Raw genomic sequence first — 51,434 nt, 5'->3', positions numbered from 1 at the left:
GGTGGTCACATCGGACTTTGGAATCCGGGAGCCTGTAGGGACCACTACCGGCCTTCGATGCCCCGCCGACACCCGTAGGTTAACGTCACACCCGGCGCGCGCCCAGCTTGCACAGGGGGCGGGGCCAGCAGCGGCGCACGGTACCCGTAGGAGGGAAGTGAGAGGAAAAAGGGGCGGGGCGTCACGAGGCCACACCCACAACACGCCGGGCAGTGACGTCGCCCGCCTAGCGGTGCGGCTGAGGGTTGATTGCTTGCGGCGGCTTCCGCGGGCGGGTGCGCGAGCGGACGACTGACGGCTCGGGGCGGTGGTAGCGGTGCGGCGACCAATGAGGGCGTCCGGAGGGGGCGGGGCGTCGGCTGCGGTTTTGTTCCGCGGTGACTGAGGCTCACCGTCCCCATGCGCGGAGCGCGGCCTGCGCCGCCGGCGCCCTGCCCCAGCTACGGAGCTCGGTGCTCACTCGCCGCGCGGAGAGTGCTCTGCACCGTCGTTCGCCTGCTCTTCGCTAAGAGCTCCAGCCACCGCAACGCCGTGTCCTTGCGCTGTGATCCCGGAGTCTCCTTACGTCGGCCGGCGCCGCGCAGCCGCACGTCGAGAGCCGGGTGCATCGGCACAGCGCGCGGAACACCCTCTAGGGCCAGCCGGCGTCTCAGCACTTTAAGGTCCCCGCGCGCCCCGGGCCCAGCACTGTCCTCGTGTCCCGTGTCCCCGACATCCTAAGGTCCTCGGGGACCCAGTATCTCAAAGAACCCTGGGCCCCAGCTCCCTAGAGTCCCCTGGGCCCCAGCTACCCGAACTCGTGGCGAGTCCCGGGACCCCTCCAATTAGGCCAGGCCCCAAGCATTCTGTTGTGCGCGCTCCTGCACGCCGGGCGGTAAGGCCTGCCCGCTGCGCCTGGGGCGCGCTGCCACTTGTTGAATCACTTTTCATGTCGACTTTGAGACCTGTTGTCGCCATGCTGAGCCCGTGGGCCCTTGAACCCGCTGTTGTTGAGACTCAGTGATTGTTATTTTGTATTCAGGAAGCAGGAAGTTTGACGAGATATGATGGTCCCTTAAGGGAATCCCAAGAGCAGATCCTCCCCAACGACCTGTGGAAGGTGACTTGGAAGTGTATTCCGAAGCCACTTTTCTGCGTAGACTGAGGGTGTGTAAGTCCCTTTAAGACTTCCTGTGTGGAGGATGGGATGTGCGATGTTAACAATGTATTTTACCGCCCCGAATGGCTATATTGCCTTTGTACATTAGTCTTAATTACAGATCTGTGATCCATCACTCCAAATTAAAATCAACTTTAATTTTTTGCACTTCAAAGTATTTAATCATTAGATATATCTTTAAGTATGAATTTAAGCTTACTGTAACCCTGGGCCTGGCATATCTACACCTCCAGCCCCACTACTTAAGTTTATAATGATGTCTCAGCTCTGAGAATTTTGAAGATGGATTAGTTTGACTTGAAAGGTGTTCTTTAGTTTTTACGTTAAGAAATTTGACTTGTGCTCACTGATGCTGCTTCTTCAAATACATATTTGGTCATCTTAGGAAAGTGGGTCTTGGAAGGGAAGTTCAGCATCTCAGAACAAGGTAGGACCGAGGATAGTTTTTCCAAATTCTGAATATTGTGCCAAGGTGGAAATTGAAATTGATTAGGAAGAGTAGATGGACTTTGTGAGGTTTTGGTTAGTGCAGAACTGTATGTGGTTCTTTCTGATGACTCCTTCTGGCACCTGTTCTCCTCTTTACGTCTCTGTGTAGTGAGCATAGCAAGCCTGGTCCCTTCACGTGGCCTGATAAGTGATTCTGCAAGCTGTCCCTGGAGCTTAGATCTTGGTTCTGGAATTTTTTCCTCTTGGAGCCATACCAAGTCACATGGCCTTTCAGATCTTCCCTTAGGTTGGATTTGGCAACCATAAAAGAGAGAATTTTAGTTGCTACTCTTGAGACAGAAGATGCTGAACAATTCTTTTTTTTTTTTTTTTCTTTTTAAATTAAAACATTTGTTTCATGGGTATGGATGAGTGTTTTGCCTGATTGTGTGTCTTCGTCACGTGCACGCTTGGTGTCCTTAGAGGAGGGAAAAGGGTGGTGGTCCCATAGGACTGGAGTTACAGGAGTTTATGAGACATCATGTAGTTCCGAGGGATCTAATACAGTCCTCTGCAAGAGTACCCAGTGCTCTTAACCAGTGAGCTATTTTATCCCTGTAGCCCAAGCAATCTTTTTTTCTCTTTCTTTTTCTTTTTCTGTTCTTCAGGATATGGTTTCTCTGAGAACCATCTGCCCCTGCCTCTGCGGTGCTGGGACTAGAGGTGTGGACCATTACTGCCCAGCTTCCTTTTTTTTTTTTTAAAGTAGTTATACTTCCAATTTCTAGTTATAGAGATTATAGACACACACACACACACTCAGGGTTCAGGAATATCAAGAACTCCAGTCTGAGAATGAACATGATTTTATTGATATAGAGTAAATCCTTAGGTATTTTCCATTGGTGCTTTGGAAACACTTAAAAACTTTTTTAAATTAAGGAATCCTTTACTTCCCAGGTGGTGATGGCAGACACCTTCAATGCCAGCACTTGGGAGGAAAAAGCAGGCAAAGAGAGATCTCTGTGAGTTCAAGTCCAGTCTGGTATACAGAGTGAATTCCAGGACAGCCAGGGTTAGACAAAGAAACTGTCTCAACAAAACAAAACCAAACAAAAAACTTTACTGTTTTTGAGACTTGGTATCCCAGTGTAGCACAGGCTGACCTGAAAATTGTAAACGTCCCCCTCTGCCTTTCAAATGCTGGAATTATATGTATACATTACAGTGTCTGGTAGCGCTTTAGTTTTGGGTGCAGTTTTAGGTTTACCAGAAATTGAACTCTACCCTTTCCTCCTCTTACTTAGTCTATACTATTATCAATATCCCTATTGGAGTGGGATATTGATTCTGTTGATACTAGACTTTTTTTTTTAATGTCTCTTTTAAAGAAAGATGCTATCTCTTTTTATGTTTTGAGTGTTTTGCCTGCATGTATGTATGTGCACCATGTGTGTGCCTGGTGCCTGCAGAAATCAGAAGGGGATGTTGGGTTCTCTGGAGTTGGAGTTGTGGATGATTTGGAGCCAACATCTGGGTGCTGGAAATTGACTTCTGCTCCTCTGCAAGAACAACAGATACTCTTTAACTGCTGAGCTGTCTCTGCAGCCCAGATGCTAGTCCAGCTGCTGAGCCGTCTCTGCAGCCCAGACGCTAGTTCAGCTGCTGAGCCGTCTCTCCAGCTCAGACGCTAGTCCAGAGTCACTGTGTTCATTCCTTCAGGTTTTCTCTGTAGATGACCCTGTGGTTTTGTTGCTTCTCAAGCTGTTGGCTTTTTATTTTCATTTCTTTTTTTATTAGAACTAACTTGAACTTATAGTATGATATTGAAAAAACGATGGTGAGGGGACATTTTTGCTTTAGTCTCAGTGCTTTGAGTTTTTGGCTGTCAATTAGGAATGCTGTTGGGTTTGTTTTAGTTGTCAGTTGACTTTTTGTTAAGCAGAGTCTCATTTTTATCGAGTTCTCATTGTAGTCTTGACTGGCCTAGAACTCACTGTGAGGAGCAGGATAACCAAGAATTTAGAGATCCATCTGTCTACCTCCTAAGTGCTAGAATTATAGGCACCACCACACCTGCCCTCTAATCCTCACACCTGCCCTCTAGCCCTCACAGTGTTTTTCTTTGTAGCTCTGGCTATCTTGGATCTCATTCTGTAGACCAGGTTGGCATGGAACTTGGAGATTCGCTTGCCTCTGCCTCTTGGGTTCTGGGTTTAAAGGTGTGTGCCACCACCGCTGTTTGGCTGTCTTTTTGTGTTTTTAATGTGGACTTTTTTTTTGCATAGGCGTGATTGAAGCAAGGACAACCATGTTAAATGGGATTGGATACAAAGACAGTGACCTCATGCTGACAGTCTCCATGGTAGCTGCCCAGATTCTTGAACATGCCTCTCTTGAGCACATGGACAGGACCAGTTCTTAAGGGGGAAACCTTGCTGTCTACAATTGGACAAACATTATCTACAGAGAACTTAATATTAGAGTTTCTACTATTAAGTCATTTGGGGAAAAGATCTTAGCAGGTGAGGGAGATCACAGAGACTGCTTCTAAGACCTGTTCTAACCTTATACTAATAACTTAGATAATAAGTCCAAAAACATGAATGAGAGCCAAACTGTATATGTAAAGCATATTACACTGAGTACAAACGTATATTACTAGTTCTGGAGGCTGGGAAGTTCAGAACAGAAGTCAATCAGCAGGGTGGACCACATTCCCAAATGAAGCCTTGCTATTGCATCTTCTAGATGGAGAGAAGGATGCATTCTCGCCTGGTGGGAGTGAGGAAGGCCATGTTGTCGTGAGGCAGGAGGGAGAAGGCCATGGCCTTACAAAGTTTAAGGCAGGAGGAAGGCTGCCCTTAATGTGGTAGGAGGGAGAAGGCTTTGCCTTTAATGTGAGAAAGAAGGGGCATGTCCTTCCTTTGTGCAATGGATGGAGAAGGCCATACCTTTACATGGTGTGGTAGAGGAGGCCATGTTTTAACATAATGTGATGGAGACAGGAGGCTGTGCTCTCTTGTGATAGAAAGTAGGGAGAAGCCCATGTCCTTAATGCAGTAGGATGGAGAAGACCACGTCCTCACATGTACTGGAGGGAGGAGACCATGCTTTCACATGTGATAGAGGATGCTATGTTTTCACGTAGTGTGATAGCAGGAGAAAGGCATGTCTGTCTGGTGCAAGAAAGGGAGGCATGTCCTCACATTAGGAAGGAAGGAAGGAAGGACAGAGTCATGTCATTTTGTGGTAGAATGGAAGGAGAAGGCTTTGTCCTTATGTGGAAAGGGAGGGAAAGGTTTTGTTTTTATGAGAAGAGAGGGGAGGGCCGTGTCCTTATGTAGAAGAAGGCAGGGGAAGACCTTGTTCTTCTGGGAAGGTTATGTCTCTTGTAGAAGGGAGGGAAAAACCATGTTCTTGTAGGATAGGAGGGAAGGGAGCCTACGAGAAGGAGGGAAAGAAAAGGCTATGGTTTTACAAGTCCCAAGAGAGGAGATGTGACCTCATGAACTGGAAAGCAAACGGTGAGCTGCAGAAGCCTCTTACATTTCACTAGGGAAGAGTTCTCATGACGTCATAACACTGAAACGGCCGGAGCCTCCAAATAGTAACACCCGTTTACCCTCTTCCTTTTTTTCTTTTCCTCCTGGTACTGGGGAGTGAAACCCAGATCCTTGGGTGTGCTAGGCATCTGTGTTTCCATTTATTTATTTATTAAAGATTTATTTATTTATTATACCTAAGTACACTGTAGCTGTCCTCAGACACTCCAGAAGAGGGCGTCAGATCTTGTTACAGATGGTTGTGAGCCACCATGTGCTTGCTGGGATTTGAACTCAGGACCTTCAGAAGAGCAGTTGGTGCTCTTAACCGCTGAGCCATCTCACCAGCCCCTATTTGTTTTTATAAGATACAGTTTTTCTGTGTAGCCCTGGCTGTCCCAGAACTCATTCTGTAGACCAACCTGCCTCTGTAGACTCAGAGATCTTGCCTCTGCATCTCAAGTGCTGGGACTAATGGAATGTACCACCACCTGACCCTGCTTGTGTGTGTATGTGTGCGTGTGCGCGCACCCCTCTGTCTGTCTGTCTGTTTCTCTGTTTCTCTGTCTCTCTCTGTGTGTTTATCACAAATAGGTTGTCTCCTGCATTTTGTCAAGTGCTTTTCGGCATCTCTTGATCCCAAAGTGTGATTTTTTTTTTTTTCTTTCTTTTTGAGCTTGTGAGGGAGTGCATGAATTGACGTTTGCTCCTCTACACTTTTTACATAAGCATCCTGCTGTCCAAGTCAGCTAGTTACGGGTTTTCATACTATCAAGATCTTGATTTGCCATGCTGGGGGAGGTTTTGTCCTTCCCTCATTTTGTTTTGAAAATGCTTTCCAAAAAAACTTGTACAGTTTATCAGTAAGACCAGCTTTGTGGCACCCAAACAAGGCTTTGTTCCAGGCATTCCAGAATCAGCATGACATCTAAATGTATAACATTTCGGCCCCAGCTGATCAGTGACTGCCAAAGAAGGACAGTAATCTAAGTTGGTAGTCTGTACTGTTTTCGTTTGCAAGCCTTGAGCCTTGTGTGGCACATGAGATTCCATCCCTCCATCTTCCCTGGTTTCCTGTAGGAGTGGTGACTGGCCCCAGGAGAAGAACAGGGCATTGTTTGGGCAACTATGGCAGCATAACAAATCACCTGCACAGTTGGTAGCTGGAAACGGTAATAATCATTGATTTTTGTCCATTGTTGCTGGGGTGTGGAATTCTCTAGCAGCTTAGTGGGGTAGTGCCATGTTTAGGGTCTCAGGGGGGTTGGTCAGGTGGGTCTGGCTAGACCTCACATACATACAGGGATTCCTTAGGCCACTGTCACATGTCTCCTCGCATGCTGCCTTTGGGATTTGTCTCTAAGAGCCTGGCAGATGGAGTACCCTTTTCACTTTAGTCTGTACTGCCTAGCTTCTGACCACTGTCAAGGTGGTAATAGACTCTGCTTTTCCTAAGAGGAGTGTAGGTGTCTCGGGCCTGTTCTAAGGCCTCTGCTCATGACTTGGCAGGTATAACTGATGTGCAGTCAGGTTCCTGGTTATTTTTCAAGTGCTCTACATTAAAGTTATTTTGTGTGTGTGTATGTGGTTTCTTTTTTTTTTTTTTTTCATTTTTCTTTTGGTTTTTCAATACAGGGTTTCTCTGTGTAGCCCTGGCTGTCCTGGAACTCACTCTGTAGACCAGGCTGGCCTCAAACTCAGAAATCCACCTGCCTCTGCCTCACAAGTACTGGGATTAAAGGTGAGCACCACCACTGCCCAGCATGGTTTCTTTTAAACACAGAAATAAGTTGATCGTGGTGACACGTGCCTAGCAATCTGGAGACAGAGGCATGTGGATCTCTGTGAGTTTGAGGTCAGCCTGATAGTTCCAGAATATCCAGGGCTACAATACAGAGAAAACTTGTCTTGAAAAACAGAAACAAAAGCGCACACAGATGTACTGTTTTCATTTTAATCCCAGGAGTGGGGATATGGTGCTGTTTCCAGCTGTCTGCGGTGATTGACTGCTTTGCCTTGTGTTTTAGCAGAGGTGTGGTTTTGCCAGCTGCAGATAGTTTCTGTAATTGTGTGACATTTGGAATTCTGGGAACTTTTCAGAGGGTCTATAGATGTTAGAGCCAGGAGAGGAGGTGACTGGCTGTTAGTCATTCAGGGAGAGGAGGCGGTTGCTTTGTAGTAGTTGTGCTCAAAGAAGATATAAGAAGAAATAAGTTAGATCCAGAGATCTCTCTCTCTCCCCTCTATCCCCTTTCTCTCTTACCTACTGATAGGAGGTGAAACTGGGGAGGGGTGTGATAAAAGGTGAGAAAAAGAAGAACCCACAAAGTAGTAAAGACCAGCTATAGTGTAGGAGTCAGTTCTCTACCATTTCTGTTCTAGGAAATCAAACTTGGGTTGTCAGGCTCAGAGGTAAGCCTTTTACTCACTGAGCCATCTTGCTGGCCCTCCTACGTTTTTGTTTTAAAGATTTATTTGTATGTGTGAGAGCATTTTGTCTGCATGTCTGTATGTGAACCAGTTGCATGCTTGATGTCCTGAAGAGGCCAGAGAGGTCATTGGATCTCCTGGAACTGGAGTTACAGATAGTTGTGCAAACTGCCATGCAGGGGATTGGAATAGAACCCAGGTCCTTTGGGAGATTGGCAAATGCACATAACTGCTGAGCCCGTCTCTGCAGTCTTGTATATCTCTATGTCTACCTATGTCTTCACCTGTATCCATGCCCCTATCTGCCTATATTTTAAGAGATGAAAATCTCTATCTGCTGCCCAGGCTAGTTTCCGGTCACTAGATTTGATGCTTTTCCTGTCCCAGCCTCCTGAGTAGCTGAGGTTATAGGTGTGTACCATTGTGCTTAACTTTCAGATGGTTTTTTTGAGAGAAAACTAAAGAAAGAAACCGAAAAGCTGGCATTGTATGCCTGTGTTTTGGCTGCCTGTTGGATCTTGACTTTGAGAGACTTTGGTTTAACTGAACTAACTGGCGGGCTTCTTTGTTAGAACTACCTCAGGCTATGCGCTTTTGTCTGTGCAGTGGGAGCGGCATGATACAGATAATTCTCTGTGGCCTAGTTTTTGTGGTTTAGGCTCCAGGTTTTGTGCTTAAAGTCAAGCTGTTTAAGCAGGACTTGAACACTTTTCTTCCTATGTAATACGTTAGGAGCCAGAATGGAGGAGATGGAGTAGCTTATCAAGCTTAGATTTGAGCTTGGTGTCAAGGCCTGTGTTGCCTGGGTACCTGCTTTGAGCCTGCAGCTCAGAGGTGACTTTCTCCACCTGTCCTTGCTATTTCCAGACTGATCTGGAGCCCGTTGTTCACACAGATCCTATTGTGCTGCAGATCCTTATTAAATTCCACGTCAGGTGGCCTGCCTGTGGAAGTGCCAAGATGAGTTCTTCCCATTCAAAGGGTTTGTGACCCTGCAAGCCGGAGAGCCCTCTGCAGTATGGTGGCAATGGAGGCTTCCATCTCATGGTGTAAACAGGATGACAAACATCAGAGGAAATTCCTGCCTGAAAGCCTAGAAGTCCAGGGATCCTGAAGTCTGTAGAATGGGAGCAGTGTGGAGAAGTAGTGTAGCAGGTTAGGTGATGTGTAGGCAGAGAGGAGAGACGGACACCAAAGCAGCAGAGATGAGGAAGCACTGGGAGGGAGGCCAGGCACACAGGGTGCTTAATTGTCATGAATCAGAAAGCTTAGGATGAAGATGTGAGTGGGCTCTAGAAAGGAGAACAGTGGCAATCGGAAAGATTGGAGAGGTCTGAATAGAACAGTATGGGACTGTTTCCAGAAGAGCACTGAGGACACTCAGTAGCCACCAAGTGTCTGAGGCCCCAAGGGACTTGGAAGATACCTGAAATTCTTGCTCGTTATTCTAACCCTGGAGAGAAAAGATCCTGAAGCCAGGCAGGAGCCAGAGGTGTAAGCTTCCTGTGAGCACAAAGAAGCTGCATTGTTTGGGGGTCACCATTCCTAGGAAGCTGCAAGATGAGGCCAGTCACAGTGGGTAAGAAAGCACTGCTTCCCAAGATGACACAGGTAACTTCAGTGAGCCAATAGAAGTTAGCCTAAGAGCTTTACAATCCTGCTGGAGACTTGTGGGGGAGACTACTAGGCAGAGGCATTGTATTTGAAAATATAAAGGACTTAGGAGCAGACCTCAATATGTCGTTTAATTGGACTGTTTGCCATAGTTAGTGTGGTGTTGAGAATAGTTTACTGAACGTGTTCAGAGGGAGCTGGCAGGATGGCTCAGTGGGTAAGTACCTTTCAGTTTGAAGCACCAGAACCCGCAGTGTGGGAAGAGAGAACCAACTCCTGCAGCTGGTTTTGATCTCTACACTCGCTGTGCACACATACAAAATAAATACATTAAAACTTCATTTTATGTATGTGAGTGCTTTGCCTCTGTGTGTGTGTGTGTGTGCGCGCGCGCACGTGTGCGCGCACCACATATATTCATGATGCCTGAGGAGGCCAGAAAAGGGTATCAGATTCACTAGAATTGGAGCTCCAGCTGGTTGTGAGCTGCTATTGTGAGTTCTAGGAACTGAACCCAAGTCCTCTCCTAAAGTAGCAAGTGCTCTTAACTGATAAACAATCTCTCCAGTTCCCAAATAAATAAGTAAAGAAATGTTTAACAAATTTTTAAAGAATGCTTATAGTGGCACACGCCTGTAAATCCCAGCACTTGGGAGGCAGAAGCAGGTGACTCTTGTGAGTTCAAGACCAGCCTATACTCAGCCTGGAGAGTAAGTTTCAGGCTAGCCGGGGCTGTACAGTGATCCTGCCTCAGAGAGAGAGAGAGAGAGAGAGAGAGAGAGAGAGAGAGAGAGAGAGAGAGAGAGAACACTGAGTCCTCAGGAAGGGTAGCGTGGGCTAGCGCAGTAGAGCTGGTGGCTAGTGCAAGAAGTACAGTTACTGATGTAGAAGATGGGGCCCCTGGCATAAACTGAGGATCCTAAGAGTGTGCAGCTTCTCACTGCTCATGTGTATCGGTCCTAGGTCCGGAGCTGAGGGACATGGTGTATCTGGAGAAAGACTAGTGGGCAAGTCCTTTTCAGGTTCAGACACACAGTTGCATGGGCTTTGAACCTGCACCATGTGATATATCTTGGCCATGGTAAGATCAGATATGACTTTTTATGGTTTAATGGACTATCCCCAATTTGTATGTGAAAGTCTTAACCCCAAGACCTCAGAATTGTGAACTAAGTAAGTTTAGAAATGGGGTTGTTTTACATGTGGTTAGTTAAGTCATTCTGGTATGGGATGAGCTCTAATTCCAAATGACTGGAGTATTTTGTGCAAAATGGACATTGGACACAGAGATGTGGGAACATGGAGACTGTGAGCCAGTATCCTGAACACATTCATAGAGCCTGGGGAGGGACTGTTCAACAAAGGTGGGACTTTTACTGCAACCAGAGGACACTGATAAGTGTTGTTATACAGTGTCCAGTCAACTCCATGTGATAAACTGAATTAAACAAACAAAAAATAGAGAACCTACTTTGATGCTGTTTTTGAGGGTAGTTCCCCAGGTAATGAGGTCTCTGCCATTGGTGGAGCTGAGTTGGTGGGCACTCCTGTACTGTCTTTGTAGAGTACCTGCTCTGGGTGTGCCAGTCTTGGTGCTGGCATGACCATAGTTTGGGATGGAGAAGAACAACTTGGGCCAGGGTGAGGATTTTGCTCTGTATCCGGGAGTCCTGGAACAATGACTGACAGAGACTGGAGCACTAGCCTCACCTGCTGAGGTCAGGTTCAGGGCTGCCACATGGGTCAAAGGACTGCCTTAGAAGTCAGTAGTACCAGGTCTGGAAGGCTGAATAAGGTGCAGTGGGGAGCTGGGTAGAGCATCATCCAAGCCACAGACTTACTTGCAAAAGTTTTGGTGAATGTATTGCAGAGGGAAGGGAAGTGAGCAGACTGTAGCTTGTCCTTTGTGGCATGCTCACTCTACATGTGGAGTTGATATTCAGGAGGGGTGGGTGTGGGTCTGGATGTATTTCCCTGAGCGCCTGAGTTTGCATGTCTGTCATCAGCTTTCATCAGAACACCTGCCCCTCTCTCCTGGGCAGGGCTGTTCAGTTCCATCATCTGAGCCACGTTTCTCTGATTTGGCTATCTTCCCTATGTCTACCATGGTATCAGTCTTGGTTAACACCAAAGAGCTTCTTTTGGTTGCCCCTTTTTTTTTTTTTTTTTTTTTAAAGATTTATTTATTTATTATATGTAAGTACACTGTAGCTGTCTTCAGACACTCCAGAAGAGGGCGCCAGATCTCATTACAGATGGTTGTGAGCCACCATGTGGTTGCTGGGATTTGAACTCCTGACCTTCGGAAGAGCAGTCGGGTGCTCTTACCCACTGAGCCATCTCACCAGCCCCCTGGTTGCCCCTTTTAAATAGGCCTTTTGAACTATACCTCATTTTGTGCATTCAGGTTTCTGTAGTGGGAGATTCACTTGGCATTGTGGGTTGAATTGTACCCCCCAAAACTATATTCAAGCTCTAACCTCCGGATCTGTGAATGACCTCATCTGGAGATTGGGTCTTTTCAGGACCTGGCTCGTCCATTCCACATGTATACTAGAGTCTGTTTTGCAATGGTGGGGATGGAGCTCAGAGCCTTGAGCACCTAGGGACAGGTGCTACCACTGAGCCACACCCTAATTCCACGAGCTGCTTTTGAGTTGCCCCATCCTTGTGACCTGTGTTGCACATGTCTCCCTCGGGAGTTTCCAGCAGACTCTTTGTTCCACGTTTTAAACATCTGTGATTATGACAGGGTGACATTCTATGCTTACTCATCCATGTCCCTATTAAGCAGCATGCAGAACTTCCAAATATCCACACCTTGCCTTACACCAGGTCATTGATAATAATAGGAAATAATGCCAGTAATATGTTGTCAGCTAACAGCAATTAGTCAGACTTTGGACGTTGTCTCTTTGAGGATCATTATTGTACATTTTGTGCCCTTCAGCCTGGGCGGGGGCCTTGTTCTGCTCTTTCATGACCCAGCATTTATTTAAAAATTTTCCTGGGGAGATTTTATTTTTCTTTTGTGTTAGGGGTGTTTTGCCAGCAATATTTCTGTGTACACGTGTGTGCATTGCTTGTAGAGGCCAAAAGAGAGCATCAGATCCTCTAGGACTGGAGTTTACAGAAGGTCGTGAGCTGCCCTGTGAGCTCTAGGCATTGAATCTGGGACCTCTGGGAGAGCAGTCAATGCTCTGAACTCCTGAGACATCTCTCTAACCAGATGTGCTGCTTCTAAAGAACTGGTCAGCTATTTTGTTGTTTGCCTCACTGGGCCCCCCTGCTATTCTCCTGATTAAATGCTCCTGTTCTGAGTTTTTGTGAAGAGCCCCACTGTGGGCTGTGATCGCCTTAGTGTCCCCTCAGGAGTCTTGTGTCCATATGTTGTGGCACTGGCTATAGTCACTTTGGTCCTGTGGTTCAGCCTGGTTTTGTTATATTTTTTCCTTTGTAATTAAATGTCTCATGAGAAGGTAGTTGGACACTTCACTACTCTGTTGACCTTCAGAACTCACAGATGATCCTTGATGGAGATTTCTTATATAGGATATTTGTAAAATGGCAGACTTTGAAGTATTTCTGATATTGTAACTCTGTTGGTAGTTATAACTGTGCTATAGGGAAGAATTTCACTTATGGTGACTGATTTTTCTCAGACATTGACTCATTCAGGTAGATTTAGGACTTCTGGTTCATTTTGTGAGTTGGATTAAAAAAAAAACTTTTTAAAAATCTTTTTTTTTTTTTTTTAAAGTTGCACTGTACTTCTGTGGCCTTTCTACGTTGATGTGTGTGCTTTGTGTGATGAGGTTACAACAAGGTGTGTGAGGACTGGAGAGAAGGCTCGGGTTAAGAGCAGTGTCTGCAGCTGGGCTGCAGTACAGTGACGGCTGCAGCACACACCTTTAGTCCCAGCATTCAGGTAGCAAAGAGAGGTGGGTCTCTGAGTTGGAGCCACTCTGGTCCACAGAGTTCCAGGACAGCCAGGGTTACATAGAGAAACCCTGTCTTGGACCAGTAGCTCCTCATCCAAAGGAGCTAGGTTCAGTTCCCCATGCTCTCATGGCGTCTAACACCTGTCTGTAACTCCGGGTCCAGGGGATCTGATCATCTCTCTGGCCTCAAGGGACACTGCATCATGCATGTAATGCACACACACACAAAATAAAATTAAAGTAAATCTTAAAATACAGAATGACAACAAGGTGCTTGAGAGTCCCTGTGGTGGCACGTGGGCCAGGAGGGACCACTTGTCATTACTCTTCTTGACAGAAGATCCTGCAAAGCCCTTACCCTGTTAGGGCATGGCTCAGAAGTTGGGATTTGGGGGCTTTCAGTTTAGATGAGCAGTGGGCCAGACTGCCCGTGGCCCTGTGTCCCAGCTGGCTCTGTCTGGCTTACGGAGGATCAGTACTTCTCCTAGGACATGGCTTGTTCAGATTCAGGTTCCTCTATTTGAAAGAAAGGAAAACAGGCTGGCCCTCCTCTGCTTCTCCTCTGGTCTAAGTTAGAGATGGTATTCACTGTGCTGGGGTAGAGCATACTAAATGCTGCTGCCTTTAGGCATGGTAGATGGGATTTCAGGTCAGAGAGACTAAACAGGAATAGTATGTGAGTGGTGTGATATACCCCAGGCCGAGACCAGCCCCATGTGTTAGTGGAACCTTTTATTGAACTGAGCTCATATATGTGCCTGGGCTGGGTACCTGCTTCCTGCATCCACTAATGGATGCAGCAAGCACAAGCTCTAGGCTAGCCAGTGTGAGCTTAGTATGCTGTTGGTGACACGAGGCCCTGATTCCTGTGCTTGCTACGTGTCAACCTTTCCTTGTTCAGTCACATGCTGGCTTTTGAGCCTCAGGTTTCAAAGTCACAGGGGGAAGTATTTGTTGTTTCTGTTGACAGAATGTATATATATTTTCAAAAATGAAAAGTTGGTGTTTGATCTTATTTGAGATCTTTCTGATCTCTATAAAAATATCCATATGATTTTTCTCCTTCTCCTGTTGACAGAGCCCTCAGCTTGTGCCCGCTTTGTTTGCCAGCATGACCCCTACCAGGCTTGTGATGTTACTTTCAGCAGGTGTGGATGTTGTGGTCATACCCAGTGATCTTGGGGCAAACACTCCCAGGATTGCTCTTCTTTGGAGTGCCTTACCGGGTGGAAGGAGGTGACTTGAACCTCAGGGTGTTTGTTTTTTTTGTTTTTTGTTTTTGCTCATGGATACACCCTGCAGAGGCCCTGAGATAGTTCTGTTAGGCTAACTCTTTTGAGTAATGTGCTTGTTCTGGGGTGTTGCATGACAGAGTGTCATGTTAAGGCACAGCTGACTCCTGAGATGTTTCATATTTGTAGGGTTTTTTTTTTTTTTTTTGCACTCTAAGCAAGGGTTCACCACTGAGCTTCACTCCCAGCTCCATGTGTTGTTTCCCAGTTTGCCATGTTTTCCCACCCTGTGTTTTGGGTTCTTTGCTTTCTGATCTGGTAGCCCTTGTTCACACACCCACAGTGAGACACTGAGAGTTAGCTCCACATGCCCAGTGGGATGGCAGCTGCAAAGGGCGTGGGGCTTCTGGATGCTCTTAGATGCTGACTTCCAGGACTGAAAAGCTAAGAGCCCATGGCCTCCCTTTTCACCATCACCATGGTGATCCTGGCCCCTTGCCTCAGGCTGGACCTGGTGTAGTAGAGCTCTGTGTGTGCCTCTAGCATCCTACCCTTCATTTTTTTAAAAAGAGAATCCCAGCATTAAGGGCTGGAGTTAGGGGGCAGTTTGGTCAACTGGCCTCTGTGGGATGGGGCCCAGTAGCTTACCACTGGTGTTCTCATTGGATGCGGCTGCTGTTGTTTCTCTTCACATGTTCATTGCCCTTTGGGGGACGGAGCCTGCCAGGGGCTTTCTTGCTGCTTCAGGAGAGGCCTCAGAGGCTGGTTCTAATAAGCATCGTATTCTCTGATCTTTTCTAGAGCAGTGCTTCTCATCTTCCTGGTGCTGTGACCCATTACAGTTCCTTATGGTGTGGTGACCCCAACCATTTTCATTGCTTCTTCATAACTAATTTTGCTACTGTTATGATTAATAATGTCAATATCTGTGTTTTCTGATGGTCTTAGGTGACCCCCTTGGAAGGGTTGTTCAACCCCCAAAGGGGCTGTGACCCACAGAATGAGAACCACTATTCTAGAAGATATTACTAGAGGCTTCAGGAAGGAACATACGTGGTTATCTTAGAATTAGGAAGGCATTTGTCAAAGAGGGATATTAGGAACATTTTTTAAAAACAGGATGTTGTATATATATATAACAGAAATATGGACTGAAGTGTATGGTCATGTGGCAATTTCTCTTTACAGAGACAAAGCCCTGAAGAGTCTGGAAATGGGTCAGCATCTTTAAGTCAGAGCTATAACCCTGAGTTTGGCTCAGACCTGATGGCTTGAGCCTGCTGATGTCCAGTGTTCTGGAAATCCAGTGCCCATAGATGTGGACTAAGGAAGAGCCCGGCCATGGTCACTCTCATCACAGAGAAGCTGCAGAACCAGAGCTTGGATGACCTCACCCGCAGGGCCTGTGAGGCTGGCCCGGTGAGTCAGCTCGGGGGTCAGGGGGCACAGCCCATGTGCAGAGCCAAAGGCATGAGGCGCACACTGGAGGGTGGAGGCAGAGCTGAGCTGGGGGCATTGGGCAGAAGCCAGTATCTGTCACAATCATCACTACAAACCAAATAAACTTCTAATACAAAGCTGCCCTACACAGAATTCTGTGGCCTGCTCACCAGATCGGCCAGAGTAAGTAAGTCACCCTGTGATATCCTGCTACCCCTGTCCAGAACCCTGTCGCACGATTTGTCAACACAGATTCATTCGCCTGCTTTAGCTTTAGGGAGTGGGTCTTTCTGGTTTTTATTTTTTTAACCATGAAGTCAATTATTTATTTTATTAATTTATAATTATTAGATATGTTGTTATTGTTTGAGACAGGGTTTCACAGTATAACCATGGCTGGTGAGAAACTAGCTTTGTAAACTAGGCTGGACTTGAACTCACAGAGATCTAGCTGCCTCTGCCTCCTGAGTGGTGGGATATAGGTATGTGCTATCACATCTGGTGGTTACCTATTTTTAATGTTTAATATTTGTAACTTACTTTTCGCCAGATTTATTTTGATGTTTTGTCTTTGTGCCTTGACTTGAAACTAACACAGATACACTCTGCGTACAGCTGGGGATTCCAGAAACTAACACAGACACACTCTGAGCACAGCTAAGGATTCCAGAAACTAACACAGATACACTCTGAGCACAGCTGGGGACTGCAGAAACACAAAGCAAGGAAACTGCGCAGACAACTCGTACACGCCTTCCTTAAGGCCTTGTGTGATGATGCTGCCCAAGTCGGGCAGTGTTCATGCCCAGACTGCAGGCAGAAGTCATCCTGTATTTGGGTGTTTACTCTTCCTAATACATTTTTCATAAAATTTACTCTTGGAAAAGTAGATTCACTTTTCAAGCTATCTTAAACATAATTAAGAGTGTTCTTGAGCTGGGGGGGGGGGGGGTGGCGCACGCCTTTAATCCCAGCACTTGGGAGGCAGAGGCAGGTGGATTTCTGAGTTCGAGGCCAGCCTGGTCTACAAAGTGAGTTCCAGCACAGCCAGGGCTACACAGAGAAACCCTGTCTTGAAAAACCAAAAAAAAAAAAGAAAAAAAAGAAAACAGTGTTGTTGTTTTTTTTAGACAGGGTTTTTTTGCATAGCCTTGGCTGTTCTAGAACAGACTGGCCTTGAACTTACCTGCCTCTGCCTCCTGAGTGCTGGGATAGTGTCTGACGTCTGATATAATGGATGCTGTCATTATGGCCTCACGATGTGTGCCTGGCCCTGCGCCTCTGGTCCTTCTTCAAAGCCAGTGTCCTCTAATCCTCTTCCCATCTCTGCTGTGTCAATTTTATATGGTTACGTGGGCTCCTCTTTTCCCAACTTATACACCCTGAACCTGAGGCACACTCAGTTTTTCCTAGTTTGCTTTTTTTTTTTTTTTTTTTTTTTTTTTGGTTTTTCGAGACAGGGTTTTTCTTTATAGCTCTGGCTGTCCTGGAGCTCACTTTGTAGACCAGGCTGGACTCGAACTCAGAAATCCGCCTGCCTCTGCCTCCCGAGTGCTGGGATTAAAGGCGTGCGCCACCACGTCCGGCCCTAGTTTGCTTTTGTGTACTTGAAGGATAGTGAATAGGCCAGGTGTTACAGAAAGACTGGAAAAATGAGTAGTTATGCCTGATTCACTGCTACCTCAAGGGATGAGAGGCACAGATGGTTTATGACCATAGGTGGAGGATTGGTGAATGCAGTGGCCTCCTATATCGATGCTGCCAGAGACACAGAGAGCATCTGCTGTATGATTTGGAGTGTACGTTGAAGATGGAAGGAGTGAGTGAGGGGTTTGGGGCAGCAAGGAAGGAACAACTGACAGGTAGTGCTGTCCTTGTTTCCAGCTCTTATTGTCAGCATAAGAGAGCGGACCATGTGATGCGGCTGAGCTGGGAAAAGCAGCACGGAGCATCACGCTGCTGTCCAGATGGATGTAGCACAGCTGAGTGGTGCCCTGTGTGTCCCCAGTCTGTCCATCAGTAAGACTCTGCTATCTCAGCACATCCACTGTCTTATCTCCTAAGGAGGCTCAGCAGCTGCCATGTCTCAAGGCCCTAGGATGTGGTATAATATAGAGGCTGATCCTTGCAAAGGAATGCACTCAGCACACTGTTCTCTTGTGTTACACCCACTGTCCTGAGTGTCTGTGCCTGTGTCCTTGAGCTGGTCACCTGCGCATCTCATCTCTCACCCAGCCAAAGCCCTGTAGGTACCTGCTTTCAGGTGTCTGTCTATCTATGCTGTGCCAGTCCTTGAATGTGCGCTGAGTACATCTTGTTAGATATAGGTCCACAGCTCCTCAAGGTTTCTAGGAGCTGTTTCTGTTGACTAAGAAAAGCCTGTCCTTCCTGGGGTGTGTTGTGTTCTCATGGTGGGTGTATTCTTATATAAGCACACTAGGGATGCAGGCCAGGGGCAGGAGGGCTATAAGACAGTGCAGGTACTTACTTGCTCTCGGGAAGTGGTTGAACCTCAGCAGGTGGACTGCTGGCTGGAGTGGCTACCGGCCAGATGGAAGGTGAGACCAATATTCTGGCCCAAAGTTGGGGCATTTGCAGGGCTTCGTCGAAAGGTGTGGGTAGCTCACTAATTATGCACGGTGGTGTAAGAGCTTCCAACCATGTGCAGTATCTCTAAAGCAGTTTTTTCTTTCCCTTTGAGCCTGAGGTGGTCCAGTGCCCACAGAGCCCAGGCTGGTCATGTGTTCACCCCCCATTCATTCAGCTGTATTAACAGGACCATAACCCACTGCTGATGAAGGGGTGCCCTTTCCTGAGTCTCAACCCCAACTTTTAATTCACTCTCTCTTTCTTATTTATTTATTTATTTATTTACAATGGAGTTTTACCTAGTCCACTTGGCTTTAAACTTGCTAGTAGCCAAACTCCTGGTCCTTCTGTTCCCATCTCTGTGGAGTCCCAAGTGATGGGTTACAGGCATGTGCCACTATACTTGTCTTGTTTATTGATTGGTTGGCTGGTTGGTTGGTTGAACAGTCTTGCTAAGTAGCTCAAGATGGTCTGGAACTGGAGTATTCCTCTTGCCTTGGCCACCTTGAATGTTGGGATTATAAATGTGTACCAAACACCTGGCTTTCTCTATGTGAAGTAACAAAAGTTCCCCAAAACTTCAGGTGCAGTTGCTATAGCATTTCCTGGTAATCTCTGAGGCTGCTAGTAGCTTATCTACCTTCCTGGAGGCGGGTCACCCTGCTGTCTGGACCCTTCTCAGTACTGTGACCATTAGGCTAGGGCTTGGATCTTACATATGGACTGTCACGAGCTCTTGGGTCTTGGCTTAGCCTATTTTTCTAAGTTGTATTTATTTTTATTTTCCATGTATGAGTATTTTGCCTGAATGTATGTGAATCATGTACCTGGTGCTCAGGGAGGCCAGAAGAGGGCATCAGATTCCCTGGATGGCTGTGAGCTTCTGTGTTGGTGCTGGGAATTGAATTGGGATCCTCTAAAAGATGAGCCGATGCTCGTAACTGCTGACCTATTTCTCCAGCCCTCAGGTCTTTCTGAGAAGTGACTGTGTGGTGAGGTTTGAAAGACCATTAATTAGCACAGGTCATCCACAGGAAAAGGCCAGAGCTTCAAGAGTAATCCGAAAAAGCCTGCAGTGGCTCAGGACGATGCCCATTTGTTCTGCTAGAGTTTGTTAGGTGTTACAAAGACTTGTCCTGGGCCAGTAACAAGGCTCAGTGGGTGAAGGCATTTGTTGCCAAGCCTTGTAACCTGAGTTTGATCACTTGGTGGAAGGAAATAACTGATTCCCATAAGTTGTTTCTCGTTTTAACATGTTCACTGTAACATTTACACAACCCACTCCTCTATACCTCCCCACACAAAATAAATGTTTTTTTAATGTTAATTCTTTTTAAGAAAATTTATTTTCTAGAGCTCAGTGCTTTTAATTTTAAACCCCAATGGAAGTGTTAGGGAGGGATAGCATTACTGTGGTAAACGCTTGAGTTTTCACATGAGTACTGAGACCTCTCTCTTGTCGCTTTTAGTATTCTGCTGAGAAACTGAACAAAAGTGGCCATTTGTTCCCTTTGGAGATCGGCGGTAAGTGTCTCAGAAGCCCAGGGAGGGTAGTCTAAGGCCGAAGTAGCTGAAGATGGAGCAAGGTGGCACTGGGCCTTTGGCCAGGAGCGGGTCTTGGAGCTGGACTGAGTTAGAGTCAGAGAAGCTTCAGGGAGACCTCTATGTGACCTACATGTGGGACAGGAAGATCATGAGCCACCACCCTCCCTGCTCACAGGCCAGGAGTCAGAACTGATCTCTCAGCAGGATGCGCCAGGATCAGGGCTCAGCAGAGCCTCTGCTCTTGCTGCCGGTGGTGGTGTGGGAGGCTGAGGACTGTTTTACCATTTATGTGAGACATGGGTCTACGTGTGCCTTCCTTCAACTCTCAGAGAAAGGATGGTCAGGTGGTATGTGGTTCTGGCTGCCATTCTGCTGTTGTACACACCGGCTGAGTGAGTACTCCTGGGCCTGCTCACACTCACTTCCTGACACATTGCTCTTTACCAATTAGAGAGGATAGTGGCCCCTAAGTGTGGGGATAAATCCAAGCAAAGACCCTGGGTTGGAATTACTCTGTGCTGCCTTGGCAGTTGGAACACCTTACATGGTAGAACCCTGTCAGGTTCACCTTGCTGACTACCAGGTTTCTAAAGTATTGTCAACCTTTTCACAAGCAGCCAGAAGTAAGAGGTGAAGTCTCCATCTGGTTCCCCACTTCACCTGGCCTATGCCTTCACTCCACTTGACTCCTCCAGTCCATCTTGCATATGAGACCACATTAAGTACCTCAGTCCCTGCTCAGAGTTTCTGAGGGCTTCTTATGCACTCCTGTCTTCCCTTCTTCCCTCAGTCTCTTGTCTTACTTTCTTTCTGTCTCAGGTCACCCCAAGGCCCTTGATGTATCTTTCCCCAGAGGTGACCTTGGCTGTGTGCTATTGGTCTCTGTGGCCTGTACTCTAGTGTCTCGTAGCCTATCAGTGGTTGGAAGGAGCAGGGAGAAGCTGAGTGACCTGTTGGATGACCTCCCATTAAGAGTGTCAGAGCATCCTCTGGTCAGTCATTGGATATTTGAACCTTACAGCTGGGCTGACTCCATTTGAAGACACCTATATACTTGACTTTGCACTTCTGTTAGGGAGGGCTAGAGTGGGTGCCTGCTCTTACAGCCAACAAGAGGAACTAAGAAGAGTAGGGCCATGACAGCTCTGAGAGGGTTTGGGTGCCAAGTTGTACTGAGTGGTCAAGCTGACCAGAGGGGAGCTGGACTAGGCTGGACAGGTGTGTGGAGAGCTCTCATGTGGGCTATGCCCTGGGGGAAGTAGATTTGTGTTAGCTCCTAGGGTATTGAGTCTTGTGAGCTGTAGTCTAGGCTCAGATGTCTTTTTTTTTTTTTTAAAGATTTATTTATTTATTATATGTAAGTACACTGTAGCTGTCTTCAGACACTCCAGAAGAGGGCGCCAGATCTCGTTACGGATGGTTGTGAGCCACCATGTGGTTGCTGGGATTTGAACTCTGGACCTTCGGAAGAGCAGTCGGGTGCTCTTACCCACTGAGCCATCTCACTAGCCCTAGGCTCAGATGTCTTAAGGACTCCTAATCCTCCTCAAGGGATGTGATGGAAGAAGCAGAGGAAGTATTCCTTATGCTGCTTTTACCTGTGATGTCTTGGGCACATGGTTTTACAGGATGACCAGCCACCAAGGCACATTGCCAACACCCTGCTTTAGGGCTGAAGAAGTAGAGGGTTGAAGATATCAGGGAGGTCTCTGTCCCAGTCCACTGTCCAGCAGGCAGATGTCCAGGCCAAGTCTGAGACAGGAACTCACTGTGTATCCCAGACACAAAGCACAAATGCTCATCAGTCCTGCAGTTGCCTCACAAGTACTGAGATCACAGGGGTGAGCCACTGCACCCAGGCTCAGCTGAGTCCTCTGTCTGTAGGGAGACTTAAGGCTGGCTGTCCGTCCACTGGGTCATTAAGAAAGGAGGCCATTTTCAGGAAGTGGCTTTGTTTGGTTCTTAGCTGGCAAAGGTCTGTCTTTAGAGATGGGTCAGAGATAGTGGTAAATAAAGCATTATGATGACACATTGCATTAATGAAATGGGAGTGCTATCAGTCAGATTATTTCCAGGAAATAGGTAGGGAGGCCACTCCTTGCGACCAGATGAAGCCAGGTTTGGTGGTATATGTCTTTAATTCCAGAACTCAGGGGGCAGAGGCAGGTGGATCTATAACTTAAGGTTAGCCTGGTCTACATAGTGAGTTCCAGGACAGCCAGGACTACATGGAGAGACCCTGTTTCAGAAAACCAAAAACATAACGAAAAGGACTGGATGAAGCCTGGCCATTCAGATGCCGTGGCCCATGTGAGCAGTGGCGTTTTTGTCCATGTGTCCGTGAGCCTGGGAAGGGAGGCAGCGGGTGTACCTATTGCTCACCGTTTCTTCTCACACCTTTGTGTTTCCCTAGTGAATAAAAGTCCCTGGAAGGCCTTACGTGGAGGATGGCCCACTGGAAGCCAGGCAGCCTCAGGCCCCTTCTCAGTGGGCCCACATGGTGTGTCTCACACCGAAGGTCTCAAGTGGCAGCTGGAATCCCCAGGGCCCATGGATGTGGGCCACTTCCTGGACCTCCAAGATAGCACAGGGCCACCTGCAGCACCACCAACCAAGCGACACTGCCGGTCCCTGTCAGAACCAGAGGAGCTGGCTCGATGCCGCTCCCCGTGGCGTCCTGGTAGCTCCAAGGTGTGGACTCCCATCTCCAAGAGGAGGTGCAACAGTGGTGGGAGTGCCACACTTCAGTGCTGCAGCGGCGTGGGCAACCCTACTCTGCAGGGCACTCTAGTCCCCGGCCTACCCAGGAGGCCTGTGTCACCCTCTGGCCCTACCTCACCCCTGACGCCCCGGCCAGCTTCAGCCAGCAGTGGCTTTGTGGATGGCAGTGAGGGCAGTACAAGCTCAGGCCCACCCTGGCTTTCTACAGGACCCTGCCCATTTTCTTCCAGGCGCCGACTGTCCCTCTCACAAGAGCACCTTGTAGATACAGGCGCTTGCCTGCCTTCAGCCAGCAGCACCCCCACTTCCACACCTGAGCTAGGCCGGCACCATGGCCTGCTCCGGTGCCGCTCACAGCCTTGTGTATTGGATGGGAGGAGGGTCCGGCGCAAGCGAAGACGGGAGGAGGATGCCAGGTGGACACGCCCATCCTTGGACTTTCTGAAAATGACACGGGTGAGGCCACATCTTTGTTCTTGGGTGCTTAGGAAGCCTGTGTTTTGCCTTATACTGGTCTTGGAGTGAGCACTCTGTCTATGGACAGCTCTCCTGTAATCTTACTTGACTAGTTTCTTCTGAGCCTAGGTGCTGTGGAAGGCCAGCTTGTCAGGGAACATGGCGTAGCTTGGGTTAGTGAGGATGGCCTCAGCTGACCTCAAAAACCTCAGCCATACCCTGCAGGCAGAGCCCCCACATGTGTGTCCTGGACCTTGAGCTCTGAGAGGACAAGGAGGGACTTCATTTGATTCAGCCTCATCTCTTGGGAGCCCTAACTACAGTTTGGGGTGACAGTTAAAAGGGGAAGCTATCCCTGGAGGCTGACACCAAGTTTGGCACCACTGAAAATGCAGTCTTTTGGCTTGTGATGGCTACAGGAACCAGAGCTGTTGCTTGAGCTGTGCCTCATTCAGAGACCAGCAGGTACCTGGCTCTGTGAGCTCTCCTGGCACATCCTGGAGATTTTGAGGGAACGTTTTAGCTGGTGTAGTAGACCACTGTGTCTGGCAATACCACTGCCTGCTCTCATGTGGATCCCGGAGAGGTGCTGACTGCTGGCAGTGGGGGAGAGAACAATGAGGCCGATCTCACTGTGGCCGGGAGGGCATGTCCTCTTGGCTGCATCTGGAGCCTGGGCAGGGTTCCTCGGCCCCTCTCTGAGAGCTGGAGTAGGGCCCAGCGGCTCTGCTTCCCTCCGGGTTGTTAGGGAGAAGGAGCGGAAGTAATAGACCCTTGTGCTTTTTTTTTTCCCTGCCAGGGCCTCACTATGGAGTCTTGGCTGATTTGGAATTCATATAGACCAGACCAGCTTTAGCATTGAAGTCAGAGATTTGCCTGCATCTGCCTCCTGAATGTTGGGGTTGAGGCATGCCACCCTGCAGGAACCAGATCTGCGGGTATTGGGGGAGACAGTGTTGTCTCTTCTCTGGGTGACTGGCATTGGCAGTTTCCAGACTCCCCATTGTCCATCTCTTTCCCACGGCTTTTGGCCTGTCTTGTCTCCTGTAGGCATTATTGTGGATGCATGTCAGACTCTGAGTTGTGGGTGGTGCCAGGGCTGTCCTGAGCAGAGCTGCTTTAGTGTGTCTGTTGAGCCCATATTGGGGATGGTGCAGATAGGTCAGCCACTGCCACCAGGTTTGGGAGAAGCCCGTCTGGCAGTCCCAGTCTTGTGGGAGGTAGCCTGGCTCTACAGATGCTGCAGATGGCTATTGTGCAGCCTGCTGATGTGACTGTTGACTCTGTCTGACAGGTTTTCCAGAGGCTTCTTGCGGGTGGCTGTGAGGGGTGAAAGCCCGTTCTTTCTGGTCTGACTGAGGAGGGCTGACAGAAAGCAAGTGGTGGTGCTTTGAATGTGATGTTGACTGTTGAGAAGTTGGTAACAAGTTCTGGATACCCAGGCTTTCCCTGCTAGCCAGTGCTATGGGTGTGCTTTGTGCCATCACCCCGTGGTGGCAGAAGGGGGACAGCAGCATAGGATGAGGCTGCTAGCAGAGAAGTCCTTGACTTGGTGCTTTTGGGAACAGGGATGGCTCATAACAAAGATGGGCTGATGACCAAGGGTGGTCCTGACCTGGAGATGCTGTGAACACTCTGGGCTCCTTAGGAGGTGGAGGAAAGTAAATCAGGCCAGGGTGATGCTGGGACTAGGACATTGTAGATGGGCTCATTATGGAGGTAGGGGGCCTGAGGGGCCCCAGTTCATCTCTGCTCCATGGCTCAGTCCTCCTCCTGAGCTGTGGCTGTTACTTGGATGTTCTCTGGTCTGTTCCTTCTCCCTCCCTTCCCTGCTTGTCCGCCTCAGGACTCAGATGTCCTCTGTTCCTGCCATGGACACTATTCTTGTCAGCCTCCACTTAGTCCCCACATCACATTGTAACTTAAACTCAAAGGTCAGGATTGCTGTATCGTTAGCTGTTGCTGGCTAACGGGAGCCCAGGTGGTCGGGAAGCATCTGAGCTGTGCTGCCTCTCTGTCCCTCAGGTCATGGGACAGGAAGCTCAGCAGGAAGGTTCTGGTCATACTTGGCTGCAGCACCTACTTCCCAGCTCCCTCCTGTGGCTCCTGATCATTGGCCTTTGTGGACACATTAATGTTCTTTATCTTCCCAGAGTGGGTGATCTGTAGAGCTGGCAAGGAGACACCGTAGGGTCTTGAGGGACCTAGTTTCTGAGTGTCATGTCGTCCACATGCACCACACTGACCTGCTTAAAGGCCCGCCTTGCGGTGGCTGTGGTAAGCGCTGTGTACAGAGCAGGCACTGTCTCAGACACCTGGGATTATGCAGACAGATGGTGTTGTAGGGACAGGGGAAGTGGTATAGGAGGCTCAGGGAGAATAGCATTATGGTTTTTTGTGTATTTGTGTATATGCTTTTATTTTTATTTCTGTTTGTATTTATGTGTGGGTGTTCGTGTGAGTTGTTCATGTGAGTTGTGCATGTGGAATCCAGAGGTCAACCTTGGTCATATCCTCTACATCATTTTTTGTTTTTGTTTTTGTTTGAGACAGGATTTCTTCATGTATCCCTGGCTGTCTTGGAACTCTGGGTAGACCAGGTTGGTCTCGAACTCACAGAGATCTGCCACCTCTGCCTCCAGAGTGCTGGGATTAAAGGCCTTTGTCTGCCACCACACCAGTCTTCCACACTAATTTTTAATTTATTCTTTCATTTTTGAGTTTATAATTACATCATTTCCCCATTCCCTTTTCTTCCTCCAAACCCTCCTTGCTCTTGTTTAAATTCATGACCTCTTTTTTTCATTAATTTTTGTTATGTGGATATACGTATATGCACACATATTCCTGTTGTTCTTTGTGTAGGCTTGAAGCCTTGTGGTCTTTGCCTGGTCTAGCATGTTGTCCTTGTTTAGCTCATGTCTCGGCAGTCATATGGTGAGACTTTATGCCTTCTGACACTAGTAGGAAACAGTCTCACAGCAAACTTCCTGATTCTTTGTCGCTTACAGTCTTTCTGCTCTATCGTCCACTGTGTTCCCTGAGCCTTACGTGAAGGACCTGTTCTGTAAATGTGTCCATTAGGCTGGGCTCCACAACTCTCTGTTTTTGATTGGTTCTGATTCTCTTATCTGTTGTAGAGAAGTTCCTTGGATGAGGGGTGAGGACTACACTTATCTGAGGGTATAAGGACAACATTTTATGATGCTATTAGGGATTATGCTAATTTAGTAACCTCCTCGTTTGTTTTAATGGAACAAGGTTTCTCAGTTTCTGCCTGGGACCTGGGCTCACCAGTTTGGCTAAGCCAAGTGATCAGAGGCCCAGGGACCCTCTGTGTCCCCAGTGCTGGGATTACAAGCATGTATCGACATATTTGTTTTTTTAACATAGGTGCTGGATGTCAAACTCGGGCCCTCATGCCTGTGTGGCCAGTGCTTTCCCGACGGAGCATCTTCCCAGCCCCCCGAGCTTTCTTTCTTGAGTACCTCTCACACTTTTTTCGTGTTGGGGTGGAGTCAGTATCCTGCTCATTGGGGCTGAAAGTCTGCTTTCTGCCTGACAGGCACAGGCCGTTTCTGACACTGACACATTCTCAGTGTCAGACTTTTGACAGTGCAGCCAGCACAGAGGCACAGGCCTGTGGTTTTGTACTGTTGAAGCTACCATCTTCTTAATCTTACCATCAGAATCTTTCAAATGAAAATAACATCTGAGACTACTAAAAAGCAAAGTAATGAACGTTTGTGCCTCCCTCCCCAATGATTGAGTAACACTTTACAGTGCTTTCTTCAGTTGCCTTTTTAATGAACAGAGTGGCACTAGGACCTCACAGAGCCAAACCCTGCCCTAGCTTGGGTCATACAGTCTAGGTGTCTTTGACAGCTGTGAAGTACCATAGGGGCACCGTCAGTCATCCCTGCCCCTTGTCTATAGCACTGTTTGTGTTAGAGGCCCTCAGTGTAAACAGTGAGAGCAGGGCTTCCTCTCCCTCACAGGTAGGAGTTCATGCTGACTCACAGGCGAAGGATCCAGCTGGCAGGCTGTGTCTTCAGACCTGCCACCCCTGGGTGCTTGTCTCACCTGTCTGTGTGAAGCTGCCTCATCATAAACTGGCCCCACATTTCTCCTTGCCCCATCCTCTGCTCCCTCTCGGTCCCTGTGAGCCAATGGTTCCCACACCTCCTCATCCTTGCCTGCTGGTGTTAACTTTAGGATTGTCTACTAGGGTTTTTGTTCGTTTTTTGGTTCACAGTTAAGATGGTTTAAACTGTGTGGTGGCGCACACCTTTAATCCCAGCACTCGGGAGGCAGAGGCAGGTGAATCTCTAAATTCATTCCAGCTTGGTCTATATAGTGAGTTCCAGGCTACCAGAGTAGGTTATATAGGGATATACCCTGTCTCAAAAAAACCAAGGTGGAGGTGGGGAGATCACATTTTGTGGAGTTAGGTTTCTGCACGATGCCACAGCACCAGTGTGTTGGATTTATGAATCCGCAGCTCATTGCAGGACAGACCCAGCATATTCACTACGCTCAAGGACCCACCTCTGTCCTTTTTTGCTCATTGATGCTGGGCTCTTGTGGCTACATCTGACCGGTGTGTGGCTACCAGATGCTGTTTCCTTGTTCTGCAACAGCTGTCCCACCCAGGAAAGTCCTGTTCCATCATCTTCCCTGTAGTAGCCAGTGGCTGCCTGGTGTTCTGTGGGGTGTGGCTGTGGGTAGGGTACCAGGCTTGCCTTTTCCCCAGTCTGTAGTGGGGTGTTATGGATCACTGTGTCCAGGGTGGTCAGCTTTACTGTGTACCTAGTGTGGAGTACTAACTGCCCTTACATCCCCTTCAGGCCACTCTTCCATCTTCCTGAGACCTTGACCAACCTTGTGTTTCTGTTGGAGTAGCACTTGCCTGGTGGCTGAGCATCGACTTCTGGGATGACTCTTTTGAATGTCCAGTTTGTTGGCTCTGTTCTGTCCTGTCTTTGTTACCAGTACACTTCACTCACTCTGTTTTCTTCAGTGGTGCTGGGGCCATGAGCCCTCCCTGAGCCCTTCATGCCCATTGCTGTCAACTTGGTGTCAGTCTGCTGCTCCAGTGATTCTTCTGGAAGGCTAGGGTGTCTCACCTCTGCGGACACTCTGCACCTTATTGGGAGAGGATGAACATTGCGGGTGGGGGCTCCTGTCCTTACAGCTCGCTTCCTCCCATGCTTGTTCTGGCATGCTGTCAGGTGACATGTTTTCTCTAGTGTTTGGCAGTACCTGCCATTGCTCCTGTTTGACACAAGAGTCTGAGCACACCCCATCTTTGAGTTTTATGGTTGTAGACTAGTGTTGGGCCTCCTGTGTTTCTGGCTAGTTCTTTAGCATCTGAGTCCCTGGGAAGACTGTCAGTCTCTGCCTGGAGAGTGGAGTCTTCTGGAGCTTGGGCTCTACATTTGGGGTACAGGTGTTCTCACTTCCCTTTTTCCTCACTGTTTTTAAAACCTTATTCATTTTTGAAATTAATTCTTTCCTGAGAGTAGACTTCTCTTCTTGGACAGAGCTGGGGTCAGACACTGTAGGGTGACTTTGTCATCTGCCAAGGCATAGATGCTCCACGTATCCCTCAGGCGTCTGTAATGTGGGACAGGGTGATCCTGCCCCTCCCTGACACCTGAGGAAGGCCCTCTTGGATGTGTCCAGATGCCTGTTGATGTGTCTTGGCCATCCTAGGGTCTTGTCGTGACACAGACACACACATGGCTAGGCTCTAGGCTGGCTTACTTCACATGGCTCAGACTCTGGCTCTACCTTGGGCTGTGGAGCAGCTTTGCTGGCAGGAGGTAGAACTTGTGAACACAGGTTTAGGTGTCTTCCTCAGCACATGGAGAGGAAAGCTCTGGGGTGCCTGCAACAGCAGTGTCAGGATAGCTGTAGGATGGTGTTGTTCTAGGATTCCCCTGGCTTTATCATGTTGAGGAAGTTTGCAGTGGTAACTGGATACAACAGAATATGTCAGTTTGAGATCCCGCTGCCCTGCAACTCTCCTGAGCACTAGATGCCAGCCATGTGCATAGCCAAGTGCCGCATGCCTAGCAGAGAGTCACTTTCTAACATCCTGCAGTTTGTCTTATTGAGACAACTAATTCCTGCAAAAACACAGCTCTAAGGAAGCTCTGTTCTCCCTTGGGCTTATGTGTTTACGTTCATTTGTGATGGGCCTGTTTCTAGTCAGAATGTAGATTTTTGCCAAGAGTGGTAGCAAATCTCTGAAACTCCAGCATTCAGAAGGTAGAAGGAGAAATCATAAGTTCAAGGCCACACCATAGTGGCTTAAATCCACCCTGAGCTACTTTGTCTGTCCTTATTCCAGACACATTTAGGGTGGTTTTCTTTTTTCTGTTGTTTTGTGGCCCTGGTTTCTGATGAGGCTAGGGATGAGATGAGCAGCGTCCAGGAAACAGTTCTAGGGCAGTGACTGGTGTTTGGTGACTGGGGTGAGCTAGACACCCTCCTAGGCAGGCACAATGTTGTCTTGCACATCACCTACCAGAAATGCCTTCAGTCCGTGTGTTTTCTATTGCAGACTTTAAAAAACTCCAAGAGCCTTTGCTCCCTGGACTATGAAGACGAGGAGGATGATACCCAGGAGAAGACTGTTGTGTCCTCCCCATGTAACTCACAGGGCCTCGTGGGCATCATCACACCGAGCTCTAGCCCAAGGATTCCCAGGCCTGGCCCTGCCAGTCCCAGTGTCTGGGCGTCAGGGGAGCCAGAGGCCAGCCCAGGCGAGGGTGGGAGCAGTGGGGACCCCAGTGACTGGGACAGTGCAGGAGAGGAGGGCATCTTCCCACTGGACCACGGCGACCTGGACTTGGAGCAGATTGAGAACAACTGACTTTGGCTGAGCAGGATGACTGTGGTTGCTGTCTGTCACCTTGGTGCCTGACCAGTGGAAATAACTTGTGTGTTATTTTGAAAATTGAGGCGTAATTTTGATTCAGTTTTTCCTAAAGAAGTATTTTGCATTTTTATGGCTTCTACAGTTTGGGAGAGCTTCTCTATTTTGAAATGGGTTTTCAGAGGGCATTCTATTAAACATGATTCTGCGTAGAGATTCTGCCTAGATTCTCTTTTTGTCAGAGCCTGCTGTGAAAATTGAGTATGGTTTTATGGACAACCTTGGGGCTCCTGGCTCCCTGGGGAGGGATCACAGCCTGAGAGCTTGGAATGTTCTTGTCTGACACATTTACTTGCACAGTTGTGACATGGGACAGTTGTGACAGGACCGTCAAGGTTTCCTTTCCATTGATGTCCCAGGGGGCTTGTTTTTTTTTTTTTTTTTTTTTTTTTCGTTTTTTTGTTGTTGCTATATTTATTGATTTTCGTTTTTGTTTTTTTAATCTGGGCTGCATCTGAAGCGCCCTCCGAGACAGGCCTTGGCCCAGCTAGTTTGTATGACCACACCACAGCTTCTAGTATTTGGTTCTAGAACAGCCTGGTCTGTTTAATGGCTGTCATCACAGCGTGTATTACTCAGAAGTCACTCAGGCCAAAGATTGAGCAGTGTGACTTCATAATTCTGCAACCAGTTGGCCAGCATATATTTACTGAGCGAGCGAGGGCTGATAAGTTCTGTACTACCAGGTGCTCAGGCTCGTGGCCTAGCACTGAGAGCTGCCCCTCTCTGGCTTCTGGCTGCAGCTTTATAATGACTGTCCTGCTCCCTAGCTGCGGACCAATAGAATCCTGTTTGTGATCACCCATTCCTTGGCCTGACATCCTGAGGCCATCACTCTAAGGCTGCTCGGTGTCTCCCATGCCAACAAGGGCCTCTTAGCCACCTGGCCTACTGGAGGGGGTTGTCCTCATGGAAGACTGTAGGGACAATAGGTTTGCTTTAAGTCCCATCAGCATGCCCAAGTGGCTCCATGCTTAATCAGCTCAGGCGGGGCTACTTGCCATCCTCTGCCCCTTTGCCTGTGGCTTTTCTTTAGTTCTTAGAGAACTTAGACCTCCCAGAGGCTACTGGGCCTGCCTGTCATTTCTTCTGTTTCCAAAGCCCTCTATTGCCCCTCCTTATTCCCTTCCCCAGTTGCCTCTGTTTCCTGCTCTGGGCCTCTGAGCTCTTCCCTGCCCTAACTTCTCAGCCTAGGTGGGGCCCTCCTGGAGCTGCGTAGGTGCCCTGTTTACTGCCCCCTGACTGCAGCTAAGCAGCTGCTGGCCACAACCCTGCCAGACTTCCTCCTGTATCCTCACATTGCCAGCATCCATATAGGAGTACAACTTGCCTCTATTTCCCCCCAACCCCCAAGACCCCTTGATGAGGCCGATTTCCCAGCATTCTCAGAGGTGCTGTCTGCTAACTGTCCTACTGCTTTAGGTACATAGTTCAGTGACATCAAGATAGTAACATGACTTCCATTTCCAGAACTTTGCATATCATTTACTTACTTGATGTCTATGTGTGTTTTGCCTACATGCTTGTCTGTACAACATATGTGTGCCTGGTGTCCTTGGAGGTCAGAAGGTCTCCTGGGACTGGAGTTAGACAAGGTTGTTAGCTAGCTACCATGTGGGTGCTAGGAACTGAACTCAGGGCCTGTTTCAAGAGCTCTTAACCTCCGAGCCATCTCTCCAGCCCCTGAACCTTTTATACTTGAAGCTAAATCCTTTTCCCCCATTTGTCACCCTCGACATTTCCTAGCCTTCTTCTGAACCAAACAATGGCGTTATGTGGGTTTTGTCTGTGACCTATAGGATGTCTCAGGCGTTTGTATGTTAAAGTCTGTTAGACTTACTGTTTTGCAAGGACAGACTAGATGGGAGGCCTGAAGCCTGCTTATCCTTGAATCCTGTTGGGATAGATGTTGGTTCTTACTGCTGTGAGGGGCAGAGGCATACCCTGGCACCTTTCTCTCTGCCCAGCCTGCTATGGACCCTGACTCAGGCTCCCAGCTTCTGCTGCATGGCTGGCTCCTACCTTTTGAGTGCCATCTTCATAGGGGGTATCCTCTCGTGGGCCAAGACCTCTTGCCTGTCCATGAGGGGCTCTGGTGGAACAGGTCCTGCTGGTGTGATACAGCTGCGGATCACAAGCATAATGTGGCTCTCACCAAGGCCTGGCAGGCACAGACAACTCTGGACGCTCACCAGAAAACCTGGTCTCAGGCATCCATGTGCCCTGTGCTATTACCTGGCTGGTCCCTGGGCACTGCGTGCTGCTCTTGACATGTGTGGGGGAGCCATCTGAGGAGGCATGTTCCGCTCAGGGAGAACAGATGGTGGTGTAAAGGTTCTGGGGAAGAGACAAATTTGAGGTGCTGCCTGCCCCAAGGGAACCTGGATTTCAGAGATTACAGGATTGGGGGCACGATAGTATATTTAAAATGGGTATATGCATAAGAGTAGACTCAAATCTGTGACTAGGAAGAAACCACAGATGTAGCTGTTCTCAGAAGCTGTATGCCATGACAGCCATGACAAAACTGGACAGACTAGAGGGAAAAGGAAAATCACCAATCTCCTCTCCCAGGGGGGCTTCTGTAAGTGGTGAGGACAGACTGGGCTCGTGTGCATCCCTCATTGATGCTCCTAACAATAGGAAGTCAGAGCGTTTCAGGCACAGGCAGTCTGAGTGTGACCAAGAGGATCTGTCAGCACACGCCTAAGAATTGATACATATCCAGAACTGCCTGACCATAAGTCCATAACAGATACAAAACTTCATTGTAAAATTGGTAAGAGGGCTGGAGAGATGGCTCAGCCGTGAAGACTGTTTGCTGCTTTCCCAGAGGATCTCAGTTCAATCCCAGCACCGTATCAGGTGTCTACCAGCTTCTTGTAATTCTGACTCCTGTGCATCCAACAACCTCTTCTGGCCTCTATAGGCACCCGCATAAGAGGCATACAAATGTATACATGTACACACATAAAATAAATTCTAAATATTCACAAGAAATACACCTGTGTCACTCCTAGGTCAAAGAAGAAATAGGAATTAAAAAAACCATTTAGAGCTAACAGAGTGAGGCTCAGGGACAACTCTTGTCTCCACTCCTCCAATGAGGGCCTGGGCAGGGATGGACAGTAGAGTGAAGGACTGGAGCATAAATTCTGACCTGGAATCTGCCAGGAAGAGGCAAATGACATGGCTTGATAATAAAGTACTGGCTTAGAGTCTACCCGTGAGAGGCTTAGAGGTGTGGTTTGCTGACTGAGTCCTGGCCTAGAGTCCACCACTGAGGGCTATGGTTTGGCCGCTGAGCATTTGCCTGGCATGTCTGAGGCTCTGGGTTCATCCCTAGCACCAAACAAAACCAACCAACTAAACAAAAGAACAAAACAAGAAAACAAAACAAAAAACAAAAAAACCCAAAACCCAAAAACCAAAAATTTAAAACAACCACCCACCAAAACCCCAGAAAATCTAGGACTAGGTGCTGGAGGAGAGGCTGCACACCAGAATTCATAAGACATATATGAAGTTGTATATAGAAGGGCATTTATAATAGGTCATTATACTAGAAAAAAAAGAGTAGAACATGAATAAGCTAAGGTTCCAGTTTGAGAAATGAAAACAAGAGTGGCAAGTTGTTTTTTTCAAGCATCAGACAGTATTCTGGTTTTACCCTCCATAGGTGCCCTCCTGAGTAGCAGTATCCTTCCTTCTCAACCTTTCAAAAATATGAAAAATGTGCGGGGCAGTCACTCATGCTTGAAATTCTAGCTCTCAGGGTGGGCAGGTTTGTTACCAGTTCATTGACACGGAGTTCCAGATCATCTGGGGCTTTACAGTAAGATCCTGTTTTAGAAAAGAAAAAAAAAACTTTAATAAAAAATAAAAACCTATTCTTAGTTCCTGATCTTTACTCAGGAGACATTTAGCTTAGCAGTAGTCATTTGCTTAATGAGAAAGGACAAATAGATCTTGAGAAGAGAAAGCTCGAGATGGCAAGGAAGGGTTAGGAGCACTGGCTGCTCTTCTAAAGTCCTGAGTTTGGTTTTCAGCATCCACGTGTCAGCTCACATCTGTCTATAACTCCAGCTCCAAAGGTCCCAGTGTCCTCTTCTGGCCTCCGTGGGCACTTGACACAAGTAGTGCTCAGACATACACTTCCTCTTCCTCTTCTCCTCTTTTTTTTTTTTTTTTTAAAGATTTATTTGAGTGCTCTGTCTGCATGAAGAGGGCATCAGATTACAGTAGATGGTTGTGAGCTACCACATGGGCGCTGGGAATTGAACCAAGGACCTCTGGAAGAGCAACCAGTGTTCTTAACCTTTGAGTCATCTCTCCAGCCCCTCCCCACAAATAAACTCTTTTTTTAGGGGGGATAAGAAATAGTAAGATGAGGGCAGAGATGCCAGAACCTGCTCACCAAGCAGTAGTGGAACAGATCTGCAGGCTATTCTTGCTTTCATTTCTGTTGCTGTAATAAAATACCCCGAGAAAAAGGTAATTTACAGGGGAAAGGGTTTATTTTAGTTCATAATTTCAGGTGATATCCATTATAGCAATGAAGTCAGGGCATCAGAAACAGCTGTTACATCACATCCACAGTCGAGCAGAGATGTTAATGCATGCATACCTACTGCTCAGCTCACTTTCTCTACCCCTACATAGTCAGGACACAGAGCTAGGGAATAATGCTATCCATAATGACTGGGTCTTCCCAAACCAACTAAGATCAAAACTCCCCCACAGACATGCCCACAGGCCAGCCTGATCTAACTCCTTGAAACGCTTCATTGGTGATTCTACATGGTGTCATGTTGACATTAAAACTTAACCATCACGGTGATCAAGGTTTCAAAAATGATAAACACTTCTAGGAATGGAAGGAGGGACAGTGCCAAAAAGATCACAAAAAGGGAGATAATATTAGGGGCAGCTCAGAGGAGATGAACATATCCTTGAGAAGTAAGGCCAGGAACTGACTCAAGAAGAAAGAGAACCCACAGATAGTCCTGTGGCCATAAGCTCATCTGAATGGTAGTTAGAAATCTTATTACAAAGAACACTTGACCTGAGCTGGATATGGCAGAGTATACCTGTTAATATCAGCACTCAGACTGAGGCAGGAGACCCATGAGTTCCCTGCCAGCCTAGGCTAAAAAAGAATGCCTGCCTTGTTTGGGTTTTTGCGGGGGGTGTGGAGATACAGGAGGATGGAAAGAGAGCTCTTACAGAGGTCCCAGGTTTGATTCCTAGCACCCACGTGGCGGTTCACAGCCATCCCTAACTTCAGTTCCAGGACTAGCAGCCATGGACTTGGTGCATATGCACACATCAAGTGAAACATTCACAAAGCAAATTAAATCTTTTTTAAAAGATAAGCATGGCTCTGGGTGATTTTATTTTTTTAAAAGAACAACTTAAAAATTACATTTATGGGGCTGGGGAAGTGGTTGAAGCAGTTAGGAGCACTTGCTACTCTTGTAGAAGACTTGGGTTTGATTCTCATCACCCACATGGTAGCTCACAACCATCTATAACTCCAGTTCCAGGGGATCCAGTGTTCTCTTCTGCCCTCTGCGTGTCCCAGGCACACACATGGTGCATGGACATACATTCATACAAAATACCCATATGTATATGTGTGTGTATGTGTGTATACACGCATATGTAGCATTTATGGATTGTGTATGTTCACACATGTGTGTATATGAACATTCATATGCACATGAGCCACCGTGAGTGTATGGAAGTTAGAGGACAACTTGTGAGAGTCAGTTCTCTCCTCCCACCATGTGTTTTTAAGTACAATACTTAGGTTGGCAGCCTGGTGGCTGGCATCTTTTCTTGCCCAACTGTATCACCCACACTGCTCTGAGTGATTCTTCTTCTTCTTCTTCTTCTTCTTCTTCTTCTTCTTCTTCTTCTTCTTCTTCTTCTTCTTCTTCTTCCTTCTTCCTTCTCCTCCTCCTTCCTTCTCCTCCTCTTCTTTTCTCCTCCTCCTTCTTCCTTCCTCCTCTTCCTCTTCTTTATCTTCTCTTTTTCTTCTTCTCTCCCTCCTCCTCTCCCTCCTCCTCTCCCTCCTCCTCTCCCTCCTCCTCTCCCTCCTCCTCTCCCTCCTCCTCTCCCTCCTCCTCTCCCTCCTCTCCCTCCTCTCCCTCCTCTCCCTCCTCCTCTTCCTCTCTCTTTTTGAAACAAGGTCTCATGTAACCCAGGATGGCCTCAACTTATAACCAAGGATGACCTTGAATTTCTAATCTCTTCCTCCAAAGTTCTGGAATTTCAGGCATGCACCATCAAGCTCAGCAAAAATGTCATAGTTTCTGAGAACAGAGAAAAAGAAGACCTTCTTAGAGCATAGCACAAGGCACACACAATCTCCACGTGAAACCAGACAGAATCTGTGAGCCGAGTCAGAGGGCTGGTTCTCTCTTGTTATCCCTGCATATCTGCAGGGTATGGAGGAGGGGGATTGTGGCCTCATACGTCCAATGAGGGACTTGGATAGAGGTCAGAGGGTAGCTAGAGTCTCAGCTGGTCCTGGTGATGAGTTGCTGTCACCACTAGCACACCTTGCTCTCTTCCCAACACCTGAACAAGGATTCTGGTTGCACAGAGAAACTCTGCCCCTCTCATCATCATCCAGGATCAAAGCTGCAGACAGGCAAGTGGTGCCCACCATGGCCTCAGGTCCTCAGGTCCTCAGCCTCCAGCCCAGCCCTCTGCACAGCCAGGAAGAAGCCCCACCCCTCACAGTAGTCACCAATCTGCCCCTAGAGGGGGATGTTGAACTGGTTCATCTGCCATTCACTGCCTGCTGCAGAGCCTCTCCCTGGTCCCTAGCTGGGTTTTGCCCCTTTAGGGGTACTAGATCCTGCAGAGGTTGCTCTGAGGGGTGTATTTCTGCCCCCGTGTTGTGTTGGTCTGGACGCAAGCCCACCAGCTGGAACCTAACAGTACACCTCTTTCCATTGTTCCACATTTGCCAACTTGCACTTTTTAAAAATGTATTTTTAAGTTAATTTTGGTAATTTATATTGTCTTGAAATTGTCAATTTTGTCAAGAATGTCAACTGTATTAGCTTGTCACTTTCAATCTCCTCTGCCATTCTGACTTCCCTCTCCACATCCTTGTGGGCCTCTGTGTGCGTCTCTCTCTTTGCGAATTAGACTGGCCAGAGGTTTGTTTATTTTATTTATTTATTTAGAGGAACCAGCTCTTGGATTTACTGACAGGCACTCCCATTTTTCTTGTTTCCAATTCATTAATCCGCCTTTATCTTTACCCCCCTCCTGCCTCCTGTGGATTTACTTTATTGTTCTGTTTTTCCCTCCTTGTGTCGAATGTTTAGTTCATTTATTTTCAGTCGCTCTTGCTCAGTAATAAAAACATTTAAGGTTGTGAATTCTCCGCCAACTCCCTGAAGCTGCTCCACGAACGTGCAGTTGCTCTTCCAGTATAATTGTAAAATTGCCTGTCACCCGCCTTTTATTAACTCTCTGCCTTAGGAATAATTTAGGAGAGCATCTCCCAGTTTCCAAACCATCTGGCTTTAGCTTTTAGATCCTCTCTTGAACTTTTCAGGTTTCTTGCTATGGTTTAAATAATGATGTCTACAGAGAGATGTGTGTGTTTGCATGAAGATAGACCCTCAAACACATATGTACATGCATGCAAGTATCATGTGCATCCTTGTGCTTCTGTGAACATGCATGTTTATACACTGCACGGCTCTACATACATAGCCATGAATATGGGCCTAGATGATGGCTATGTGTGCCTGCCTCTGTCTGTGTAGGGTCCACAAACTTATTCGTATGTACCTTTGTGTGTGCCCACATACTTTTATGTACCTGTGTGTTTGCATGTGGGTCTATGTGTATACAATATACTATGTGTGCATCTGTGGAACTATGTAGATGTTTATATACTCAGGTACAGTCTGCATCCATATCCAAGCACATGTGTGTACGTACATGCAGAATGAACTGTGGCTTTGAGTGAACATGCCATTTGTAGGGTCCTAGGGACCCGTGAGCATACAGCTGCCCAGTCAGGGCCTGTGAGACTCACTCCAGCTTAGTTCTCTCTCTCTCTCTCTTTTTTTTAAAGATTTATTTATTTTTATACATAAGTACACTGTAGCTGTCTTCAGACACCAGAAGAGGGCTTTATATCTCATTACAGGTGGTTGTGAGCCACCATATGGTTGCTGGGATTTGAACTCAGGACCTTTGGAAGAGCAGTCAGTGCTCTTACCCGCTGAGCCATCTTGCCAGCCCCAGCTTAGTCCTCTTGGTTGAGGGTTTCTGGTGAAATCCAGCATCATCCAGGGTGGTATGAAGACAGGGTGGCCTCCACAGGGGAGCTGGGGCCTGCGCCTGTGCCCATCACACGGGTCCCAGACTCATGGCACTGTCATGATCAGGGCTGAGGGTGGGACTACCAGAAATTCTCTAAACTCAGTAGAAGACAGACACCTTTGATGTTGTCACTGGCTCACCCTGAAGAGGCCACCTAGGAATGTGAGGTCTCTTGCACAGAATGTGTTAGAGATGGGCTTGACCTGGGGACCCTGTGCCCTTCTTCCAGTTTGACAACACATCCTTAAACCACAGAGCATTATGGAAGGGCGCTGGGAGATCGTCAAATACAGCGTTTCAGTCTCTCCTGAGTTTGTTAATTAAAATCGTGAGTGGAGCTGGGGTTTTATTCTCAGCAAAGAGATTTTATTCTCAGCTAAGATGGTCATGTGACATCTTGGGTTGCCATCACACAATGCCACAGACTAGGCTGGGCCTTGATAACCTTTTCAAAGACATTGAAAGTAATGGCAAAATTTGCCATTTTAAACATTGTATTTTTTTTTCTTTTTCTTCTTGAGACAAGGTTTGTCTGTATAGCCCTGTTGTTCTGGAACTGTAGACCAGGCTGGCCTCTAACTGGGAGATCCACTTGTCTCTGCTTCCTGAGTGCTGGGCTTAACTGTGTGCATTACAATTACCAGGCTCTGTTCCTGGCTGTTGGCACCCCACTCTCCCTCCTCATTATGTGTCCCTCATGTATTTATCAGTCTCAGGACTGGCCCGTTTTATTCTTCATAATTTCTCAGGGTTTATACATGTCATGGGAGTGCCTAGCTTTCATTTCTTTTTGAAGCAGAGCCATATGGTATCAAACTGTACACAGTTTCCTTACCCACTGATGACAGACACTGACGACAGGCTATTGTGAGTCTGTAAGCAGTGGTGTGCATGTGTCTCCTTCAGACCTTGCTCCATTCTTTTTGGTTTGTTCCTAGAAGTAGAGTTGTAGGGTCATGTGTGATGGTTAATTACCTCGTGTGCCTGACAGTGATGTCCTCTGAGTAGAACCCTCACCTTCGTAAGATCAGCTGCTTGTGAATGACGGTCACAGCTGGGCTTTCTACCTGTTGGCATTTCCTCTTAGAAGGAGGGAGCGTGGAAGGTCATCATGCCCTCATCTGACTATTTAGTCACCCGTCCTAGCCAGTTGTATGCAGTTCTGCCCAGATTGTACCTGGCTGTCCGGTTGAAGCAACTGGGTATACAGACTAGGGAAGACTGGAAGGGGTCCATCTATACATCCACGAGAGAGTCATCCACACTGGGTTCAGAACATACAGTGTGGCAGTTTTAAGGCCCTCCATGCTCCTTTGAGTAGCCAACCTCTCATCTATGCTCTGTAAGTAGCCTAAGAAATTCACTGTTTCCCAAGAGGGACCATCAACAGAATTGAACTGTGGTTTGTCATTGGAGCTGCAGAACGGTCTGGGAGGAAGTGCTGCTCGGTCACCCTGCCCCAGGAGAAAATTGTCACAACAGTTGGCTTTGGCATAACCAAGGAAACACATCTGGTGTGTCTATGAAGGTGTTTCCAGAAAGGTTTGACTGAGGAAAGACCTACCCTGAATGGCTGTCGGTCCATCAGAGAAAGCAAGCTGAGGGCCAGAGTTCATCTCTGCACTTCCTGGCTGTAGCCACCACGTGACCAGCTGCCACAGGCACCTGATGCTATGCTTTCTCCTCCATGATTAGCCAAGTAACTACCGCTACCTTGGCAATTGCATTTTTTAGCTTTTGAGGAACCACTTGTTTCTCGTGGTGGCTGTGCCACTGTCGTGTGTGAGGGCTCGGGCTTGTCCACGTCCTCACTGCACTTAGCGTGTTCTATTTCTGTCTTGTTTTGTTTGGTATCCTAGCGCTCACACACATGGCCTGGGGAGATTTGCTGATATCTTACTTTTATTACGGCGGCACGTTGATTTACTTTGTGTGGCAATTTGGACATTGGTGACTTTATGTGACTCTGTGGACATTTGGCATGTGCTTGGTGTCCCGGTTTGCTGCTTGTTGTGATAAACATCATGGCCAAAAGGAGCTTGGGGAAGTAAAGGGTTTATTTGGCTTACACATCGTCAGTGATGGAAGCCGAGGCAGGAACCCAAGCAGAGACTGGGGAGGAATGTCGCCTACTGCCTTGCTCCCAGGCTCACTTCCAGCTAACTTTCTTATACCTCCCTTGACCACCAGAGCCCTCTCACGTAAGTCAGCAACCCAGAAACTATCTCACAGACATGCCCACAGGCCATTCTGTGTATATCTTGGGAGGCAGAGGCAGGCAGATTTCTGAGTTCAAGGCCAGCCTGTTCTACAGAGTGAGTTCCATTTGCATCCCAAGGATGGGATATGGCTGTCACCAGGCTCCTTTCTGTGAGTCTAAGAAGCATCCCCACTGTCTAGCTTGCATAGTTTGGGTACACTGTCCCTAGTGTGCACAGCAGAGCTTGGGGCCCAGCCAGAGGTGTGCCCTGCAGTTCCAGAGGCTCAAGTGACATATTCCACTCATCTCAGCTGCTCCCCAGGTAGAATTCATCCTGGAGCTGGCAGGGGTGGGACTGAGAGGTTAAGGGTCACATTCATCTCCCCCAGCACGGATGTTATCTTGATACTGTTGAGCTGACTTCACAGGCGCTCCCCTTTGCTAATATATATGAAGCGCACTGATTTGGGATATTAATTTTATACATGACTATATATGTGAACTACCTGTCTTCTTAAGACTTTAAAAATTCTATAATGTAAAATTAACCATTTTAAAGTGCCCAATTTAATAGCATTTAGTATAGTATATTCATAAGACTATGAAGACACCACTTTTCTCAGTTCCAAAACATTTTGCCCTAGAATGAAACCCACTAATGACTCTAAAGTCAAGCCCCCTGGAGAACTCCGCCCCAGCGCTGGGCACCGGGCACCTCCTTCCATCTGGATCCATCTGCAAAACGATTTGCTCAGCCTATACATGTACGTTTGCACACACTGTAGTTTGGGGGTTTTATTGTTGTTTTTGTTTTGTTTTGTTTTGTTTTGTTTTACTGAGTATGTGTGCAGGAATATAAAGGTCAGAGGGCAACTTCGTGGAGCCAAGTCTCTCCTCCCACCTTTGCATGGGTTCCAGGGATGGGACCCAGGCCATCAGGTTTATACAGTGAGCATCACTGGCTCCATCTCTCTCTTCCTCTCTCTCTCTCTCTCTCTCTCTCTCTCTCTCTCTCTCTCTGTGTGTGTAGGTCAGAGGACAACCCGTGGAAGTTGGTTCTCTCTACTACAATGCGTCCCTGGTATTGAACTCGGGTCATCAGGCTTGGCAGCAAATGCCTTTACCCACTGAGCCATCTCATAGGTCCCCACATTAGTGTTTTTAAAGTGAGTCCCAGGCCTGAGACATGCTGGGCCCTTGCTGGAGGGACTTGGGTAAGGTGGAGGAGGCTGTGTTGTGCTGTGTCGGGCACTGGATCAGTTCCAGATGTAGTAGAGGCCCCAATGAGCACAGTGCATGGTCAAGGGGATTTGGGGCAGTAGGGCATTTGGGGCCTTGAGTGACAAGATTGTCCTTGAGTCAAAGGAATTCTTGCATTCTGATGAGCCACCCCTCATCAGCGGGCTGAGGACACAGTGAAGACAGGTGTGGCCCTTCCTGTGATAGCCCAGCCCAATGCCACTCTGAAACTAAGAGCCTGGGCCTTGCAGTCTGGCCCTGTTGTATGTCATCCATTGTGAACCTGAACCCATGGCAGATGAACACTGGGACACCTGATGCTGAGGGCAGAAAGACCCCAGATAGATGGAATGATCATGACCAGAGACCAGCCTGGCCTCCACAGCTCCTTACTCCTTCCTGGCCAGCCCCAGCCCTGACTTTAGACCACGCTGGGGGCTAAGGCCTTGTGATTCTGCCTCTTTTGGCCAGTCTTCTGCCCTCAGCAGCCACTGGGTGGCAGCAGAGATCAGCCCTGGCAGTACCTGTGTTTTTGGCATGCTGTAGTTGGCCTAGCCTGCGGTGCCCCAGAACAAGAGCCTGAGTGGGTGCCCTGACTTTCTGGACCTTTGTGGTGGAGAGAAAAATATGTCGTTCCCACCAATCTTGTGCTCCATGGGCCTGGCTCCTAATTCCTAGCTTGGTCTAGACCCCGGGGTCACCCTGAAGGCATTGATGCTACCCCTAGAAGAGAGCACAAGAGCATCCTCTAGCACTATGGATGGGAAGGAGACCCCTACCCATATCCAAGGAAACCAATGCATCAAGGACTGTTCATTAGTTCAGGGAGGAGGAAGCCCTTGTGTGTGGCACCAGGTATAAATCCCTGGACCTGTGGAAACCTTTGTTGCGTGTTCCGAACTCTGAACACAGAGATGAGGAGACACTGCCTGGTGTTATGGCACACAAGCTGAGATGGGGCTGTTTGTCAGAGTCATTTCACAGAGGGTAGGGAGCCTGAAGGTTCAAGTCCAGGCCCCCTGGTGTGATGCATTGTCCTATCCCATGCTGTACCTACCTTACAGAAAGCTGGCTTCTTCTCAGGTAGGATGTACAATGAGACAGTTGGTGGCAGAGAGTCCTGGGCTCTGTTATCTTTTGGACCCTGGAATTCCTGTCCCCACAGTCCTGAGTCCTTCTATGCCTTCTCCACCAAGATAAAGCCATTCTTGCTCTGTCCCAGCCTGTCTTTGTAGCTGGCTGGTGACGCTGCTTTGTAACCAGTGACACGAATCCGTCAGATCCAAGTGTCTGAGTCAAATCCCCGAGTCACCTAATGTGACTAATGGCTAGTGACTAATGGCTAGTGCAGATTCCAGCATCTTTCCCGGCAGGTATGTCAGTCCATCTGTCCTGTAGGATGGCAAGGATGCACGGGTGGCATTTCCTTTCTGTCTGCATGGAGGACTCCACCAATGACAGTGCATAATGTCCCAGTGTGTCTGGGTGATCCTCCCGTGGGGGTTTCCTGGGTGACTTGGGGTGGTCATGCCTGTACACTAATCACCTTTGATGCTCTGGGTGTGTGGAAACGTCTCCTCCCGAAATCCTGATTTGCTTGGTGCTGACAGGACTCCCAACAGGAATACTCAGGAATACCATACAGCCAAGATTCTGGTGTCCTTGCAACCCTGGGCCAGTCTTCTGGAGATTTATCTTCCTTCATATGTAGAAGAATGTTTGCGGACTGACCCAGGACACCTGGTAAGCCCTCGGCCAGCAGTGTCCTGGCAGTGATGTGGCATCTTATTCTAGATGAAGAGACAGGGTACAGAGAATGGACCAGGCATCAGGAGGAGGGGCCAGGGGCACTGTCCAGTGCTCATGGTGCCAGCTGGCCCCAGTCTTGCTGGGCACAGGGTTTTCTGTTCTTTGGTGATGGGAGGGGCCTGGCAGGAGTCCACTGGCGACCCCTGCAAACTGCAAAATCCAGGCTGCTCACAACTGGACAGGAACCACGGAGACAGGAAGTCCTGGTTCTGAACCCCTTCCCCAGCAATGCTAGCACCTGGACCCTTGGACATGCCTTGTGGGCTCCTTGGGATGGAGCATCTGTCCTGCCTGGGGACTGTGCTTAGCCAGTTCCAGTGCGTCTCACTACCACTGGAGACAGAGCCCAGCAGCGCTGTCCTCCTCAACTTTTTTTTTCTCCTCTCCAATTAATTAATTTAAATTGACCATTAAGTCAGCCGAGTTTTTGATTGATATTTTCATTAGTAGCCCTGTCCGACGCCCCAGGAATGTATGGTGATGTCCAATCTAGGGGCGGCCATGCTCCTCCTCGTACTGAGTTATGGCTGGCACCAGCGTGTAGCTCCCAGGGTAATTTGAATTCAGATGAGCTGCGGTGGCGTTCCGGAGGCTGGCGGCCGGCTGCTGACGGATGGCACTTGGGTTACTACAAGGTCACCGTGCAGCCGCCACCACACTAGAGGAGTGGGCCAGGCCTCTGGGGGAGATGGCCAATCTCAGGATAGGCAGCCACATAGACCCCAAAACTGCCTAGCCCTGTGACCCTGCCCTGTTATATATGGCATAGTTGCAACCCAGGCTCTCAGCCTCACAGCCACTGTTCATTCAGTGCACCCCCCTCTGTGGAAGGCAGAGCCAGGAAAGCCCAGGGCCAAAGGGCACCTGTCAGTGATGGCAGCAGGGACAGTGTGACATTGTCTGTCATGTCCTGAGGAAAATGCTCCAAGTCCTGTCACACCAGGTAGACAGCTGGACCAGCTTCACTCCTACTGCCCAGCATGGGGACTGATGGCAAAATGTCATGTGACCCGCTGTGCACCAACACTGCTGTGGCTATTAACTGTGGCACCCATGCTTTGTTACCCATCGCTACAACAGTGCGAACACGATGCCAGCCGCTTGGTTTTGGATGAGGATAATGGCTGGTTTGGCAAAGCATACAGCCCCGGCTCTGTGCACGCTCAGCCCCTGCTCTATACACACTCAGCCCCTGCTCTGTGCACACTCAGTCCCTGCTCTGTGCACACTCAGTCCCTGCTCTGTGAACACTCAGCCCCTGCACTGGGCACACTCTGTCCCTGTATTGTGTACACTCAGCCCCTGCTCTGTGCATACTCTGCCCCCACTCTGTGCAAACTCAGCCCCCTGCACTGGGCACACTCAGTCTCCACTCTGTGCACACTCAGCCCCTGCTCTCTGCACACTCAGCCCCTGCACTGGGCACACTCAGCCCCTGTATTATGCACACTCAGCCCCTGCTCTGTGCACCCCTCCTGCTCTGGCTGCATGGTCACAGGAGGCACTGGCCGATAGAGGTAAATCCAATTCTAGATGTAGTTGCTCCCGGGGTTGGAACTCCTTTGTCCTTGTGCCTGACCCTTCCAATGTGAACTCTGTCACATGGCTGACCTACTCACTGAACAGGAACTGGGCAGGGAGGTACCTGTGTCCAGCAGGGATCTGTCTGTCATTCGTCCTCTGCTCTGCATTTCTGGTTTCACTTACCTGAGCATGGTGAGTGAATGAGGTCCTGAGAGAATGTGGATTGTTTGACACAGGCAGGGTCTTGCCAAGAACTGCAGTGTCTTAGATCCAGGGGCATGGCAAGCTTTCCTGGGTGATGTTCAGGGGGAGGCAAGGCCTTCCTCTTGTCTGAATGGGAACGTTGATGGTGTGTGCAGGAACCACCAACCACCGCTTCCTCCTCTGGGATGATGGCAGCCTGGAACTGCTCCACTACAGAAATCCCCTCAGAGATCAACCAAACATGCCTCCTTGTTCGGCTGTATACAACAAGCCCAACTCCTCTATTCAGAGGTGTAAACTCATCCAGTTTCCCAATTGTTACACTTTTGATACTGTATCTCTATCAGAGAGCACGCAACTCACCAGATCCCAGTTTTTCTGTGCATGTGTCTGTGTGCCTGTCTGCTCTTCATCCCTGCATCACCTCAGTCAGGTCTCCAGGACCAGTCCACGCAGGATGTGGCAACTGAAGTTGCCTTTCATCCGAAAAAAATATTACACCAGAAATGCCGATTTAAATTGTGACCCATGCCTAGTGGCATGATGGGATTGTGCACAGTCTCGTGCCCTCTCACCCTCTGCCTGCCATGTCCACAACACTTGTGTCATCCCGTGGTTGCCTAGTAACCACCTGTTATCAGAGTTAGCCATCTCTGTATCTCTGTGGATACAGGGCTTATGTATCCATGGTCCAAGGCACCTGTCAGGGTTTGGAACCCATTTCCCATATGGGGGACACAGTGAGGGGCAGTGTTGCCTCCAGTGATGTAGTTATCCCCAAGGTTTCCATGATGGCGGGGCATCTGCAGGGCCTGTGGTGTGCCCAGTGGCTGGTATGTTGCGTGTGGGTGATAGAGTTGATGATGTCTTAGTTAGCATTGTTCTGTTGTTGATGGATTGGCACTGCTTTAGTGGTGATATTGATGGCAGTATGTTCTGGTTGTTAGTAATGTTGGTATTGAGGGTGGGTGTTAGCCGTCCTGGTGGGAACAGTGGCCTGTTGTGGTTGCTGGAGGTGTTAGCATTGCTAGTGTTTTTGGTGGTGAGGGTGGTGTGGTGTGCTGTTATTGACGGGGGTGTGGTGTTAATGTTATTGTGGGGCTATTGTTTGTTAGGATATTGGTAAGGATGCTGGTGTGTCGTGATGGTTTATTGGTGGTGGCGGTGTTACTGTTGTTGGTTGTGTGTGAGCGAGCCTGTACAACACCAAGGATCCCACTCTGTGAGGAAACATCCCTGAGATCTCATATCTAGAATCATCAGCAAGGTGAGAGGAGAGGCCTGAGGCGGGCCCTGGGGAATATGTTATAGAAAGAGAGTCATTTCACTCAATACCAGTTATTGAACACACGTAGAAAAGGTTTGTTATGGAAACAAGAAGGCACTCAATAACACATCAGCGTGGAGCCATCGAGACAAGAGAGGAGAGCCAAATGGTTATGGCTCAGAGGGAGTGGAGCTAATCCAGCGTTAGTGTGGAGATTTCTTTTCTCTCTGCTCCATCTGCCCAGACCTATTATCTATCTGTCTGAGCTTGTCCTAGTTAGGACCCCCAATTCACCATCCACTCTAATTCCCATGGTTCCTGGATGGACAAGAAAGGAAAGAGGGTAGGCCATTGGTGTGGGCTGATCCCATAGAACTCTGGGTCCTGCCCCACCTTCCCCCTGCACATCACTACAGGCCTCTTCCCGCTGCCCTGACCCACACAGGGTGCAATGGTGACCTATTGCCTATATTGGCAGCTGCAGCCAATGTTGATGTCAATGAGCTTCTTGTTGTAAGAAGGTGCTGGAACTGGAAGCGAGCACATGAGTGTGCCTAGCCTCAGCCCTGCTGCCCAGGGGGACCCTGGTCTGTTTGGGTGCCCCCTTCTTGCTTTCAGCCCCAGTCTGGATGTCTGGTGCTTCACAGATGTCTCCATCTCTTTATAGTATCTGTTTAAGGGCTATCATGCTGTTGCTCAGGGCTCACCACTGTGGGTCAAGTCCAAGGCACTCGACTCAGGTCAGTGAGGAGCTGCTGGCCAGGGAAGAGCCAGTCTTTATATTCTATAGCTCCATGGCCAAGGTCATGCCAGGCTCACAGCATGATCATACTGCAGCCTACTACTCATTACTGTAAAGCCCCAGCTCATAACCCAGACAAAGCGGAGTACCGGGGGACCTGGAGTTCTATGACCAGGGGATCTGGTCTGATTCTCCCCTCATGGCATCCAGGGCACAGAATTTCCCGAGGCTGGTTTCCCCTGGAGCTTGACTGCTCTTTGCCCACCGGTCCGTGTCAGGAGGAGCACCCTTCATGCCTGCTTGTTCAGTGCCAGCCCTTTGAGGCCCTGGCTCAGTTCCAGCTAACTCCTTACTAGGGTCCCAGCTGCCCTGTTTGTCACTCAAAGGTGATGACTGACCCACTTCTACCACCTACTCTCAGGACTTTGCTTGCCCTCATCTTCTTTCCAAGGAATGTGTGCGACAGTTTTCCCACATGTCTTGCTGGTGCGTAGCTCAGGCCTCTACCTTCTCAGTGCCTCATCTGCTCACTGGGCCTCTCCATGCCAGGCAGGTGCTTCTGGTGTCAGCCTCCGCTGAGGGTGTGCCCTTTCCCTGGGGAGGTGACACCGGTTGTGTGCTGAGAACTTCCCAGTGCTTTCACCTTTGACCTGTGCGAGGATCTGCTGTTTCCGATGCTGAAGGAGGGGTATGCCTGCAGGCAAGGGTCTATATCTACACAGGATGCTGACGCTCCATGATGCTATCTTTCAGAATATCAAGATGACCCCAGGTAACAGAAAGCCAGGGGTTGACCACTCCAGAAGAGTGACCAAAGAAATGTGATTGAGAAGAGACAGCAGCTCCGGCTCTGGACAGAGCAGCCAGAGATTGCTGAGAGCTCTTCATCTCTGGGAACAATCTAGAACCTGCGTGAGCGAGCCTTGAGGCACAAACCGGACGAGTTTCACAGAACTCCTGACAGAGGCTGAGTAAGGCAGGCAAAGGGACATTTCCACACTTCACTCAGATGGCACAGTGCCAGCAGCAGAGAGCTATGGGACGTGGTATGTAAGCAAGGACAGACAGCAGCAGCCCACAGTGCGCCCCAGACTCAAGATGCCCACCAAGTCAGTGAATGACCCAGAACCATGAAGAAATCATGAGAATTTTCTAGAAGGGTCACATTATCAGCTTTTGGAGTGAGGTCTGAGTTCCTGTGTGGTTGGTTACTGTGGAAAGTCATTCTCTGCAGGCTGTTAACTGATTGTGGCAGCGCTGTTCTTGGGAGAATCCTTCCTCACTCCATTAAAGAGCATTAATGTCTTGTCACATATAATTGACTGTATGTGCAGACCCCCATACCACTCTGTGTCCTCTGTTCTTAGCCCTCTGATCTGTGGGCGTGTCTGGATCCTATTGTCTTGATTACCTCCATGACCCAGTAACCCCTACAGTCTTCGTGCACACAGAACCGGCATCCTGTGAGTGATGTCAGGGTCTGCCGTCAGTCTGACCCTTAGCTGGGCCCTCTTAGACCCCATAGCTTTAATGATTTCAAAGCGCCTGGATGGCTGAACCTGGGAGGACACTTCTTAGGCAGCCCTGTGTGACAGGATGTTCTGGAGCCTGCAGTAGATCTCTACCTGGTTCCTTGGATTCCTTCAAGGCATCTTTCTTGTTGCTCTGAGGCAAAATTTTTGCTCCTCCCCATCCCCATGCTGAGAATTGAACATAGAGCCTCAGGGATGCTAAGCATGTGTTCTATGCTGAGCTACAGGGTAGCTTCTTTTCTTTTCTTTTCTTTTCTTTTCTTTTCTTTTCTTTTCTTTTCTTTTTCTTTTTTAAATTACTTTTTTTGTCATTTTAAAAAAAGATTTATTTATTGTTATATGTAAGTACATTGTAGCTGTCTTCAGACATACCAGAAGAGGGTATCAGATCTCATTACAGATGGTTGTGAGCCACCATGTCGTTGCTGGGATTTGAACTCAGGACCTTTGGAAGAGCAGTCAGTGCTCTTAACCTCTGAGCCATCTCTCTAGCCCTTTTAAATTACTTTTTAAATTCACTTTACATCCTGCTCACTGCCTCCCTCCAGGTCACCCCCTCCCACAATCTTTCTCCCTCTTTCTCCTCTGAGTGGGTGCCCCCCCGCCCCGTACCCTCCCCCAACCCTGGCAGATCACATCTCTGCTGGGCTAGGAGAATCCTCTCCCACTGAGGCCAGACAAGGCATCCCAGCTAGAACATATCCCACAGACAGGCAATAGATAGCCCCGCTTTTTTTTGGGATAGCCCCTACTTCAGTTGTTCCAGACCCACATGAAGACCAAGTTGCACATCTGCTACATATGTGTGGGGAGGCCTAGGTCCAGCCCATGTATGTTCTTTGGTTGGTGTATCAGTCTCTGAGAGCCCTCAAGTCAGTTGACTTTGTTGGTCTTTCTGTGGAGTTCATATCTCCTTTTGGGTCTGCAATTCTTCCCTCTATTCTTCTGTAAGAGTCCCAAGCCCCATCCACTGTTTGACTTTGGATGTCTGTATCTGTCTGAGTCAGCTGCTGGGTGGAGCCTCTCAGAGGACGGCCATGCTAGACTCCTGTCTTATGGAACAAAAGAAGGCAACTAGGCCTTCCTTAGTCCAACTTCTACACATACTGACCAAAGTGCAGGTTTGCCAAGTCTCTAATTTTTGCCCCTGATCCTTTTTGTGAGGCTGGTGTCTAGAAATAAGCACTATACAACCACAGCGCCTTACTCGTGGCCTGGAAGTTTCCTCTGCAGGGAAGGCTGCTGCCTTTGGACTTAACACCTCACAGTGTTTGTTTTGAGGACATGGGTTGTGTGTATACAGCTTTGCCAGAGGACAACAGGAGTGGCCTTCAGCAGTTGCTGATGGTGTCCTTGCTCCTGTCAGAAGCCTCTTGAGTGTCATCTTCACTGGCCACATTTCTGTGAACATTCTGCCTTGAGATCCCACCAGAACCACCCACTGAACTCTGCTCACAACGTTCTTTGGCTTCTCCTGCCCACATTCCAAACTCTTCCACATTCCTCCCACAAGCCAGTCCCAGAGGTCTAAGAACCATGAGGTCTGATGTATGATAAGAACAGCCTAGCTTTTCCAACTCGGCGACATCACGCCCAAAACACCAGACCTGCACAATCTAAGGGAGGGAAGACTTATTTGTGCTCAGAATTTTGAAGGATTTGTTCCATCATGGTAGCCAAGGCAAGACAGGCAGCTCACATCATGCAAAGAAAACAGAGAAAGATGGGAAGGGGCCCGTTCATCTAACAGCTCCATCTCCTAAAGTTTTAAGAACTTTCCAAACCAGCTTCAGCAGCTGGGGACCTGGGCTTTGTACCCCATGACCCTGTGGGGACATTTCACACAAAGCATAAGAGAGGGTCTTACAGTAGAAAGTGTTAGGACTTTTATCCTTTCTAACAAAAATTTTAGGTCATTCTAGACTTTCTGCCTGGCTCAGCTAGTTTTACAAAGAGGCCATTGGTATTTTGATTGGTATCATGTTAGATCTATATACCAACTTAGAGGATAATTTACATCTTAACACTATTGAGCTTTCCATGACCTTTGCCCTACTTATCTGTCTTTAGTTTCTCTCAATTATCACCACAGCATTCCTGCACACAATTGTTCAATTTATTTCCATGTGTCTTTTTGGTGTTAATTAGGATTTTTTTCATTTTTTCTGATTGTTTTCTACTAGCTTATAGAATAGAGTTGAATTTTGTCTACTGAATTTATCTCTATGGTCTCCATTATTCATTTATTAATTCCAGGGGTGATATTGTGAGTTCCTTAGCCCTTCCCCCCAAAACTTATTTTTTAAACAATTTTTACTATTCTTTATCTATGTATAGGTATGGTTGTGTGTGTCATGGTGCTTGTGTGGACAGGAAAGGACAGCTTCTAGGAGGCGGGTCTCTCTTTCCAACATGGGTTCCAGGAAACTCAGGTCCTCTTGCTTGCCTTCCCCTGCTAAGCTATCTTGCCACTCCTCTGAACTTCTTTGCTTAGAACATTAACTGTTGACTATGT

The 51,434-nt window shown here is 48.2% G+C and overlaps 1 protein-coding gene across 7 annotated transcripts; it reads left to right on the top strand.

The window, feature by feature from the left end:
* The first annotated feature begins 308 nt into the window (after window positions 1-308).
* On the top strand, window positions 309-30,191 carry Fam53a (family with sequence similarity 53 member A). 7 transcript variants are annotated; one of them, XM_085836607.1, is made up of 8 exons: window positions 309-662; window positions 1,022-1,146; window positions 3,877-4,113; window positions 6,214-6,305; window positions 15,539-15,769; window positions 19,849-19,903; window positions 22,338-23,101; window positions 29,670-30,191. In XM_085836607.1, the coding sequence occupies exons 5-8, from the start codon at window positions 15,692-15,694 to the stop codon at window positions 29,979-29,981; spliced, it is 1,209 nt and encodes a 402-aa protein (XP_085692733.1). In that variant the 5' UTR covers window positions 309-662; window positions 1,022-1,146; window positions 3,877-4,113; window positions 6,214-6,305; window positions 15,539-15,691; the 3' UTR covers window positions 29,982-30,191. The 7 variants fall into 7 exon arrangements, with proteins under 7 accessions (XP_085692733.1, XP_029333594.1, XP_029333592.1 ...); XM_029477734.2 differs by lacking the exon at window positions 3,877-4,113; XM_029477732.2 differs by lacking the exon at window positions 6,214-6,305.
* The last annotated feature ends 21,243 nt before the right edge of the window (window positions 30,192-51,434 follow it).

The sequence above is a fragment of the Mus caroli genome, unplaced genomic scaffold (assembly GCF_978045245.1).
Source record: "Mus caroli unplaced genomic scaffold, Mus_caroli_1 scaffold_4, whole genome shotgun sequence".
NCBI classification, from domain to species: domain Eukaryota; kingdom Metazoa; phylum Chordata; class Mammalia; order Rodentia; family Muridae; genus Mus; species Mus caroli.
The sequence above is the reverse complement of the archived record's forward strand: the minus strand, read 5'-3'. Positions and strand labels throughout refer to the sequence as shown.

Coding starts and splice junctions, on each gene's coding strand:
- Fam53a (XM_029477735.2), top strand. CDS start 15,692: ATGGTCACTCTCATCACAGAGAAGCTGCAGAACCAGAGCTTGGATGAC. Junction 19,904..22,337: donor GTTCCCTTTGGAGATCGGCG/GTAAGTGTCTCA, acceptor GTGTTTCCCTAG/TGAATAAAAGTCCCTGGAAG. Junction 23,102..29,669: donor ACTTTCTGAAAATGACACGG/GTGAGGCCACAT, acceptor TTTCTATTGCAG/ACTTTAAAAAACTCCAAGAG.